Source organism: Maylandia zebra, linkage group LG15, assembly GCF_041146795.1.
Source record: "Maylandia zebra isolate NMK-2024a linkage group LG15, Mzebra_GT3a, whole genome shotgun sequence".
NCBI classification, from domain to species: Eukaryota; Metazoa; Chordata; class Actinopteri; order Cichliformes; family Cichlidae; genus Maylandia; species Maylandia zebra.
The window spans coordinates 17,966-74,412 of NC_135181.1; the positions used below are offsets into that span (position 1 = coordinate 17,966).

Genomic DNA, 56,447 nt, shown 5'->3' on the forward strand with positions numbered 1-56,447 from the left:
GGGAATTGTCCCAAATGTGCTAAAAGGGACTCAAAGCTCATTACATCATGTTTGCTGATGTGCAAATACGCAATATGCATTAGTTTGCAATCCTGAAGAACAGCAGGAAAATATAAAAAGTGAAAAAGACAGATTATGACTGGTCTTTACGCTTTTGATATAAGATCAGAGGTATTTCCTGTTTTGGATACATCATCACCTTTAATTTGTGTATCATCCTCTGGCTCGCCCTTGGCATGATGGATGCTCCCACTTAATTTGAAATATTTAAATAAGTGAGGAAGTCTTAACAAAATGCAAAAAGCAGATGTGTGACTGTATGCACGCACCTTGTGTGCACACTTGAAAAGAAACTTTCCATGAATTTCACCCACTTCTTCAGGTATGACGTAAAATGGTTTGTTGCCCTGCAAAAGCTTAATAGATGTATTTAAATGATTTTTAATGAAGAAAACCATAAATGTGAACATTTATAGATTTTAAATACATAGATAACTTTGTAAACCCTAGCTGGATAATACAATAGTACAATTTTTGAAATGTTTCTATGATACTGGGGTTTTTTTGCATTCAAGGGTTAGCCTTTTGGGTTTGGTGAGTCTAGTTTCCTTTTAGTGTAAGTAAACTTTGCTGCTGCCATAACACCACAGTCTGTGAGTGATATCCTTACATCTTTTACCAATGTAAAACTGGATAAGTGAAGGATGGATGGATGAGTAAATCGATGGATATTGGTGACAAAATTAACCATCCTCCAAAACTGAACTATGTCTCTTACAACCCAAAAGAATGTGCTACTGTGTAATATTCTAACATATTGTTTTCACATTATGGTACTCCATACAGGAAACCACTGTAATGTTTCTGTGTCCCTGCATCAAATGGGGAGCAGCATTAAAGTGGTGGCTTGAATCAACACCAACATAAAGTGCATTGCAAAAATCTCTTTGATTTCTTGCCAAAGGCAAAAGATCAAAGGCTTAACTCTAGATAGCTGAAAAAAGACATTTCTCACTACAGCATTTATTAGTTTGTTCAATGCTTGTTTTATATTATATACATTAGAATCATCCCTGTCACACAACACACACAGACACTGAGCTTTTTTATGAGGCAGGCAGTTGCGCTCTGACCTCCTGAAGGAGAATGCTCGATTTGTTAGACAAATATTCATGGAAAGTCAAAAGGCTCGACACATATGGAGAGATGCCATCAATGCAAATGGTCTTTCAAAACCAAAGCCAGAACAGCACTATCTGTGAGGGAATGTGTCCCGTAACACATCCCCTCCCAACCAAACGCATACGCACTACCCTTAACACACACCCTCTGTTCAGTGTAACTTAGTGTTCATAAGCAATTTGCTCACTCACTTTGACTGGAAATCTGATCGGTGTCTGATAGACATGGAGTGTTGTTTGTTAATTGAAGCAAAGTTAATGGGTTAACAATCATTTTTGTGTAGAGTGCAGCAAAGGTAAGAATGTTTTATTTGTGTATTTCTTTAGATTGTTGTATCTTTTTAAGGAAAATAACAGAGGTGAGCTCTCACTACCACCTGACTGAACTACACACAAGTCTGCCTCTTGTATTAAATTATTGGAGTTAAAAGTTTCTGACATTTCAAATTAAGTTTCATATATTGTAGCCTTTCAGGTTTTATGTTGTCAATGTCTCCATCTGGATATATCAGTTTTAAAAAATGCATATTACCAAAACACTATCCCTGACCTTTGTGGTTCTTAAGATGTTAAATAATCATAGTTTAACATAATCTAAAAAGTCATAAATCCTGTAATAGTTAAACCTTTAAATGTGAATCTCTTTATGTTTCTGCTATAGAAGCCCCCAGCATGCTATGGCTGTCATGAGATACATTACCATTCAGTATCACAATATGCTATTCCTATGATAAGAAACCCTTTAACCTCTGTTTTGTTAACAGGATCTTCCCTTCCACAAGCCAAATAACTGAACTGAAAATACTTTGTGATTTCATCAAGTTGAGTAGAATCACAGTAGGTGAACAAGTTGTGTTTTATATCTATTCAGTTCACTGATTAGTTTAGGTTTTTTTTTTTTTAGTTTATAACATGGTTTGGTGCATACATTTCTGTTTCTGGATTTAAAAAAAATGTGTTTTTAAATTATCAATATTTATGATACATTACGATTGCTGAACCAAACACATCGGCCGTGTCTTTGACTCAACAAGAAAATAATGTGGGCATAAGCTATACCGCATCACCGGGCTTTGTGTACACAGTGGTGCTATCCTACCGTTGGTGTGGACAGGAATGAACAGTGCACTGTTAAAAGAAAAACCACCAACTTGTTGTTTGTATTCATAGCCAACATGCAAAATGATGCAAACAGGTTTTTCCTAGCTAAATACAAGCTTCCTGTACTTTGGAATGGAAAGCAGATAGCAGCTGATAAGAGTGTTATGGAAGCTAAAGACAAAAATAGTTCAAGATAGTTTGAGACTCATAGTTAAATATATGGGAGACCCAGTGCTGACACAGTTAATAAAAAGACAAAACTTTATAGTGAGATTTCAATAAGCACATGTAGGAATAGAAACAGGTGAAGTCTTATACTGCATTTCAGCTCAGTATTTTGGTTTTAAAACCTCTACCTTTGCACACTTTTGAATCCGGTGCTTTTACTGGCTTCAGAAAACAGAGTTCTAGCTTAGTGATTATACTTCCCGACACTTTAAGTTCTGACACTTTCAATTGAGTTCCATTTTATTTATAATAGCAAATCACAATAATAGTTGTGAGAGTGTTAATGTCCTTACAAATAGGACCAGTATTTCTTTATGCATCCATGTGCTGTACCTTGGATAAATTGTGTACTTTATGTATGTTCTTCATTGAGTATCTCTCTTCTCAGCTTGTCATAACTTGTGTTTTTTTCCAGGTGATGAAAATGTATTCCAAGGTTTTCATTTTTCTGACCGGAGCTGTGTACATCTACTACCAGGTAGAGAACCCTCTTCAGTCTAATGGGGTACTTTTTTGTATAGGAGTACAGTTTACCAATCAAGGTTCAAGTTAAATGTTAATTATATTTTACTCTTGTGTGTTATATACTAGTTTAATGTAGAAAATTCAACCTGTTTTATTCCAAATCTCAACTCCACAGTATATCCATATATTCACGTTTATGGAGATATGATTTGTGTACTTTAATTTATCTTAACATTGAATTGTTAGTTTTTGAGAATGCGTTATTTTGTCATTTTTCTGGTTTTGCCATTGCAGGTCCTTGCACAAGGTAAGCCAGTAAGGTAAAAAGGAGGAGTTGAAGGTGATCACATTGATTAAGCTAAGTTTATTTAATAATGTATTTTAGTTTATTTTATTAGTAAGCCTTAGGTATTTCACAAGTAATGATGAGAACCAAAATCTACCTTTTACTATCCCAATAAATCTGAATTCCTAAATTGAACACAATAATTCATCATGTAGTTAATATAATTTTTACATTTATTCTATTTCTCAAATACCTCTTCTATTCAAATAAGTTGCTAATCACACAAAATAATAACATATATCAAATCTTATTCCTATTTAAGATATCTACAGCGCTGAGATAATGGTGGAGAGTAATGTCACACTGGATGCCCAAACTGTCCTGTCAGCTATCAATTCAACAAACCTCTCACTGAGCAAACAAACAGTACAAATCATAAACACTGAACTGGTAGCAGGTATGTTTCTGGAACATTTTCTTGAATTTGTTGTTAAGTTGTAATTTTTTTGAAGTAGAATAGAATAGCTTTTATAGTCACTGTTACAAGAATAGTGAAAGGCTGTTTGGCATTTTTCCATGTATGTGAAGTACACAATAGCGTAAGTATTTACACAATAACAGACAAATTTACATTTACACAAGAAAGATATGTACAAGTTATACATACACCTGCAAATATACGGATACACCCATACACGCACAAACATACATATATCTATACACATGTATGCATGCGTACATACCATACATACACACACATATATATACATATATATATACACACACACACACATATATACAAACATATATATATATATATATATATATATATATATATATATATATAAAAACACCCAGCACGCCCCTGCGGGCGGTTTATCCTTCAAGCTCGGGTCCTCTACCAGAGGCCTGGGAGCTTGAGGGTCCTGCGCAGTATCTTAGCTGTTCCCAGGACTGCGCTCTTCTGGACAGAGATCTCCGATGTTATTCCCGGGATCTGCTGGAGCCACTCGCCTAGCTTGGGAGTCACCGCACCTAGTGCTCCGATTACCACGGGGACCACCATTACCTTCACCCTCCACATCCTCTCGAGCTCTATTCTGAGCCCTTGGTATTTCTCCAGCTTCTCGTGTTCCTTCTTCCTGATATTGCTGTCATTCGGAACCGCTACATCGATCACTACGGCCGTCTTCTTCTGTTTGTCTACCACCACTATGTCCGGTTGGTTAGCCACCACCATTTTGTCCGTCTGTATCTGGAAGTCCCACAGGATCTTAGCTCGGTCATTCTCCACCACCCTTGGGGGCATCTCCCATTTTGACCTCGGGACTTCCAGGTTATACTCGGCACAGATGTTCCTGTACACTATGCCGGCCACTTGGTTATGGCGTTCCATGTATGCCTTGCCTGCTAGCATCTTGCACCCTGCTGTTATGTGCTGGATTGTCTCTGGGGCATCTTTACACAGCCTGCACCTGGGGTCTTGCCTGGTGTGATAGACCCCAGCCTCTATGGATCTTGTACTCAGAGCTTGTTCTTGTGCTGCCATGATTAGTGCCTCTGTGCTGTCTTTCAGTCCAGCTTTGTCCAGCCACTGGTAGGATTTCTGGATATCAGCCACCTCCTCTATCTGCCGGTGGTACATACCGTGCAGGGGCCTGTCCTTCCATGATGGTTCCTCGTCTCCCTCCTCTTTCTTGGGTTTCTGCTGCCTGAGGTATTCACTGAGCACTCGGTCAGTTGGGGCCATCTTCCCAATGTATTCTTGGATGTTCCTTGTCTCATCCTGGACTGTGGTGCTGACACTCACCAGTCCCCGGCCCCCTTCCTTCCGCTTAGCGTACAGCCTCAGGGTGCTGGACTTGGGGTGAAACCCTCCATGCATGGTAAGGAGCTTTCTTGTCTTTATGTCAGTGGCTTCTATCTCCTCCTTTGGCCAGCCTATTACCCCAGCAGGGTACCTGATCACGGGCAGGGCGTACGTGTTGATGGCCCGGATCTTGTTCTTACCATTCAGCTGACTCCTCAGGACTTGCCTGACCCTCTGCAGGTACTTGGTGGTTGCAGCCTTTCTAGCGGCCTCTTCATGGTTCCCATTTGCCTGCGGGATCCCCAGGTACTTGTAACTGTCCTCTATGTCTGCAATGTTGCCTTCTGGTAGTTCAATCCCCTCAGTTCTGACTACCTTCCCTCTCTTTGATACCATCCGACTACACTTCTCCAGTCCGAACGACATTCCAATGTCATTGCTGTATAGCCTGGTAGTGTGGATCAGTGAATCGATGTCTCGTTCACTCTTGGCATACAGCTTGATGTCATCCATGTACAGGAGGTGGCTGACAACTGCTCCGTTCCGTAGTCGGTATCCGTAGCCAGTCTTGTTAATGATCTCACTGAGGGGGTTCAGGCCTATGCAGAACAGCAGTGGGGACAGAGCATCTCCTTGGTAGATCCCGCACTTGATGGTGACTTGTGCTATGGGCTTGGAGTTGGCCTCTAGTGTTGTACGCCACATCCCCATTGAGTTCCTGATGAAGGCTCTTAGGGTCCCATTGATCTTGTACAATTCTAGGCATTCCAGTATCCAGCTGTGGGGCATTGAGTCATAGGCCTTCTTGTAATCAATCCAGGCAGTGCACAGGTTGGTCAGTCTGGTCTTGCAGTCTCGGCTGATTGTTCTGTCTACCAGTAGCTGGTGTTTTGCGCCTCTGGTATTCTTGCCAATTCCTTTCTGTGTCCCGCTCATGTATTGACCCATGTGCCTGTTCATCTTAGCCGATATGATGCCTGACAGGAGCTTCCATGTAGTACTGAGGCAGGTTATTGGTCGGTAGTTTGAGGGGACCGGTCCCTTCTTGGGGTCCTTGGGGATCAGGACCGTCCGACCTTCGGTTAGCCATTCCGGGTGTCTCTCGTTAACTAGCAGCTGGTTCATTTGTGCTGCCAGACGCTCGTGGAGTGCAGTCAGCTTCTTCAGCCAGTAGGCGTGAACCATGTCGGGCCCTGGTGCTGTCCAACTCTTCATACTGGAGACCCTTTCTTGGATATCTGCCACTGTGATGGTTACTGGACCCTGTTCAGGGAGGTCGCTGTGGTCTGCCCTCAGATCCTCTAGCCACTGAGCATTGCCGTTATGGGTTGCATCCTTCTCCCATATGCGCTTCCAGTATTGCTCCGTCTCCAGCCTTGGTGGTGCTGTTCTCTTATTGTTCCCTTGCCACTGAGAGTACACCTTTGCTGGTTCTGTGGAGAACAGCTGGTTTATTCTCCTGCCTTCTATCTCTCTGGTGTACCTCCTCAAGCGGCTGGCCAAGGCTCTGAGTCTTTGCTTGGCAGTTTCCAAGGCCTCAGGTATGGACAGCTTGCTGTATTTCTTAGGCACCTTATTTGTCGCACCTTGCTGCAACTCCGTTAGTTGGCTAACCTCCCTCCGTGCTACTTTGATCTTGCCCTCTAGCCTCCTTCTCCATGGAGGGTACTGCCCTTGTGGCTGTTCAACTTGTAGCCAAGCATCTCACTGATCACTGCTGCCGTATTGTAGATCAGCTTGTTAGTGTTGGTAATCGTGGTTGTAGGTATTGCCCGTAGTGCTGCATTAACATCATCTAGCAGACCTTCTGAGGGTACTTCACGTAATCTTGGTAACCGGCTACGGGGGATCCAGGTTTCAAGCTTGGCCATGATCCTATTTTTCAGGTCAGTTCCTCTCGCACTCAACGATCCTTCTCCTATCGCACTTGGGGCTATGTACCCAATCTCGGGTGGGGGTGATGATATCGCCTCCCTGACCTGGCGTCCTGACTCCTCCTTGCCGTAGCATTTGTGTTGTACCTCGTCAATCTCTAGCTGTGAGAGCAGTCCCTTCTTTCGAATGTTGGAACACTGAACTACTAGTTGTTTCGCCGTCATTGTGGATGTTGGGTATCGAAGAATCCATAGGTCCCTCATCCTATTCATGTAGGGACTAGTAAAGCGCTATATATATATATATATATATATATATATATATATATATATATATATATAATGAATAATCTGAGGAGCAGGTGCATTGAGAGGTGCAGTGTGATCAGTGATATTGCACATCGAGTGTGTGTGTGTGTGTGTGTGTGTGGGGGGTGATATTGCACATTGAGTGGGGGGTGCTGTTGCAACTATAATAAATAAGGTTATAATAAATACAGTTTAGAGAGGTAGGGATGTTGGTTGCATTGAAGTATAAATAGAAATACGGTTTATAAATAAGGTGTAATGGTAAATGGCCTGTATTTATATAGCGCTTTACTAGTCCCTAAGGATCCCAAAGCGCTTTACATATCCAGTCATCCACCCATTCATGCACACATTCACACACTGGTGATGGCAAGCTACATTGTAGCCACAGCCACCCTGGGGCGCACTGACAGAGGCGAGGCTGCCGAACACTGGCGCCACCGGGCCCTCTGACCACCACCAGTAGGCAGCGGGTGAAGTGTCTTGCCCAAGGACACAACGACCGAGACTGTCCAAGCCGGGGCTCGAACCGGCGAACTCCCATCTCTTGAGCCACAATCGCCCCGATAATGTCCATGAGCGTTGGCAGTGCAGTTATCCTCCAATCAGGGTGGAGGTAGGGCATGTTGGACAGCATGTGGGTAAAACTTCTGTTGAGTCTGTTTGTCTTCGACCTGATGGACCTGTAGCATTTACCAGAGGGAAGGGGGGAAAAGTGAGTGTCCAGGATGCATGGGGTCTTTGATGACGATGCTGGCTTTCTGCTGAAGTCTGCCAGTATAAATGTCTCTGAGGGGGGTTAGTGAAGTGCCGATTGCCTGCTGCCCTCACCACCCGCTGCAGTTTCCTCTTGTCCTCTGCGGTGCAGCAGTTGAAACAGATGTGTGCAGAAGTAGGTCAGAAGGCTCTCGATGGTGGAGCAGTAGAAGTTTACTAGCAGTCTCTGGGGTAATTGGGCCTGACGTAGTTCCCTGAGGAAGTATAGCCTTTGTTGTGCTTTTCCTGCCTGGTGGGAAATGTTTATGGACCAGGTAAGGTTGGCCGAGATGTGGACTCCGAGGAACTTAAAGCTTTCTACCCTTTCTACCTCCTCCCCATCAATGTAGAGGGTAGAGTGCCCCGATCGCTTTGTTCTTCTGAAGTCGATTACCATCTCCCTGGTCTTGGCTGTGTTCAGATGCAGGTTGTTGTCGTCACACCATTGCTTCAGATGCTGAACCTCCTCTCTGTAGGCTGAATCATCGTTGTTGTAGTCCTATGATGGTGGTGTCGTCAGCAAATTATATGATGGTGTTACTGGTGTGGATTGGAGAACAGTCATGGGTGAAAAGTGAGTATAAGAGGCGATTGAGGACACACCACTGTGGGACACCTACATTCAGAATGAGGGTGGAGGAGGTGTGCTCTCCCATTCTGATGTTCTGGGGTCTGTTGCTCAGAAAGTCCAATATCCAGCTGCACAGTGAGCTGCTGAGTCATGGGTTGCTTAGTTTTTTAACCAGTTTGTGGGGTTGAACTGCATTGAAGGCAGATCTGAAGTCCACCAATAGCATTCCAACATAGGAGTTACTAATGTCCAGGTGTGTGAGGGTTGTGTGAAGAGCTGTTATTATTGCATCCCCAAGTAAATAAAATTGTGTAATCTAACCTTTAAAAAAAAAGGATCATCAGGCTGTGATTACTTAAACATTATCTTCAACATAACAGAGCTGCAGTAATATTAACTGCAATTTGTCTATAACTGATGTTTTTCTTACAAGAATCAAAACTATTGGACTGGACTCTGTTTTAATAAAAGAATATTACCAATGTGCACTGTTTCAGGTTTTGTCAGGAAGTGCTCATTTGTCAGTTCTACTAAACTCATGTAAGATTACTAGTTTAGATTGATGAATAAATGCACGGAAAAATATATAAGCGCAACACTTGTTTTTGCTCACATTTTTCACGAGCCGAATGCAAACATCTGAAAATTATTCTACATACACAAAAGACCCATGACTCTCAAATATTGTTCTCAAATCTTTATAAATATGTGTTAGTGAGCACTTTTCCTTTACAAAGATAATCCATCCCACCTCACAGGTGTGGCATATCAAGGGGCTGATTAGTAGTGATGTGCAATACCACTGATTTCCTTTCCGATCCGATACCAAGTAATATTCAGGGTGGTATCGACGATACTGATCCGATACCTTGTACAAAAACTTATTTTATTTATTGTATCTCAAATTATAGCATCATAATGATTACAGGACATCAGATTACTTGTTCTTATCACTTAATAATGCAGAGTTCATCATATAGAAATAAAAAACTGAAGTTGTGCTATTTGAACACCTTGCCTGCCTGCAGCACTAAAGGACTCTGTGAGAGACGTGTGTCTCGCCCTAGCAGCACCTGTCCCTCTCCTCCTCTTCAGTTCGCGTCAAGAATGAGAATGTAGCTCTGTAAACGTCAAATATCTGAGCCGACCGACACATCGTCTTCAAACCCCTGCGGTCTTTCACTACTCGGGTTAAACATGATATATAAGTCACTTTGATAACTTAAAAATGTTATTGTTTGGCTTTTTCAGTGTTTTATTTGTGAGTAAATCGGTTTGGCTGAGATTAAAGTTATTAGATTAAATAAAATTTAATGGGAGGGTTCCTCCGGGGTTTTCACACAGCTAAATAAACGTCGAAAAAGAAAACTAATTAAACAAAGTGTGAGACAGTCCAGAGTTTACGCAAGCACCCGGTTATATTTCAGATAGCAAGGAGCAGACAGCAGAGTTTCACTCCACCGAGGGAGCTCATGACATACTACCCGGCTTTCTTTAGACCGCGAAGCAGCCTCTGAATTTGGACACCACCGCTGTTTCCAACCCGATAATAAAAACGATGACATTTAATGTACTTTATCCGATAAATAAACCCTGTAAAATGTATTTATCACCCCCCAACAGCCCTTTTGAATGTCTCTCTAGTATGGCCACAACACCTCACTTTTTTGCCACATGTATCGCAAACCACGTCTCAGCTGTTTGTGGAGGTAAAATACGTCCGCACATGACTCCAATTACGCTCAGCTGCGCACGCCAAGGGGCTGCGAGACATTTATACAGCCGTATTTCGCACATGACTATGAAAGGCGGAAGAGGAAGTAGTTCCTTTGGATGTAGACAATCCGAATGTTATAGTTTCTTTCCACTCTGTTACTGTTAATGATAAACTACAAATTTACTCTAAATTACTAAAATATCAATATTTTAATGTGAGAATCGATTCTAGAACATAAATGACTGGTATCGGAGGAATCGATATTTCAGGATCGATCCACACATCACTACTGATTAGACAGCGTAAATAATGTTCAGTTGTGCCTTAGACTGCCCACAATAACAGGCCACTCTGAAACGTGCACAGTTTTGCTTTAGGGGGGGGGGGGGGGGGGGGGGGAATCAGTCAGCGTCTGGTGTGCCCACCATTTGCCTTATGCAGGGCAACACATCTTCGTCGCATAGAGTTGATCAGGTTGTTGATCATGGCCTGTGGAATGTTGATCCACTCCTCTTCGATAGCTGTGTGAAGTTGCTGAATATTGGTAGAAACTGGAACACGCTGTCGTATACACCAATCCAGAGCATCCCAAACATGCTCAATGGGTGACATGTCCAGTGAGTATGTTGGTCATGCAAGAACTGGGATGTTTTCAGCTTCCAGCAATTGTGTACAGATCCTTGCAATATGGGGCCATGCGTTATCATGCTGCAACATGAGGTGATGGTCGTGGATGAGTGGCACAACAATAGGCCTCAGGATCTCGTCACGGTACCTCTGTGCATTCAAAATGCCATCAATAAAATGCACCTGTGTTCATTGTCCATAACATACGCCTGCCCATACCAGAACCCCACCACCACCATGGGCCACCTGATCCACAATGTTGACATCAGCAAACCGCTCACCCACACACGCTGTCTGCCATCTGCCCTAAACAGTAAAAACCGGGACTCATCTGTGAACAAAACACCTCTCCAACGTGCCAGATGCCACTGAATTTGAGTGTTTGTCCACTCAAGTCAGTTACAACGACGAACTGCAGTGAGGTTCAAACCCCAATGAGCACGACAAACATGCAGATAAGCTTCCCTGAGATGGTTTCTGACAGTTTGTGCAGAAATTCTTTGGTTATGCAAACCGATTGTTGCTGCAGCTGTCCGTGTGGCTGGTCTCAGGCAATCCTGGAGGTGAACATGCTGGATGTGAAGGTCCTGGCCTGGTGTGGTTACACATGATCTGCAGTTGTGAGGCCAGTTGGATGTACTGCCAAATTCTCTGAAACGTCTTTGGAGACTAGGGATGGGTATCGTTTAGGTTTTATCCGATACCGGTGCCAAACCGGTACTTTTGAAACGGTGCCGGTGCTCAAACGGTGCTCAAACCGGTGCTTAAAGAATGGAGAACACAAAATTGGTCCCAAAACCTCTCATGTTCAGCTGGTTTTTTGTAAAAAGATAACAAAGTTAGCCTTTTCTGCAGCTATGGGGCATATATGGTATCACTCTTAGCTGGAAGCAGTGCTTAATCAATGGAAAAAACACTTTGTCCAAAAACCTCTCATGTTTATCTGTTTCCCTCTTTTTCTTTGGTCATTTTAGCCTTTTTGGCCAGGGTGAAGGGAGTATCTGCCATCAAACAAGAAGACAGCCGCATGTAGCTATGATAGTGTTTGCTAGTTCACCTCACATGCATTAATGTAATAACGTGGTTAGCCTACGCAACGTAAATTACACATGAACAACATTAAGCTACTCACGCAGAGAAGAACGGCTGCTGCTGCCATCATCATTTCTGCTACACTGGCAGGGCTAGGGGCCAGGACTCTCCTCTTCGGGGTTTTTGGGGGATATTGCTAACTCCGGGTCCGATAACAGGCAACCCACGCACAGTAGATGTGCTCGGTGTGAGGTCTCGCAGCAAGCTATCATACGGCGCATTTCTGGGCTTTTAAAAGAAAACGCTATGCGTCGCCAGGTGTTTCATCGGATTTCAGGTGTTACCTCCTTTGACAGTATCACCTTAAAGCACTTGTTGCAGGCTGCTGAGTCTGCATATTTTGCTGTGAAGTACAGCCAGACTTTTGACCGCTTCGCCTTGGCCATTTTTAATCTGTAGCTCTGCTCTAAAAGAACGCACATACCTGGCCCCGCCTACTATCCTCGGAAACGTAAAATGATTGGCTAGAATCTTTTTTTTTTTTTTTTTTTTTTTTTGATGGTCACTGGTGACTTTAATACACAAAGAAAGCTTAAATCATAAAACTACTGCAGGGTTAAAAAAAAACAACAAAAAAACAACAACAACAGAAAAAACAACAGAAAAAAAAACATAGTAACCCACAAACGAATTATGAGGTCAGACTCCTGCCTGCCATTCTGGCAAGCAGGCAGGAACACAGGACTTGGAAAGTAAGAAATAAACTTGCAAGCAGTTTTATTACTTACTTCCCATGTCCTTTAATCATAATACAAAATAATGCAGGTACAGGAACAAGGAAACCAAATCAACAACTACTCAACAAAAAAAAAACTGCAAGAGAGGACATAACAAAGAGCATACGGAAGCTGAGAATTTAAATACACACCAGATAATTAGGAAGATGGGAAACACCAAGGAAGACAGCTGCAACAAATCAGGAAATGAGACAGGGGAAGTAAAAGCCGATACAAAGCACAGGAAACACAAGACTATCAAAATAACACACACACTCCTAATGCAAACAGAGTTTTTAGGCCTTGGATAGTTTTGTACTGAAACTGCAAGAAAAAACATGGCATGTTTACATACAGATCATTTCAGCATGCCTGTGGAAGTAATGGTGTGTGGTCTGAATTTGCATGAGCATTGCTACAAGCTGCATCTGCAGATTCTGCCAAACCAGAAGTGGGATGTAGATGTGTGTTTAAAAAATTACCTTTAAATGGTCATTTTAGTTATTTTCATTTTCACACTAATTTATAAAAAAAAAAAGGTAATCGCCCCGGATGGAAAGCAGGTGTGCCGGTAATGGCCCAGCCCAGGGGTGTGGCCACCAGGGCATCCAACACACACACACACAGACACCTTAGACACAGGACCACGGACCATGACAAGATATTTTTACATTACATGTTGTCTACTGTTGTACTATGAAGGAAAGCAGGTGTCAGTCAAATTTTCCCATACAGTTCTGATGATCCAGAGTGGCCCTAACCCTCAAATAAAAAAACTAAAAAGAAAAAACTCAGAGAATTAAGAATGTTTTCTTTTACTTCTAGAATGCCTCATTGTTGGAACTGACACGAACTGCAACTGCTCTACAAATTATCTTTGGAGCAATGAAGTGTGCTACAACTACAGCTGCTGCGGGGATGCTACTTGCAAAAAAAACGTATCCTACATCACACCCCTCTGTTCTCCTAAAGTTCAAGGTAGATCTCCTGAAATGTGTAACTCTTTTTTTGTTTGTTTTTTTGTTTATTATTTTTATTTTATTTTTTCTATTCTGTTGATTAATGATATGGAATAAGTTTTAGTGTATACCAGTGTTATAGAGAACTAATGCAAAATTAAACTATTTGCATTAAAATGAGTGTTGAAAGCATTAAAAGTACTTAAAAATAGAAGTACTTTTTTTGCAAATAAACAATATTATTTATTTAAAAAAAAATATATAACAATAGTCAAACATGTCTTTGGTCAAATTTGACAACAGTGTCTGTTTTGTTGAATAGTATTAAGATACTGTTTTGAATTTCCAAAATATTGCCATGAAAAAAGCACCTATGTTACAAATAAATTAATCAAAAACAAAGCATACACTGAAAGTAATGTAACAACTTGAACATTTTGAACAATTACACCTAAATTAAAATGAGAAAATGTACTTGGATTCCAGTTGAAACTAAATTAATATAAACTATAATAAGTGTGGTGTACAAATCTGTTGAATACAGCTATGTTTATCCTTTGCTTTTCACTCTTCTACTTTTTCAAGATTCAAGAGCTTTATTGTCAATACAGTAGTATTCACAGTATACAGTGTACTGAAATGCTGTTCCACCATAAGCCCCCTATGGTGCATTTATAAATATATAAAGAATATATATCCAAGAGATATAAAACTAGGAATTATAAATAAATAACATGCTAAGTTTTGGTAAAAATTAAGGGATAAAAAGGTACTAATTACTAACTATACAATTCTATACAATACTATAATGGTAACTATACAATATTACCTGTACGATAAACAAAGATAAACAAAGACAGGACTGAGAGAATGTGCAGTAGGTATTGAATACCAGTTTCAAGCTATTGTCAGGATATTATTGATGAGACATGACAAAGACGTGTACGAAATGCAAAAATGTAAAGATTTCACCTAAAGAATTTAGGTGTGTGTTCAGAAGTATGTGACTGAGTGTGCAAATGAGAATATTGTTCCCAGGACCAGTTTGTAGTGGATTTGTGGTAGTTTTTGTTGTTTTTGAGTCTTTTGATGATTATTGTAAGGTGTTTGTAGAGGTGTATGTTTATATCAGTCCTTTTGTGGTAGTGAGTTGAGGGCTATGACTGAATGGGGGAAGAAGCTCTTGCAGTGTCTGGTCATTACAGTTTTAATGCTGCGAAACCGTCTGCCAGATGGAAGGAGGGAGAACAGTGCATGTGAGGAGTGGAAAGTGTCCTTCACTATGCTGTTCGCACGTCGAATGATGTGTCTGTCATAGAGTTGGGAGATGGATGTGAGAGGGCTTCCAATGATCCTCTCTGCTCTCCTCACTATTTGCTGCTGAGACTTCTTTTCAGCGAGGGTGCATTTCCCGTACCAGATAGTGATGTAGCAGCAGAGGATGCTCTCAATGGTTCCCCAGTAAAATGATGTGAGGATAGGAGGAAGGAGACCGGCCTTCTTCAGTTTCCTAAGAAAGTGAAGACGTTGTTGGGCTTTCTTCATGATGGTGGTGGTGTTCAGGTTCCAGGAGAGGTCAGCTGAGATGTGCACACCGAGGAACTTCACACTGTTGACCATCTCAACAGCAGATCCGTTGATGTGCAGTGGAGTGTGAGCCATTGAGGTCTTCCTGAAGTTAACAACCATCTAAATGTTCAGAAGACTAATGCGAGACAGGTTGTTATTCTGGCTCTTTGTTCTCTGCCTCAAAACATGCAAAGAAGTCATTTAGTTGGTCTGGCAGAGAGGGATCCCTGCTGCATGCTGGAGGTGTTGGCTTGTAGCCCATGATTGTTTGGATGCCCTGCCACATTCGACGAGTGTCCTTTGTACTTGTGAAATGTGTGTTGATCTTATCTGCATACTGCCGCTTTGCGTCTTTGATGGCCCGTGATACATCTGCTCTGGCTGTAGTGTAAGTTCCTCTATTTTTGGACTTAAAGGCAGAGTCTCTGATTTTCATCAGGTTGCGTGGCTTTGCAGAGAACCAGGGTTTATAGTTTGCAGATCACGGTCTTGGAGACAGTGACATCCTCAATGCATTTGCTGATGTAGCTGGTCACTGAGATTGTGTACTCCTCCAGGTCCACGGTGTCTGAGTATGTAGCAGCTTCTCTAAACATATCCCAGTCTGTGCATTCAAAGCAGTCCCCATGCTGATATGCATGCTTGTCTTTGACAACCAAAATAAAACCCAAAGTAATAACAAACTGTAATATTTACAATGAACACAGTTTTCATCAATGGATCAGTACAGACTGCAGCATGGGATTCAACCAAGACCACAACGGTATGTCTCATCCTCACATTTGTACTATTCTATAAATAAACTATAAATATAAATATGTTTTCTATTGTTACATAGTACAAAAATATCAACGATGTCATGCTTTTTCTTTTCTTAGCTTCGAAACCAATTTCAAAAACTGAATGCTATTCAGTATGTGAACGTTACTGGTCCAAGGTACTGTATTTTACAAAGAAATATGTTATATAAGTTACCTTTTTGGTTTTGTGTTTGTTTTTCGTCAATGTTATTTTTTTTTAAACAACATCACTTATTATTGTGACACCACTTATAGTCACCAACTAAACTGTTAGTTATTATAGGTGAGTTTTTTGTAAATGATTCTACCTGAGTTAGCTAATGTCTTCAGGGCTGTTTCAGAGACCTGAGCTTCAAAGCTGATTGGTAGATGGGAAACCCTGAAACCATGCCAAAGAATTCTATGTAAAACTCTCATCATTTCAGTAACTCTGTGCATACCTGATGACTAGTGTCAATAGCTGTTCCCTGGCAATAGAGGGGACAGCACTTGAAAACTGCATTCATTAATTTTCTTTTCTGCATTTCATGGTGCACAAAAGTGATTGCGAAAAAGATTAATCTTAGGATTCCAAAGAGACTGTCCAAATACTTTTTGGAGACCTTGCAATATGTAATATAATGTCGGTTTTAGACACTTTTGGAGACTGACAAAATTTATTAGATATGCACAGTAAATAAAACTTACTGTTTGTACTGTAATGTTTTTTTTTATGTCGATAACAAGTTATTTTTCCATCATTCTCTACAGAACCATCTCCACATCCCCATCGCTGCAGTATGTTGACTTTCAGGTAGCTGTCAGTGTCAGAGTGCTGACTAGTAAACTTCAAGACATAGTCAATAATCTTACAAGTCTGCTTACACCTACAGCTATATTTGTGGACACTTTAGGTCAGTAAAAAATTATTTTTACTATTCTTTCAATTCCTGTACAACTTGATCTTCTAATCTATATATTTCTCTGTACCAGAGATTTATGACATTTGTTTGGACCTAAAAATATAGAGTTTGTGTGCTCCAGATATGGAGTTATATTAAGTATCATACCTCTTTTTTTTGGAATGTGCATTATGGGTATTGTGTTTTTGTATATGTTACCCCATATTTCCACACACTAATTCAACTATGACAAAATAAGTAAGCAGTATGGTTCAGAATGAGACTTGTGTTTCCAACAATGCAACAGTCTTTGCTCTTTTGCTTTTATGTCTAAAATGAGCCGTCCAGCTGTTTTTGTTCACACCCCAAGTGTATTTTCTATCCATACATTAGCAACAATGCTTAATGAGTTAGTTTTCATTTTCCAAAGCACATGATCTTTGTTTTGCTTACATTTAATGCAAAGTTAAATGTAACACCCATCCCACATTCTATTGAGAGGGGCCCTGGGTTCCTGTTGTTACTTTTCTACTGATACTCCCTTTTTAATGCTTATGGTATAAAATATGCAATAAAACTACACTATATGGAAATAAACCACACACAAGCAGGTCAATTATAAAGTTAACTCCACTTTAGTGAATAATTGGTTAACAACAACACAAAGGAAAATAAGTAAAATTAATAAAGTTTGATAAACAATGGTAAGCCATCTACCTGAACAGAAACAAAATAATCAAATAATATTGTGGGCCCACACGCACTCTCACCGACACACACACACCTCAAGTGCTACAGTCTTTCTGCTAGCAAACCCCTCGTTGCAGGCCTGAGTAGTGGCTCGGGTGCTTTGGGACCTAAAACAATATGGTCGCTTCACTTGTTGCCAAGTAGTAAAATAAAAAGCACGTGCAAACAACAGTACTCACACCTCCAGGCAGTTCAAGGGGATAGTGGAGGAAACTGGGTCAAGGCTACCAGCAGGCCGCGGCAGCAGCACTCACAGTCGTCGTCTCCACGTGCTATCATGTGAACACATAACTTCAGCACACCAGCAGAAGGGACCTCTCTGACACACCAGCAAGACGTCCGTCTCCTCCTACTCACAGTAGAGTACAACAGTTTTCCACTACAGTTAACTACCCGTCAACCCGAAAATACGTCTGTCGCCCTTCTATGAACTCTGCGTTCACTCGACACTGTTGTTCAGCTCTCATCTCTCTCGCTTCCTGCAGAGTGCACTCCCCACTTACTCCCACCCATCTACCAGAGACTACTTCAGGGTTCACTGGAGCTGTAGTACATATCAATAACATTTCAAAAATAATGACATAAACCTCAAAATACAAATAAAAAGGCTGTGCATTTAAGTGACACACATCACATACCTTACAGGCATTTGTATACACATTATTGAACACAGTGAACATTTGCATTTAACTATCAATATAAATGAACTATTTAAATAAATGACCTATTTATATAGCCAGGGCTACATAAAGTTTTCATATCAAGCCAAATTTACTCACTTCTTTTTTTAATTAACAGTGTGTGAATGTTTGTGTGAATGGGTGGATGACTGAATGTGTAAAGCGCTTTAAGGTCCTTGGATGGCAGAAAACTTTTTACAGCTTAACCAGGACAAGACTGAAGTTTTAATCGTCGGTCCGGAGGCTCAGAGAGAGAAACTCTTGTCTAAATTAGAGGCATTTTCACTATGTCCTTCGCTACAAGTGAAAAACCTGGGTGTTATTTTTGACTCTGAGCTTGGTTTTATCCCACATGTTAAACATGTAACCAAAATTGGATTTTATCATCTAAAAAATATAGCCAGAGTCCGCCCAATTCTCTCTCGGGCCAACACGGAGATGCTGATGCATGCTTTTATTACCAGTCGCATTGATTACTGTAATGCCCTGCTCTCTGGTCTTCCTAAGAAGAATATTTCAACTTTACAACTTTTGCAAAACTCGGCAGCTCGTGTGCTGACGAAGACCAGAGGGCGGGCCCACATTACACCGGTTTTAGAATCGCTGCACTGGCTCCCCGTGTGTTTCAGGATCGATTTTAAAGTTCTTTTATTGGTTTTTAAATGTCTTAATGGTCTTGGGCCTTCTTATCTCTCAGATCTGCTTTTACCGTATGAACCCTCGCGGACCCTGAGGTCCTCTGGTACTGGCCTTTTGACTGTCCCTAAAGTCAGGACACATACTCACGGAGAGGCAGCTTTTCAGTGGTATGGTCCTCGTCTGTGGAACAGCCTGCCGGAGGAGCTCAGGGCCGCAGAGAACGTACATGTTTTTAAGAACAGGCTCAAGACCCACCTTTTTAATTTAGCTTTCACCTAACGTTTATTTATTTTATGCTTATTTATTCTATCCTGTTATTCTATTATTAATTTAGACTTTACCTAATATTTATTGATTTTATTCTTATTCATTTTTTAATCTTCTTACTCTATTTATATTTATATTTATATTGTATCCTGTTCTTATTTATTTTATCATTTTACCCTGTATATATCATTTTACCCTGTATATATCCTATTGTGTCATATTTCCTCAGAGGGCGCTCTCTGCACCGGGGCTGTGATCGACTGTGGCTGCTGGGTTTCTGGGGGTCCTCTCAGCCTGGCTGGGGGGCTCCTTGGCCTCCCTCCTGCTGTGTGCCCAGCCTGGAGGCTGCGGTCTGTGACCGGCTCCCGGTGCAGACGGCTCCCTGTTATAGTGTTTCCTCACTTGGCTCATGCGAGCCCAGCCCAATTTTTACTCTTTAAGTGTGCGCGTGTGTGTATGTGTGTGTGTGTGTGTGTGGGGGGGATATGTGTGTATTCACATCATTTATGTTAATGAGAGTGTGGGGAGTGAGTTGGAGGGTGGGGTGGGCTGCTTTTAACTATGTAAAGCACTTTGTGCTACATTTTTTTTGTATGAAAAGTGCTTTATAAATAAAGATTGATTGATTGATTGATTAGGGACTAGTAAAGCGCTTTACAAATACAGGCCATTTACCATTCAGCAAAGCTGCTGTAAACTCTCACTGAAAAACATATATTTCCACAAGTGCAACAAAGTGAGAACACGTAGCATGAGTCTTAAACATTTTATTATTTTTGAGACTCATATGTCATATGAATATTTTATGTTTCGGGCCTAGCACCGGACCTTGAGGAACTCCAGATTGTATATCCATGCAGGTTGATTTGTATTCATTTATATCTACAAATTGCTGTCTCATCACCCAATTCAGCACAAACTATCTAATACCACACTTTTCCAGTTTGTTTAATAATATATTGTGTCAAAAGCATTTTGAGATCTAGAGTCAAAGTCAAAGTCAACTTTATTGTCAATTCTGCCACATGTACAGGACATACAGAGAATAGAAACTTCGTTACTCTCAATCCCTAGATAGAGGTATTCCAACTGCACACTCTTTATTGTCTATAAAATGTTTGAGTTCTTCAGTTAATTCCAGTAATGTCAAATATGTCGATCTGTCTTTTCAGAATCAATAAAACTACATGTGAAAAAATTGGAAAAACAAAACAAAACAAAATATTATGCCCACATATATTTAACCATACCAATTTAGCTGCAGTAACATTAGCTTACCATATCCCCATGATTTGTCTTCAAGGCCAATTAATTTTAGTTTTCACTAATGCATGGTTATTACAATTTATCTGTCATGATAGGCTGTGTGCAGGCAGGAAGGAAAAAAAGGACCCAAAATGCAGGACACTCAACGATGGGACTGGAACTCAAAACACAGCTTTTATTGCTGGAAAAACCTCATAAAATAAAAGTCACAAAAGCAAAACAAAACTCAACTCAGAACAAAGGAGCTGGAACACAAACACACAGCATTTAGAGGGTACAACGCGACAAAGGCAAATACAGGGTTTAAATAAATGGCATAGTAATCAGGGAATGAAAAACAGGAGGGAGACAGCTGGGTGAAATTAGGGCTATTGAGTACTTAAAGCGCTGCATACAACATGCCTCATTCACACCATTCATACAATCACTTCTAAGATCAAGTGCAATTTAACCAACATTCACACTCTGATGAATGCATCGGAGAGCAACTTGGGGTTAGTAACTTGCCCAAGGATATTTGGCATGCAGACTGGGGAAGCCAGGACTCCAACCACAAACCTTCCAATCAGTAGCTGATCTGCTCTACCACCTGAGCCACAGCCAAGAATCGGAACATAAATCATAATACAGATAAACACCAGAATATAAAAAACAAAAAATGCTGGGTCAAAATGACCCAGAACTGTGACATTATCTATTCTAACCATTCAGTATGAATAAAATAAATGTTCATAAATGTTCCAAAACAATGTTGTTGGCTAAATTTAAAGTTGGATAAGTTTAAAGTGACCTTTTTAGCATTTTTATAATTTATATTTCCATGTATTATCTTAACACAGGAATGGTCATTGTAGAGGCCCCAGGGACTCAAGTTTGCTATCAGTCCACGCCACAACTTGCATGCAAACTTGAGGAGGCCACAGACAGCGCAGGCTGGAATCTAACCACAGGGAATCAGCGCTTTGAGCTCAACCACGGCAGTGTGGTCCAGCTGAATAAGACCTGTAGCACAAATACCTTCCAATCTTGTATTGGTGTTACCCTCAACAAGGTGACAGGCACTTGGGAAGGCAAGTGTTTACACTTTTTTCTTGATTAGAGATAAAACATCTCTGATATGAAATCAGTATACAAAATACACTTAGTTATAAACTCACACTAACAAGATAGTATAATGAATTAATCCTGTGAAGCACTTCCTCTGAACAGGTTTGAATATTTATTTTCTTTTTTGTGATCGATATTTTATTGATTTTCAACAGGGATGAGGGGACAGGTCAAAAAAACTGGTTTGATCCTTTGTGTGGGTAGCACAATGGCACAATGGATTTAAACTGTTTGATCAGCTCTGCTCTGAACCTGTTCATAACAAATAAGAATCTGATTTTTTATAAACTTGCATTGTAATATTTTTGACATATATTGTTTATACTCTCAGCGCTGTTTCCACTATGGTCAGTAATATGGCAACTGGTGGCTCAGCTCCTGTCATTTCCTGCATGTGTTGTTAACTGAAATGTCAATTAATGTGTAAAGGGCCAACCCTCCATTATAATTGTAACTGTCTTATGTTCCCTGCAGGCACATATGAGTGTGGATTTACCATTGGGTCAATCAGGCACATAGGCAGGACTAATCTGAGTGTGGCCCTCCTACCTGATACAATTACCCTGAGTAGCATGCCTCTTACTGTGGACTGTTCAGAAAATCAGGAAAGTGTAAGCATTACCGTCAGTGCCATAATCCCAGCAAGCAATACAACCTATGCCATTTCGTGGGGCTACAATGGTAAAGTGTCTCCTGATGTAAAAATGACAAGTAAGATTTTTTCCTTGAATTTTCAGTATTCTAACAGAAACAAATACATAGTTTTTTTTTTTGTTGTTGTTGTTTATTTATGTCATTAAAAACACTCAGATTAATCAGTAATGCAAAATATGTGTAAAGCTTACTGCACAAAATCTTTATTCACTTAAAAAAAATGTCATCTTCTGTTACAGCTTCAAGCAGTTACGTCAACTACACATTCAATCCTGCCATCTTCTGCAAACAAACGATTGAACCATATGTTAATATCAGTTTTAAGAATGTAATCGGTCAAATTAAAAGTGCACAATTGAACATCCCAGTTATCTATGGTAAGGATTCTTTAAATTGTCTATTATTTTAAATACGTTTAAAGGGGCCTTATTATGCTCATTCCAGCTCCAGATTTCTATTCTACTATTATGCCAGGGGCTGGTGCAATCTTGTCTGAAAAACAGTTCCAATAATACCACCTTTCTTTTAAGCCAACTTTCAACTGACTGGCTACCCAATATTCAGCAATATATGCCTGAAATGTATAATGGGTCTACTTTTATCTGTTTATTGTAAATTTCATGTGTAGTATAATGACATATTCTCAGGCTTTAGAATTGCATATGTTTGCAAAGGCCTATGCTGCACCAGCTAATGATATAAATATAATTAATAATATTATTTTCTTTTTCCTAATGTTTTTTTTTTATTATTATTAAGCTGGGAAGCCATTTTGTAAAGAGGAGCTACTGGATAAAGATACATGGCCAAAAACCCCAGCTGGAGACACAGTGATTATTCGAACATGCCCAGCAGGCACGGTTGGCTATAAGTCCCGACCTTGTAACGGCCCAGCCTGGCAGGCAGTGTTCTCAAGCTGCATCAGTGAACAATTGAACAAAATTTCAAATGCAGCTGAAGTGAGTGTGTCTTTATTTGTCATTACAATAATACGTTTTTGTTTGCTCTCGTTTGCATTTGTGTATGTGTTTCAGTATTTTTAGTTTCTGAAACTGCAATGATAAAGGTTTGTAAATTTTCATCTTAGTTCACCTTGACTTTAAAGTTCATACTCTCAGCTCTCTGCTGAGGCTAGGTCTCAGTCACACAGGCCTAGAGACTGGTCGGTGACCACTAGTTGCTACGGAAAAAGTGTATTCCAGTATTAAGTAGTAACTGGAAGTTTGCTGACGGAAGCTAGAGTGAATTGCTTTAGTCACCAGCAGGTTCCCACAATAACCAGTGGTTTACAGAATAGATGCTAACTTGGCTCCAAATACACTTACACAAACCAGAAACTGATAAAGTATTCCTTACTAATGCAACCAATACATTTCAACTCAGTCTTCAGTTTACTGTTTGCATCATACTGTCACTACGACTAAGAGAATAAAATGGTGAGTGTTTGACAGACAAGTCGGCATTTTTCATGTAAACTACAGATATCTGCTGGCAACTAATCACGAAGAGGTTTTTGTTGCAATTTGTTACCATTTTCACCCAACATTATAAGTAAAATTTAATAAACTCCAAAACTAAGCTATATAGATCATACCATTTAGAAGGAGTATGGTCAAATCTGGAGCGATTTCAATTACACAGCGTAGCATATTGCATATGTAAAACTACTGCTTTGTTTAATGTTTTGCATGTAACCCATACAAATCCAAATGTAAAAGTATGTCAAGACTTTAAAATAAAGTGTCTGTTGTGCTTACTGTTGTGAACTATAAAATAGAATTATAGGATTTTTCTTTTCTTTACACACTAATTCCTTTATCTAGGCCTTCCTGAAGGGACTAGGGGCCACCACGGAGGTGGCCAAGAATATATTTGAAGGGCTAAAGAACAGCTCTACATTAAGTTCTGGATCTGGTGAAAGTATTGCTGACATTAGCGCCTCCATCGGTGTTCTAAATATGATGGCCGACGCATCAAACACAACTGTGTTGGGAGAGGATATCTTTCCTGTAAGCACATCTACCTTTTCTGTTATACATACATAGTTCTGAATATAAAAGTTCAGACTTCATTTTAGAAGTAGAAATTCAAATAATCCTCAACATATACTCATTCTACATTCTACTACTCATGTCATGTCAAGATAGTTAGAGGAATAATACCAATAATACAACACAATGGAAATAAGTCAATAAAAATGTACAAGTACCTATTCTGCAGGAAAAAATGTCCACCAACTGTATAATATGGATTAATATGGCAGATTATCAGTTTCATCAGTTTAAATATGTTACATTTTCTTTAATCTACAGTAAGACCTTTAAGAAATAATAGAATAACAAAAGAATTGCTAAAATAATGTCCTTCACGACTCTGTGATGCAGCTAACTGTCAATACAGCAACATATAACTCTTTCTAAACATGTTACTTGTTCTGTTACTAATTAGCTAACATAAATGATGTAAGTCTATTAGCAACAACTAACCAAAACAGGGCTCTGTAGTGGAAATGACCCTTTATACATGTAGTTTCTCTTCCACTTTAAATTTCAACAACAGACCATGCAGTACTTAAAGATCCTTGACTGTACACCCAAGCGGATTACGCCTGAATAGGGGTCCTAGCATCAACTGAGAAAGTGTGAAAAGTCACTGTTCAGTCAAATACATTTTTTAAGTTTATTTTCTATTTTACTGTCTTTCAGGATTTTGTTAGTGCAGCAAGCAATATGTTGAATGGCACCTGGAGTGGGGTAAATGACACAATTCGTTATAAAATGTCATCAAACTACCTAGAGTCTGTGGAAGGTCTAGTGAAGAACATTAAGGTCAACCAGAGCGACGGAATCAACAGTACAAATCTAGACCTTACATTCTGTCGAAGTAATGACTGTGCTGTGTCTGTGTTTGACATTGGTGTGAATATGAACAAGACCAATGGAATACTGAAAACTGTAGCTGTGAAAAATCTAATGAGTAAATTAAATAACAGCTTTAATGGCATACAACCTGAACTTACCGACCTCATATTATCAGCCACACTGGACAATAATAGTGATTCAACTATACAAATTAGACTGGACTTCCCCAGTGGGAAAACCAACCCCACTCAACCTCACTGTGTCTTCTGGAACACCACAAGGAATCAATGGTCAGATGAAGGATGCAATATCAGCATTTCTGATAAAAACCACACAATATGTGAGTGCAACCACCTAACTGCATTCTCTGTCCTAATGTCCAAGGGTGATGGAGGAAAACAAGATCCTATCCTTGAACTTATTTCAAATATTGGCCTTGGTGTGTCCATTTGCTCCTTGGTGATCTTTCTCATCATTGAATCTCTGGTGTGGTCAGCTGTGGTCAAGACTAACCTTTCTCATTTTCGGCACACAGCTATAGTGAACATTGCCACATTCCTCTTGCTTGCAGATTGCAGTTTCTTGGCTTCTAGCAATCCCAAGACTTTAACTGACAGCTGGTGTCTAGTACTGACCATATGCAAACACCTCTTTTTCTTGGCTATGTTCTGCTGGATGCTGTGCCTGAGCATCATGCTTGTCCACCAGCTCATCTTTGTCTTCAGCCCACTGAGGAAAAGAGTTTTCATGTTCCTCTCCAGCATTTTAGGCTATGTTTGCCCAATCCTAATGGTGGGATCCAGCTATGTGTACTGCAAATACACCAACCAGGACTACTACGACAGCAAAACATGCTGGCTAGTTTATGTAAAACTCTTGGTTGGCTCCATGCATGCTTTTCTCCTGCCTGTGGGAACCATTGTTTTGGCAAATCTCTTTTCCATGATTGTTGTCATCGTTACACTGATGAAGACCTCAGTCCCTGACAGCAGCAAGGCCGATGACAAGGAAACGGCAAAAGGCATCCTCAAAGTGGTGATTGTTCTAACACCTGTCTTTGGAGTGACATGGATTGTTGGCTTCATTCAACTCATCATGTCTGATAGCCCCATCTATAATGTTATCACCTACATTTTCACCATCCTTAATACCTTCCAGGTAATTTGAATGCACAGTTAGCACATACCAAGCAAATTTAGGTAATAATTATTTCAAAAAATGTATTTGATGATCTAAAACATTCACAAATATGAATAAGAAAATCAACAATGGACAAATCTCCATTTCCCTCTATTATAGTTTATAAATTATAATTGTCTTTTTTTTATAATTCTTTTTCTTTAAAAGTTATATTTTTTTGCTTTTCATTGTTGATCAATTGTAGAAGTAACATATTTTAAAACATTCATTATTTCATTGTTTAAAAGTAAAAATAAAGCCATGTATTAAAGTTGAGTTAATTATCAATATCCAAGTTTCTGATGATGATCAGAAAACTTCATTCAATGGCAATGCACAGATCTAACTTTCCCATTGGCATATAACTCCCTTAAACTCTTGTCTCTGCTGATAAAAACTGCAAACCTGATTCAAAAGGAAAACCATTGTGTCTTTTTAGACATGTTACGTATTTTTTCTCTCTTCCAGGGTTTTTTTATTTTGATCACAGGGTGTTTTGCAGAGCAGAAGGTAGGTTTAATCATTTTAGTGGAACAGATATCACTCTAGATATATTTATAAAAAAAAAATTGATGGTTAGAAGAAAGTGTTTAGTATTTGCCATGTACTTAATGTATTAAACAATTTGTCTACATTGTTACTATCAGGTCAGAGAGGAACTGTTCAAGCTCATAACTGTAAGCACAACAATGAGATACATACAGAATTGCCTGATAAAGTGATAGAAACATGGTTGATAATACTTCTGGTCTCTTCCCTCAGGGAAAATCAAAAGGAAATGACAGCACAAAGAAATTCACTTCAACTACGTACACAAAAGACCACTGAAGATGTAGGTCAGTTCTATCTATTGTCCTTAACAATATTCCTTTAATAATGCCAAATTTCTATCTTGAAACTTGGTAGCCCACTGAACTGATCAATCCTGAGTGATGAGAGATCCTTCAGTAACTAAACTCGCATTTTCAGGGTTATATCTATTAACTGTTGATGGCTGCTGTAAACCACCACACAAATACAAGTTGTTTTGTGTTTACAAAGTAATCTATAATAAGGCTGAGTAGCAGGGTTGCACTTGTACTCCGGTGGAACGGCATAGGTTGTGTAATATCAACATACTAGCATGCTTAAAATGATAACGTTGGTGTTTAGCAGATATCATGTTTAGGGATAAGGGATAAGGTAATTACAAATAATTGCAACAATTTAGCCAAGAAAGAAATTGTAATTTTGCCTTGATTATGTTGGATGATAAACATTTCATGGATTGCCAAAGTTATGAACCCTGTTTATTTGCTTTATCTACAGTGTGGAAAAGACACATTTCTCAAGGTTTTGCTTTTTTTTAAGCAGCAGAAATTGACATTTTGATTTCTGGGTAACCCAAACTGAATAAAATGAGTTATTAAACCATGGTCACACTGAACCTGTTGAAACAATATGAATACTTGTTTTCTGCTGGTTTTGTGATCACAATTTGAATGTTGTGCTGTTTTTCACGAGGCTCTCGTGTCAAACAGTTATAGTACCCATATGGTCAGCATTAATTACTTCTTCACCACATGGAAGCAGAAATGATCTTTTGTGAATTAAAGTTGAGTCTTAAAAGTTTTATTTTTTTGCTTTTCAGACTGTGAATCCTGAACTAACAACTCGCCTGTCCAACTACCCCGCTACAGGAGAATACAGTTAGCATTAAGTTAGTATGTAGTTCATTGACATTTACAGTGCGTTGTTTAAGGAGATTTAACTAAATGTTGTTTATAATCATATCATTATCTATAGTTATATGTAGTTTTCCTAAAAAGCAATAGAACCCCTGTCTAGTTATTATTTATGACCAATTAGAAGTGCATGACAGTGTCTTTATCTCCAGAGACCCTGCCTTTCTTATTTATTCTTATTTTGCCATGTAACTGATGTTTCTTGACTGTAACACATATACAGGACAATAACAGCAAACAGGACGAAGAATGCACTTCAGCTGCATTGACAGATAGTGTAAAACATGGCTGTACCTGCCATATGTAAAAGTGAGGCTTGTCTTATACTTTTGTTTGCAGTCATTACTAAATGCCGTCCTTGACATAAATGACAGCCTGAATGGCAAGGGTTAGGGTTTCAGTGACTCGTTTCCAGTCATCTTGGAAATCTAGGTCATTCTTCTTGCCAGAAAAGAGAATTTCCCACGATATCTACATCAACACAAGTTTCATGGTCAGTTCTACCCTTCACTCTTCACATCAGGTTTCAAAACACCAAAATGCCACTCAAAAGAATTATCTTAAAGCTTCAAATGAGATTTCAGGAACCAGCGGGTAACATTGAACATCTTTTATACTGTCTTTGGCTGAAGTGAATCTGGTAGTGAGTTTGAAAATTGTGTTTGCTAGCAATAACCAAAAAATGTAGCATACTATACCTTTAAATAGAGCATTGTTGTCAATGATTAGCGCTAAGGTTCCGATGATATTTGTACATGACACATAGTACTTCTAGCTATTCTTCTTGCTATTATTATTAGCTAAGGTTGGTAGATTTTGTCAGTTATCTTTGTAGATGCAAAAATCATTTGTTTTCTTCCATTCCAAGTAAAATTAAAGATAACTAACTGTGTACATCTTCGACTTAACTGGATTTTGGATATTAAGTAGACCAAGAGTGCAAGTGCTCACTGTGCATAGAACAAAGTAAATGCTTTAACAAGTCCGGACTTGTTTAATGGTTGTATTTAAGATGAATTACTGTATATTTAAATTTATGTTTGGCGTGAACTATAACCTGTATACTATCCCTGTGTGGCCACTGTATGTATCTGAAATCTGTTCAAATAAAAATAAATAACATTCTTTTTTTGTTGTGAAATTGAATTCCAACCTTACATTTTCCTTTAAAAAAAATCACTGTCACATACAAATAGACAAATCATTGTTTTTATAATGTTATGTTGGGACATCACCTTTGAGTGGAGTGGCTCAATTTACTCCTGGTCCTTATATTGCTTCTAATCCTGATGCCTAATAGAAGGTCCTTGTTATTTCAAAAATCAATGGAAAGGTTTATGTGATACAATAATCTTTGCAGGTGGAAACATTCACAATCCATCTCCCTCCCAAATGAGCCCTAATATAACAAATTTACATTTCAAAGTTAAAGTTTCAGCTACATTACACTCCAGTACTGATGACAGTTTTGATTTCATTAATGAACAAATGCAGAGAAAATGTCATCCACTCAAGTGAAAGTTACTGTGGTCTTCTGATAATGAATACAATAACCAGGGTCAGCACTACTGTTCCTGTTATGCCACCAGTCACAGCTGCCAGAAAGATTCTATCTATATTAAGCTTCTCACACATCTTTCCAGAGTAGTATCTGGTAGTGATGTGCGATACCACTGATTTCCTTTCCAATCCGATACCAAGTAATATTCAGGGTGGTATCGACGATACTGATCCGATACCGATACTTTGTACAAAAACGTATTTTATTTATTGTATCTCAAATTATAGCATCATAATGATTACAGGACATCAGATTACTTGTTGCAGAGTTCATCATATAGAAATAAAAAACTGAAGTTGTGGCTATTTGAACACCTTGCCTGCCTGCAGCACTAAAGGACTCTGTGAGAGACGTGTGTCTTGCCCTAGCAGCACCTGTCCCTCTCCTCCTCTTCAGTTCGCCTCAACATATGCTCGTCATATTCTGTGATATGATTTACTCTGAGGTGTTTGACAAGGTTAGTGATGTTGCCACAACCATACATGCCAACCCTCCCGATTTTTCCGGGAGAATCCCAAATTTCAGTGCCCCTCCTGAAAATCTCCCGGAGCCACCATTCTCCCGAATTTCTCCCGATTTTCCAACCGGACAACAAAATTGAAAAACCATATTGCAGAATTCATAGCGCAGCCCAGCCAATTCCAGTTTCCAACAATGACGGCAGCTACTTAGTTTTAATATTACTCTTATTTCTCTTTCTGGGTCGCAAAAAAACGTTTAACATATTTTGAGGTGAAAATGTAGCTCTGTAAACGTCAAATATCTGAGCCGACCGACACATCGTCTTCAAACCCCCGCGGTATTTCGCTACTCGGGTTAAACATGATATATAAGTCACTTTGATAACTTAAAAATGTTATTGTTTGGCTTTTTGGTGTTTTATATGTTTGTGAGTAAATCGGTTTGGCTGAGATTAAAGTTATGAGATTAAATAAAATTTAACGGGAGGGTTCCTCCGGGGTTTTCACACAGCTGAATAAACGTCAAACAGAAAACTAATTAAACAAAGTGTGAGACAGTCCAGAGTTCACGCAAGCGCCCAGTTATATTTTAGATAGCAAGGAGCAGACGGCTGAGTTTCACTCCACCGAGGGAGCTCGTGCCGTACTACCCGGCTTTCTTTAGACCGCGAAGGCCGGGTCCTCAGGTGGAAGTAGCCTCTGAATTTGGACACCCCCGCTGTTTCCGAGCCGGCCAATAATAACGGTGACATTTAACGTATTTTATCCCTTAAATAAACCCTGTAAAATGTATTTATCACCCCCCAACAGCCCTTTTGAATGTCTCTCTAGTATGGCCACAACACCTCACTTTTTTGCCACATGTATCGCAAACCACGTCTCAGCTGTTTGTGGAGGTAAAATACGTCCGCACATGACTCCAATTACGCTCAGCTGTACACGCCAAGGGGCTGCGAGACATTTATACAGCCGTATTTCGCACATGACTATGAAAGGTGGAAGAGGAAGTAGTTCCTTTTAATGTAGACAATCCAAATGTTATGGTTTCTTTCCACTCTGTTACTGTCACGGTCCGGGGCAGCGGCCGTGTGGAGAGTGGAAGGAGGACTCAAAGCGCAGCACTTATTCAGGTGTGAGGGTGATTTATTGATAATAACAAACATAAAGAGGAGATGGCAAAACAGAACTACGGATGAACTAAACTGGGTGAAACTACACAAAGGAGTGGCAAACCTGAACACGAAGGGAGAACAGCAGGGAGAGCACGCAGAGGATTTCACAGGGTAGATGCAGAGTACGCAGGGTAACACAGAGGATGAACACAGGTAGGAACACAGACGACGCGACGAGGAGCAGAGGAAATCACACGCTATAAATACACAAAGAGACACTGGGAAATCACACACAGATGGGGGAAACAGCTGGACCTGATTAACCTGACGAGACAGGGGAACACTAACACCAGGGACCAACAGAGGGAGCACAAACCCAGAACCCAGTGTCTAAAATCCCAAACACAAACCATCCCAAAACAGCCATGAATAATAATGAAAGTAATAATAATAAGTACATAAACATAAAGTCACTGAGTCATGGTCGCAGGACCATGACAGTACCCCCCCCTCAAGGGCTGGCCCCCGACAGCCACAGAAACACACCACCAGATCCGGGCGGGCGGCAGGGGGCCCAGGACGGAGGGACCGGACCACGACCACGGACGGAGGCCCCAGAGTCCCAAAACAAAGATGAACACAAAACCCACAGGGGAGCAGAGTCCAAAGCACAGTTCAGGAGGCCGTCCACGAAGAAGGCAGCGGTGGCGCGTAAAGAGTTCAGGAGGCCGGCCGTGCGGAAGGCAACGGCGGCGCGTAAAGAGTTCAGGAGGCCGGCCGTGCGGAAGGCAACGGCGGCGCGTAAAGAGTTCAGGAGGCCGGCCGTGCGGAAGGCAGCGGCGGCCACACAGGCGATGGCGGTCCGGGGGCCGGCCGTGCGGAAGGCAACGGCGGCCACTCAGGCGATGGCGGTCCGGGGGCCGGCCGTGCGGAAGGCAACGGCGGCCAGTCAGGCGACGGCGCTCGGCCAGTAGCCTAGCCAGCGGTCCAGAAAACGGCCGTTTAGCTCCAGACCCAAACGAGGCTGGGCCAGGCGCGGCTGAGGGCACGGAAGCCGGGACCGCAGCAGGCAGAGATGATGATGCAGACACGAAGGCTGGACCAGATGAGGGTGCAGACACGGAGGCTGGACCAGACGAGGGTGCAGACACGGAGGCTGGACCAGACGAGGGTGCAGACACGGAGGCTGGACCAGACGACGATGCAGACACGGAGGCTGGACCAGGCGACGATGCAGACACGGAGGCTGGACCAGACGATGCTGATGATGCTGATGATGGACCAGACGATGCTGATGATGCTGATGATGGACCAGACGAAGATGAAGATGAAGCCGGACCAGACGAAGATGAAGATGAAACCGGGCCAGGCGAAGATGAAGATGAAACCGGGCCAGGCGAGGATGAAACCGGGCCAGGCGAGGATGAAACCGGGCCAGGCAAGGATGAAACCGGGCCAGGCGATGAAGAAGCTGCAGCTGAAGCTGGGCCAGGCGAAGCTGACGCTGTAGCTGAAGCTGGGCCAGGTGAGGATGAAGCTGGACCAGAATCAGGCGAGGATGAAGCCGGGCCAGGCGTGGATGAAGCCGGGCCAGGCGTGGATGAAGCTGTAGCTGAAGCTGGGCTAGGCGAAGCAGACGCTGAAGCTGAAGCTGGGCCAGGTGAGGATGAAGCTGGACCAGAACCAGGCGAGGCTGAAGCTTCAGGCTGAGGCGTGGCAGTAGCAGGTGGTAGCACTGCAGGTGATGATACTGCAGGAGGCGGCGCTGCAGCCACAGGTGGAGAAGCAGCCACAGGTGGAGAAGCAGCCACAGGTGGCCGGACGGGATCCTCGGGCCCCCCAGCAGGCGAAGCAGGAGGCTGGACGGGCTCCTCGGGCCCCCCAGCAGGCGAAGCAGGAGGCTGGACGGGCTCCTCGGGCCCCCCAGCGAAAACAGCCGCAGAACCAGTGGGCACCGGGGCCCCCGGCACACATGAAACAAAGCCAGTAGGCACGTGGGCCTCTGGCACACATGAAACAAAACCAGTAGGCACGTGGGCCTCTGGCACATGTGAAACAAAACCAGTAGGCACGTGGGCCTCTGGCACATGTGAAACAAAACCAGTAGGCACGTGGGCCTCTGGCACATGGGCCTCTGGCACATGTGAAACAAAACCAGTAGGCACGTGGGCCTCTGGCACACATACGGAGGGCTGCAGCTGCGCAGAGCACTGACCCTGCTCAGGCAGTGACAGCCCGGTGCAGTTCACAGCTGGCATCTTGGCCACCAGGGGTCCAGAGTAAGCTGAGGGCAGCAACCCTGCCTCTGGGGAAGCCCCGGAGTGAGTAACAGTCACTAATGTTGCCAGCTGTTGAGGAACAGGTCCGTAATGTAACAGTTTGTCTCCCTGCTCAGAAACGGCGGTGGAAAAACAGTGTGAAAATTGTGGCTTAAGGGAGGCTAATGGTTGAGCTACAGACTGGGAAGCTTGTGGCTGGACACAGAACTGAGCCGGAGAATGGTGATAGAGTCCTGGCTCAGAAGGAGTGGCAGAGACACAGTCTGTTAGTCTTGCAGAGGGTCTGTACACGCCCACTTGGGAAGGATCAGTCACCACGAAGGTGGGTAAGCGATCCATACAGTCTCCCAACCCGCTCTGAATAGCCCCAGAAAACAAAGTCCCGGAAACTGGGGAAGCCAGAACATGTCGCTCGCTCACCGCCTCGGGCTGCTCGAAAGTAAAAGCAGACGGGGGGTGAAGTCCGAGGTCCAAAAGGAGGAACTCCCGCTCCCATGAACAAAGCGAGCCCAGAAGCCATGGGAGACCGGTCACCAGACGCTGTAGCCGCCTCTCTATAGCGCGCTGGGACGTGCCATCCGGGCTTTCCAGCCACAGGTCGATGAGCTCCTGTGTGGCATCGATTAGATTCTCCCGTAGCTCCTTGGACGGGTTAAGCGCTGCTGGGTCCATCTTGTGGTCGCGTCGTACTGTCACGGTCCGGGGCAGCGGCCGTGTGGAGAGTGGAAGGAGGACTCAAAGCGCAGCACTTATTCAGGTGTGAGGGTGATTTATTGATAATAACAAACATAAAGAGGAGATGGCAAAACAGAACTACGGATGAACTAAACTGGGTGAAACTACACAAAGGAGTGGCAAACCTGAACACGAAGGGAGAACAGCAGGGAGAGCACGCAGAGGATTTCACAGGGTAGATGCAGAGTACGCAGGGTAACACAGAGGATGAACACAGGTAGGAACACAGACGACGCGACGAGGAGCAGAGGAAATCACACGCTATAAATACACAAAGAGACACTGGGAAATCACACACAGATGGGGGAAACAGCTGGACCTGATTAACCTGACGAGACAGGGGAACACTAACACCAGGGACCAACAGAGGGAGCACAAACCCAGAACCCAGTGTCTAAAATCCCAAACACAAACCATCCCAAAACAGCCATGAATAATAATGAAAGTAATAACAATAAGTACATAAACATAAAGTCACTGAGTCATGGTCGCAGGACCATGACAGTTACTGTTAATGATAAACTACAAATTTACTCTAAATTACTAAAATATCGATATTTTAATGTGAGAATCGATTCTAGAACATAAATGATTGGTATTGGAGGAATCGATATTTCAGGATCGATCCGCACATCACTAGTATCTGGCCTGGCTTGTTGCACACCTGAAAAGCAGCAGACAGACCTTTTAATATGAAAGCAATCCACTGTATCTTAAAAACATGCTTTAAAACTGTGTCTGACCCACGTTAACACATGGACTGAACATACACACACCCACAATGGACAACTGTACCCTCAAACACACAATAATAACATGGACTGAACCACCACTTACAACCACTAGCACTTTATATAGCCTCTGTAGAAACTTAATCCTACAACTGTTTACAACTTGCATAGTTCCCATTTCTGTATAGCTGTATATCTCAGATTTCTGTAAAGTTATTTATTTCATATTCTGTATAGTTTTTCATATTTATATCCTGTTCATAGCCTGTACATAGCTTGTACTCACTACAGCCTGTACATACTTATAGTTATAGAACATTCACAACATACTTCATACCGTGTACATTATAACATACCATAATAGACCCATTTCTGTAATATACTTACATATCTATACTATTGCTAATATATATTGTAATATATCTATATCACTAAAGCACTTCTGGATGGATGCAAACTGCATTTCGTTGCCCTGTACCTGTGCATGTGCAATGACAATAAAGTTGAATTCTATTATATTCTATTCTATTCTATTCTATTCTAATGCCCAGGCTCAGGGGTGATATTGATCTGATGTTGCAATGGAATAAAAATGTGCATGTTTATAAAGATTTCAGCCTTATAGATTGTGTCATTGACCTCATCCATTTATATTCCTTTGATAATAAAATCTATAATATAAAATTAAATATTATGGAAAGCAGTAAGCCCAGAAATGGAAAAATTACCTCATACTAATAATGCCACACAGTATATTCATCCCAAAATGTATGTATATATTATTGCTATTTCTAAAAATTGTAACATATTGTATTGTTTAAATAGTTTAGTCTGTTACTTTTGCTGTCTTGGAGCAACTGTAACCCACATAATTTCCTTAGGGACTAATAATAATAATAATACATTTTATTTATAGGTGCCTTTCAGACCCTCAAGGTCACCTTACAGTAACACATAAACAATACCATTAAAAACATAAGAAAAATGTATAGATATCAGACATGGTAAGAACATTTAGACATAAACAGTCATAAAAGTATAAAAGCAAATATAAAAACTGAGCAAGGTACAAATGGCCTAAGACAGATCAGGTGTATGCAATTCTAAAAACCATCACAAACCTGCAAGATGATTTCCCCTCACTTCCACACACACTCCTCAATTAAAACAGGGGTTGGGAACAGGGGTTGGCAGCACATGCCACTCTGTGGCTGTATCCCAATTCAGGGTCTGCAGCCTTAAAGTACGCAGCCTTAATGGTCCACAAGGGCTGCGTACTCAAAGACCCCTAAGGCCGGAAGTGCAAGGCCTGTGAAATGGGACAGTCCAGCCTCCGTCGCGCTGCCCAGGTTGCCCAGCAACCATGATACTAACCACTGGAAACATTTCTAACAGCATTGTTTGACAGAAATGAAGGAGAAAATCTTTTGTTCATTTGTTTGTTTGTGTCAACATGAGCTTTGTGTGATTTGATAAGTATCTGAGACTGAGACCACAGGACTGTAAAAACATGATTGTTGGGCTTCATTTCTGTACTGGACAGTCATTTTAAGATTAGGTAGTAAATAACAATTAGCTAATATTGTTCATGAGACTAAAGTCATCTCACTTTGGTAATGTAAATATAATATGGCCGATATTAAAGTTAATATTATATTAATCATTATTAGTTATTACAGCAATGAGCTTGAACTCTGTGTCAAATACTGAGCTTCAGTAAAGATTCAAATTGCAGTTATTTGTATTTCCCATCACCTTAAATCTTCACTCAAAGACAAGTGACACTCATAAAATTATCATATTCATAAAATTATCATATTTCATAACTCATTAATTTTCCAAAAATAAGAAAAAATAACGTTTTTATATATCAAATAGCATTTTTTATTTTCAAGCCAAAAAAAAGTTTACTTTTTTTTATGGGCAAAAAAACCCCCCGCCATCTGGTGGTGGGTCAGTGCGTGTGTGCGTGCGCCTGTGTCTGGGCCCCTTCTCTCTCTCTGTGTGTGTGTGTGTGTGTGTGTGTGTGTGTGTGTGTGTGTGTGTGTAAAAATGTCTTAAACCAGAGTAAAAGTGCTTAGTTAAACTTGTGCTTTTGTAATGTTCTGTATGGTGAGACATACAGGCTGCATGCCCCGTTGGAAAACTTATTTCAATTTATTTGCATTTGTTTAATCCAAACAAAGAAAATGAGAATCAAAATCTGATTCACAAACCCTTGCGATCCCCCCAAGCATAAGCTCACTGCGGCTCCCACCCAACCTTTAGGCAAATAAGCAGGTTAAACTCCTGAAAAAACCCTCCGGCTTCTCCCGAGCTCACACCGCTAAACCCCATACAATAACTTGTTAGGGACTCCCAGTATCCCCCAAAACCTTGTGTGCGATATCAGTGGAAACCCTCAAAAACTGTCACGGCAAGTGAGATGAGCCGTGTGGAAATAAAAAGGAGGATCCAATCGCAGGCAGTAGTGAAAGTGGTAGCCCATCTGCACTAACAGAACTTAAAGAAGTCCTACTAAAAGAAGTAGGAGAAGCAAAAGATTTAAAGAAAAAAGGAAAACGCACGCAAGAATTAGAATATTTCCAAGTATGGAAGCGAGAGGCAGATAGACGATGTGAGAATAAACAAAAGAAACAAGAAAAGAAAAATAAAAAGGCAGAGGTAACAGATAGGGACAGAGGAGGATTTAGAGGAAAGGGCCAGAGATACGTAGGACAGACAGACTTACACAAAAGAAGTAAAGAAAGAGATAATAAGTGCTGGAACTGTGGCAAGGAAGGGCATTTCGCCAGAGATTGCAGACATAAAACAGACAAACGACAATATTCAAATGAATGACTAAATGAGAAAAGGACAAAAGTGACGCAGAAGTATTTAATATCCATCAATTAGTTTCTGAAGTAGAAGGCAAACCTACATTGACAGTATATGTTAATGGCCAACCAGTGCAGATGTTATGTGACACAGGAGCATGTAAAACCGTTTTGAACAGAAAACCACAGGAAGTACAATTCTCAGAAGATACTTTAATAGTAAAATCAGCATCAGGTCACACTACAGTGCAGCAACTGACAAATCCCTTATTAAGGGAAAACTAGAGATCAAAGTAGTTTAAAGTAGTTTAAAGTAGTTTAAAAAGGTTGGAAACAGACCCCACCGAATAGATATAAATATAAGAAGTATAAAAATAAAATAAACAAAGGCAAAATTACATTAGAACTTATCTTTAACATATTCAAACTAATAATAGCAAGGATAACCACCTGTAAACTGATATTAACAATGAAACATAGTTGGCATGACGACCATGCCCAGAATGTATAGAATGAATAAAAGGAAATAATTCACACGAAAACCTATTAAATAAAACAGAGAGATGCATAAGGTGTCACGGTCCGGGGCAGCGGCCGTGTGGAAAGTGGAAGGAGGACCCAAAATGCAGCACTTATTCAGATGTGAGGGTGATTTATTGTTAATAACAAACACAAAGTGGAGATGGCAAACAGAACTAAGGACGAAACTAAACTGGGATAAACTACACAGAGGAGTGGCAAACCTGAACATGAAGGGAGAACAGCAGGGAGAACACGCAGAGGATTACACCAGGTAGGAACACAGGTAGGAACACAGGTAGGAACACAGGTAGGAACACAGACGACGCGACGAGGAGCAGAGGAAATCACACGCTATAAATACACAAAGAGACACTGGGAAATCACACACAGATGGGGGAAACAGCTGGACCTGATTAACCTGACGAGACAGGGGAACACTAACACCAGGGACCAACAGAGGGAGCACAAACCCAGAACCCAGTGTCTAAAATCCCAAACACAAACCATCCCAAAACAGCCATGAATAATAATGAAAGTAATAACAATAAGTACATAAACATAAAGTCACTGAGTCATGGTCGCAGGACCATGACAGTACCCCCCCCCCTCAAGGGCTGGCCCCCGACAGCCACAGAAACACACCACCAGATCCGGGCGGGCGGCAGGGGGCCCAGGACGGAGGGACCGGACCACGACCACGGACGGAGGCCCCAGAGTCCCAAAACAAAGATGAACACAAAACCCACAGGGGAGCAGAGTCCAAAGCACAGTTCAGGAGGCCGTCCACGAAGAAGGCAGCGGCGGTGTGTAAAGAGTTCAGGAGGCCGGCCGTGCGGAAGGCAACGGCGGCGCGTAAAGAGTTCAGGAGGCCGGCCGTGCGGAAGGCAACGGCGGCGCGTAAAGAGTTCAGGAGGCCGGCCGTGCGGAAGGCAACGGCGGCGCGTAAAGAGTTCAGGAGGCCGGCCGTGCGGAAGGCAGCGGCGGCCACACAGGCGATGGCGGTCCGGGGGCCGGCCGTGCGGAAGGCAACGGCGGCCACTCAGGCGACGGCGCTCGGCCAGTAGCCTAGCCAGCGGTCCAGAAAACGGCCGTTTAGCTCCAGACCCAAACGAGGCTGGGCCAGGCGAGGCTGAGGGCACGGAAGCCGGGACCGCAGCAGGCGGAGACGATGATGCAGACACGAAGGCTGGACCAGACGAGGATGCAGACACGGAGGCTGGACCAGGCGAGGATGCAGACACGGAGGCTGGACCAGGCGGCGATGCTGATGATGGACCTGATGATGGACCAGGCGATGCTGATGATGGACCAGACGATGCTGATGATGGACCAGACGAAGATGAAGATGAAACCGGGCCAGGCGAGGATGAAACCGGGCCAGGCAAGGATGAAACCGGGCCAGGCGATGAAGAAGCTGCAGCTGAAGCTGGGCCAGGCGAAGCTGACGCTGTAGCTGAAGCTGGGCCAGGTGAGGATGAAGCTGGACCAGAATCAGGCATGGATGAAGCCGGGCCAGGCGTGGATGAAGCCGGGCCAGGCGTGGATGAAGCCGGGCCAGGCGTGGATGAAGCTGTAGCTGAAGCTGGGCTAGGCGAAGCAGACGCTGAAGCTGAAGCTGGGCCAGGTGAGGATGAAGCTGGACCAGAACCAGGCGAGGCTGAAGCTTCAGGCTGAGGCGTGGCAGTAGCAGGTGGTAGTGCTGCAGGTGATGGTACTGCAGGAGGCGGCGCTGCAGCCACAGGTGGAGAAGCAGCCGCAGGTGGAGAAGCAGCCACAGGTGGCCGGACGGGATCCTCGGGCCCCCCAGCCGACGTGGCAGCAGGTGTGGCATGAGGCTGGACGAGCTCCTCGGGCCCCCCAGCCGAAGAAGCAGGAGGCCGGACGGGCTCCTCGGGCCCCCCAGCCGACGTGGCAGTCAGTGTGGCATGAGGCTGGACGAGCTCCTCGGGCCCCCCAGCAGGCGAAGCAGGAGGCTGGACGGGCTCCTCGGGCCCCCCAGCAGGCGAAGCAGGAGGCTGGACGGGCTCCTTGGGCCCCCCAGCAGGCGAAGCAGGAGGCTGGACGAGCTCCTCGGGCCCCCCAGCAGGCGAAGCAGGAGGCTGGACGGGCTCCTTGGGCCCCCCAGCTAGTGAAGCAGGAGGCTGGACGGGCTCCTCGGGCCCCCCAGCGAAAACAGCTGCAGAACCAGTGGGCACCGCAGCCCCCGGCACACACGAAACAAGACCAGTAGGCACGCGGGCCTCTGGCACATGTGAAACAAAACCAGTAGGCACGTGGGCCTCTGGCACATTTGAAACAAAACCAGTAGGCACGTGGGCCTCTGGCACACATAAGGAGGGCTGCAGCTGCGCAGAGCACTGACCCTGCTCAGGCAGCGACAGCCCGGTGCAGTTCACAGCTGGCATCTTGGCCACCAGGGGTCCAGAGTAAGCTGAGGGTAGTAACCCCGCCTCTGGGGAAGCCCCGGAGTGAGTAACAGTCACTAATGTTGCCAGCTGTTGAGGAACAGGTCCGTAATGTAACAGTTTGTCTCCCTGCTCAGAAACGGCGGTGGAAAAACAGTGTGAAAATTGTGATTCAGCTATTACCGGAACCGTGGGTTGTAGCGATGCTAGCGGTGATGGTGGCGGTTGAGTGGCTAACTGGAGCGGCGGCAGAACAGGCAATTGCGCCCCCAGGGAGGCTAACGGCTGAGCTACTGACTGGGAAGCTTGTGGCTGGACACAGAACTGAGCCGGAGAATGGTGATAGAGTCCTGGCTCAGAAGGAGCAGCAGAGAAACAGTCTCTCGGTTTCACAGAGGGTCTGTACACGCCCACTTGCGAAGGGTCCGTTACCACGAAGGTGGGTAAGCGATCCATACAGTCTCCCATCCCGCTCTGAATAGCCCCAGAAAACAAAGTCCCGGAAACTGGGGAAACCAAAGCGTCCCGCTCACTCACCGCATCGGGCTGCTCGAAAGGGAATGCAGACGGAGGGTGAAGTCCAAGGTCTAAAAGGAGAAACTCCCGCTCCCACGGACATAGCGAGCCCAGAAGCCATGGGAGACCGGTCACCAGACGCTGTAGCCGCCTCTCTACAGCGCGCTGGGACGTGCCACCCGGGCTTTCCAGCCACAGGTCGATGAGCTCCTGTGTGGCATCGATGAGAGTCTCTCGTAGCTCCCTGGACGGATTAAGCGCTGCTGGGTCCATTTGGTGGTCGCGTCGTACTGTCACGGTCCGGGGCAGCGGCCGTGTGGAAAGTGGAAGGAGGACCCAAAATGCAGCACTTATTCAGATGTGAGGGTGATTTATTGTTAATAACAAACACAAAGTGGAGATGGCAAACAGAACTAAGGACGAAACTAAACTGGGATAAACTACACAGAGGAGTGGCAAACCTGAACATGAAGGGAGAACAGCAGGGAGAACACGCAGAGGATTACACCAGGTAGGAACACAGGTAGGAACACAGGTAGGAACACAGACGATGCGACGAGGAGCAGAGGAAATCACACGCTATAAATACACAAAGAGACACTGGGAAATCACACACAGATGGGGGAAACAGCTGGACCTGATTAACCTGACGAGACAGGGGAACACTAACACCAGGGACCAACAGAGGGAGCACAAACCCAGAACCCAGTGTCTAAAATCCCAAACACAAACCATCCCAAAACAGCCATGAATAATAATGAAAGTAATAACAATAAGTACATAAACATAAAGTCACTGAGTCATGGTCGCAGGACCATGACATAAGGTACATTAAGGCTGTGTCATTGTTCAGCCAAGGAAAGTGTGTGAAAAGGTAAATGTCTCCAACTTGGGAAATGGTGAAACTGCAGATCACCCGAAGCCCTTGATGGATACAAAATAAAATATAAATAATATATTATAATAAACTGCCTGGTTCGCCATGCAACAGAGAGAACGAATGTGACCGAAGGTTGGATCTGAGATGAGGCAAACAGAAGACCAGTCTAAAAAAGTAGGCACAAACCTGTTCAGAGAAAAAGCAAATCTGTGCAGATTGGATGAATTCTAAATTATCTTTTTGCTGAGTAAGATGATCCTAACTATTAAATTGGCTCAGTAGTAGTATAGTGGTATACACTAATAAAATATTGTAATATGCTATTGTTATTATAGAGAAAGAAAAAAGATGATAATATTAATAATGACATAATATTAATATGAAGAGGCACCGTAGTCAGTTATGATGTGAGGTGGACGATTGTTATGAAGTAGTCTGCATCAAGCTTAAGGTTTGCTCAAACTCAGTATAATGACATATGAGATGAAGAAAATAAAGAAAATATCTAAACTAATTAAGTGCATAGAGGCACTTGACCTGCTTGAAAACCTGTCATTCATCCTAGATGAAACATTACTGAGATATAGAGCACACCTATAATAACAACTAATAAGCCAAACCCTGTAGACAACAGTAAAAGCTACAGGATTGAGAAGCTGAATTAAATATGTGGACACTGCTAAGCTGATAAGCATGTTACACATTTTCTTTTATTTTTTATTTATTTGTTTTTTAGAGCAGAAGCTGCATACTATTAAAAGCCAACACATGCAGCTGTCTGTGAGTTCAGTTTTTTCCCTCACACTTCTGCTTTGTTTCAGTGGCAGCATTTTTTCTTTTTCTTTTTGTGTCCTGACTCATGTATGTTTTTTGTTTTTGTTTGATTATTTTATTTTGTTGGTTTGGAAACAAATTTGTGACCATACTTGTGGATCACAGTGACACATAGTGATTAGGCATATGATTTACAAATGCCTAGTTTTAGAGCTGTGAGCTATGAGCTGTGAGTAATGCAAAGTTAAAAAAATATATATATATATATATATATATATATATATATATATATATATATATATATATATATGAAACCCTAACTTCAAAGTTTGAAATATGTAAGATGTGTGAGATGTGTGAATTCTTTGAAAAACTAGAAATTATCTAAAAATGCCTTAAGTGAAAATGTAATGTTGCATCTATAGAGAAGAAAGAAGAAGAAGCATTCAGTTATTTAAAAATAGGCATTACAGACAAATACAGTTTTAGCATTGCCTGACTATGATAAGCCTTTCTACTTACGTGTAGATGGAGGAGCAGGTTATGTGAAAGCTGTGTTAACACAAGCATTTGGAGAAAAACAACGCCCGTTAGCCTCCCTAGTGAAACTTAGACTCGTGTAAATTAGACTCTGTTGCGTCAGGCCTGCCTGCATGTGCAAGCCTGTGTAGCCGCAGCAGAGGCAGTAAAAAAGTCAGCTGCACGTGTGCAGCCATACGTGCATATGAATTGCACGCAGGCCAAAATATAAATATATACACTGACAGCCAGTATGTTTTTTCAGCAGTGCACCACTTTGCAAAAATTTGGCATAACAGAGGTATGGTCACCTCTACGGGTAACCCAATGCAACACGGAAGCTTATTAAAAACCTTATTGGAAGTGATCACCTTGCCAAAACAATTGGCACTTTGCAAATGTGCAGCACATCAAAAAGACAACTCTATTGTCATAAAAGGAAATAATTTTGCAGATCAAGCAGCAAAACAGGCTGCACAACAATCGGCAGAGCTACTAGTATCCGACTACTGTCCACAAATACCACTTGACGTACTAAAAACCGAACAAAAAATCTGCAACAACCACTGAACAGAACAGGTGGCTGAAATGTGGAGCACAACTGAAAGATGATTTAATGGTCTGTGATGGAAAACCAATATTACCAGAGTCGTTACACAGGACAGTAGCCTTAGTGACACATAGAGTAACACATGTGTCAACAGGAGGGATGGTATAGATAATCAATACACACTTTTACACTATAAATTTTGAAATTTCAGCAAAAGAATTTGTAAGAACATGCCTAATCTGTCAGAAACACAACTCACAAGGAAACCTAAGACCTAAGAGAGGCCAGTTCCCCACACCACCTCATCCATTCCATACCATCCACATGGATTTTATTGAGTTGAATGAATGTCAAGGATCAAAATATACCTTAGTGATCATAGATGTGTTTTTAAACTGGCCAGAGATTTATCCAGTGAAAAAAGCAGATGCAATCTCAGTTGCAAAATGTCTATGTAATCATTTTATTCCATCATATGGTATCCCTTCTCTGAGAAGATCAGACAATGGGACACATTTTGTCAATGATGTGATCAGTAAGGTCTCTGAAGCACTAGGATTCAGCATAAGAACCATTGTGCTTATCACCCACGGAGTGCAGGGTTAGTAGAGAGGACTAACGGCACCATAAAACAGAGACTCAGAAAATGCCTGAAATAGATAAAAATGCAAAGAGTTTAGTTTATTCAAAAGGCAGTGTGTGTGAGAGGATTATGAAATTATTGTGTGAATAATGCTACATTTTAGATCAAAAGTTAGTAGAATTACAGAGGGTTTGTAGATTGTAAATACAAAATGAGTTTGATTAGCCTGTAGAAACACAAAAGAGAGTAACAGGAAGTGTGTGTGTGACAGGAACTTTGCATGCCCATAAAAGGAGACTCACTGTGACAACTGAGCACCCAGAGAGAAAAACAGAAGAAACAGACTCTAGCCAGATGAAGCAAATGGAGGTTTTAAGAAAAGAAATGAAAATGATATTAATGGTATGGTTTAGTGTGTCAATACAGGTCACAAATAAATAAAGGTGGACTTTTCTCAACCTAGAATTTTGAGTACAGTGGCAAAACCATAGATTAACATAACATAACTTATCGAAGCTTTATTGTGTGCATTCGTGGTTTGGGACTTGGGACATTGCGGTGCTCCCTGGGTGAGAACTGCAAAATATGAGCTGAGTATGGGTGAGACTTATTTTAGTGGCACTAGGTCAACTGTAGCAGAGCACCTGGAGTCACCAACGATTCATTTGGCTTTGGTTGTAAGCTTAAACCGATATGAAGTATTACCCAAACTACAAGGTTCTCTTGTTCTGTATAATCTTTCACTTTCACTTAAGAAAAAGCAGTATTTGTCGTTAACATCTGCAAAGTACGAAAATGCTTTTAAATGTAATATGAAACGAAGGTTAATGATGATTGTTTTACTTTTACTTATATCCGGAGATGTGAAACCAAATCCTGGACCTGAGTTAAAAAGTGTTCAGACCCCTGCCAACTTTAAATCTCAGCCAGGGTTAAAATGTATTCATCTAAACGTACGCAGTTTATTACATAAGATGGACTTGGTCAGAATTTGGGCGAAATCGACAAACGCGGATATTGTGATTATCTCCGAAACTTGGTTGTCCAAATCTATTACAGACGAGGACATCAACATAACGGGATACAATCTTTATCGTACAGATAGGCCTAGGAAAGGTGGAGGCGTAGCAATTTATGTTAAATCAAGATATGAAGTATCTATTGCTTTATCTGAATCTATTCCTAAACAAATGGAATTCTTGGCTTTGAATATTAAAATAGTAAAGTCTCTCTCTATAACAGTTGTTGGATGCTATAGGCCTCCGTCTGCTGTAAGGGAAACTTTATTATCTTTAAAGCATCTTCTGTCCAAATTAAATTATAATGAACTTCTATTGGCTGGAGACTTGAACTGGGACTGGCTGAATATAGCTTCTGATGAATTTAAATCCTTCTGTGACTCTGTAAATCTTAGCCAGTTGGTCAACCTACCTACAAGGCCAAATATAAAGAGTCCTGACAAATCTACTTTGATTGACCTAATTCTAACAAATGTCCCTCATAAGTTCCTGTCTCTAGGCGTGTTCTGTAATGATTTAAGTGATCATTGTGTAGTTGCTACTTGTAGGAACACTAAAATCCCTAAATGTAAACCGCGTATCATTTGTAAAAGAAATTTTAAAACATTTAATGAGCAAGCGTTTCATTATGACTTGTCCACGGTAAACTGGGAAAATTTGAGTCTGATACCAGACATCCATCTGGCTTGGGCTTATTTTAAAGGAATTTTTATGAAGATTTTAAATAAGCATGCACCTGCCAGAAAATTTAGGGTCAAGGGACGGGAGAACCCTTGGTTTTCATCGGAATTATCAGAGTCCATCCATCAGCGCAATGTGGCATGGGCAAAAGCTAGGAAAAATGATTCCCTGACTGACTGGTTAGACTTTAGGAAAATAAGAAACAAATGCACGACACTTATCAAGAAGGCTAAGTCAGAATACTATTTATCTGTTACTACAGAAAACCTCAATAACCCTCAGAAATTTTGGAAAGTAATTAAGTCCTTATCTATAAATAAAATATCACAGGCTCTTCCAAAATTCATTTTAAAAGATTCTGTCCCAGTTTATGACAGAACTGAGGTCTTAAATAGCTTTAACAAGCACTTCGTAGCTACTGGTTTTTTATTTAACTCTGTTGGAGCAGCCCCCATGACTCCCTGTACAGAACCCCAAACATATTTTGGGGAGCTTTTTGATTTTTCTCCTTTTTCTGTCCAGGAAGTGCATAAAGCTCTTAAAGCCTTAGATCACAGGAAACCCCCAGGGCCAGACTTAATAGAGCCCTATTTTCTGAAAATAGCAGCTGATTACATTGCACAACCTCTTATGATCCTTTTTAATCTTTCAATCCAAACTAAAGAAATTCCACTTGTTTGGAAGTCTGCTTTTGTTACGCCAATATTAAAAGGAGGCGACCCGGCCATTCTGACTAATTACAGGCCAATATCAAACTTGTGTGTCTTGGCAAAAGTCCTTGAGTCTCTCATCAGTGAGCAATTAAAAGAGTTCTTGTACTCTAATGAAGTTCTCTCAAAAATGCAGTCTGGGTTTAGAAAACAGCATAGTGCTGTTACGGCTGCCACAAAAGTGATAAATGACATACTTGTTGCTCTGGATAAAAAACAGCACTGCGCTTCTCTCTTTATCGACCTGTCAAAAGCTTTCGACACTGTGGATCACGCTATTTTGAAGCATAGGCTTCTTTCTTTGGGGCTGTCTAGACATGCTGTCTCCTGGTTCACTAACTATTTGAGTGACAGGACTCAATGCATTAAATGTGAAAATCTGTACTCAGAATTTTTGAATATTCACACTGGGGTGCCACAGGGTTCAATTTTAGGACCTCTGTTGTTCATCATGTATATAAATGATTTGGGACAAAATGTGTCAAATGCTAGTATGCATTTTTATGCTGATGACACAGTTATTTAATAATAAATGCATACTTCCGGCATACTTCCGGCGCCCCCCGTGTGCGGCAGCCCGTTACAGCAGCTCTGCTCATTCTGAGTTTCTTTCTTTCTTATCTTTTCTTCTCGTAATTTTTTATAACTAACGTATCAGTAATTAGACTCTGATTCTATTCTGTACAGCTGTGTACTGTATTTATTCTTATTGTATTCTAATTTTTGCGTCATAACTTTTGCACTGTCCACTTCCTGCTGTGACAAAACAAATTTCCCACGTGTGGGACTAATAAATCTTATCTTATCTTATCTTATCTTATTTATTCCTTTGGCTCAAACCTTGAAAAGGCAATAGAATCTTTGCAGAAAGCTTTTGATGTGGTTCAGCACACACTTCTGGAGCTGAAATTGGTTCTTAATGCTGAAAAGACAAAGCTAATGTTGTTTTCAAACATGAAGAGACTTCCTCAAACTGTCCCTTTGGTGTCCATTCTTGAGGGAAACCTCATAGAAGTGGTGCACACGTATAAATATCTTGGCTTTTTAATTGATGATTCTCTGACCTTTAAATCTCACATAGACAATCTTGTGAAAAAACTCAAACTAAAATTAGGATTTTTCTTTCGAAACAAATTTTGCTTTTCTTTTGAGACAAAAAAGCGTCTTGTAAATGCCACATTTTTATCTGTTTTAGATTATGGTGATCTGCTGTACATGAATGCTTCCGCCCAGTGTCTTCATAAGATTGACTCAGTATATCATGCCTCTTTACGGTTTATTACAAACTGTAGGGCTTTGACCCATTGTTGTGATCTGTATGCTCGAGTGGGATGGCCTTCGTTGTCCTCCAGGAGGTTTGATCACTGGTGCATCTTTATTTACAAGGCCCTGCTTGGACAAATGCCCACCTATATTTGCGATCTGCTCACATGGAGGAGTACTGTTTATTATAGCCTGCGTTCAAGCGATCTTCTTCTGCTCAATGTTCCATTTGCCAGAACTGAACTGGGAAAGAGGGCTTTTTCTTATGCTGCCCCTTTTACATGGAACATGATGCAAAAAAGACTGGAAGATAGCAGATCTTATTTCATTAAATGCTTTTAAGTCCAAATTGAGAGAGCCAGAGAAAAATGTTTTTTAAAATGTAATTGTTACTTATAACATGTATGTAACTTTGTAATTTTAACATGTTGTCGCCTCTTGGCCAGGACTCCCTTGAAAAAGAGGTTTTTAATCTCAATGGGACTTTTCCTGGTAAAATAAAGGTTAATAATAATAATAATAATAATTGGGAGAAAACAGGCCAGAGTTTGGCTTAAAATTTTACAGATTGACCTCCCACTTGTCTCGATGGTATGGGAAGGTCCATACCAAGTACTCCTAACGACACCAACAGCTTGCAAAATCGCTGAGAGGCCCTCTTGGATCCACCAGAGCCATTGCAAAAAGGTGGAAGTGAGTGATAGCCCAACCTAAAGACACCACCACCCCGACTCTTTGGTGATCTATAAGGTGAAGGGAGGGCTGATTGGGTACATCCCGCCTTCTACTTCTCGCCTGTAGTCTACTCACCAGAGTAAATCGGTGTGTCTGGTCACCATGAAGATTATTCTGCTTACCACCTTGGCCCTGCTGCTTACAGCATGGACCCTGATGTACTTAATGGATCAAGAAGTCAACTTGCATAGAAGGGCATGGACACATGACAACTCACACCTGGCTGAAGTGACACAGGACCACATCCATCCCTGGATGAACAACGCCTGGTACAGATACATATATAATCGCACAGAAGGCAAAGATTGTTATATATGCTCACACATGCCTGCTACAACACAGCATGCTACATTATATGGCAGACCTATGAACATGACCCAAGTGAAATGCACAGCAAGTTTTGCCAGTCTAGGTTATCAATATTCAGGAATTGTCCTAAACCACAGCGACCCCCTGACTATTGGACTATCGTTTTGGGCTGTTTTTAAATGCATCGAACAGCATCAACAAAGAGCAAAATCAGGAAATTGATGCCATAAGAATAACTGTTATGCAACACTGAGTTGCCCTGGACATGATCTTGGCAGAAAAGGGCGGACTGTGTGCATTCTGACAATATGACAAATGCTCTACAATTACTTAGAGAAATTCAACAGGCACAGGTAACCGATTGGGCAAATTCACAAAGTAATTGGTGGGATTGGCTTATGAGCGGCTCATGGAAAATGCTGATGTTTAAGGTTTTGATGTTTATTGGCGTAATACTTATCATGTTTTGTATCTTTATAACATGCATTATTCCCTGTGTGAGAGGAATGGTATCAAGAATGATATCCCAATCTCTTGTTGCATATGTCACTGTGCCAGACGAGGAAGAAGGAGAAGACGATGAGTATGAAACTAATATGATGAATGATTATGTTTGAATGATACACATTTTATGACGACTAGACCGAAAGCACTCACAATGTAGGGTCTGTGTCTGAAACACATTGATGTATCTGCTGTATATTTTAAATTCAGCTACAACAGGAGGGAATGTTGGAAGATTTTGAGTTTTGTGTTATGTTTATTTGTAGCTTCATTTAAAGGAAGAAGAGTTTATGAGTTGTACAACTGCAGGAAAGGGAAGTGAGACATTGTGTGCAGAAAAAATGTGCTGTGACAGCTAAACGCCTTTTTCCTGTTTCAACAGATAAGCTAACGGTCTCTCCTTTTAAGGAGTTGTTATTGAGTTCTGTACATGCCACACCTATTGGTGTGAAAGCTGTTTGAGTATAAATAAAGAATGTACTGACAGCCCCGCGCGATTCCTCTGTGCGGGGCATCGCCCATGTACATGCAAAATCGTTGAGTCTGAGTTTCTTGCCTCCTAAGAGTTTTCTCCTCACAGAAACCATTATGTGTTTTAATTAAACTCTTTTTAAAGGATTGTATAGGTCTCAGAGCACTGTTATTTAGACATAGATGATTTAATTCAAATTCAAATTCAAATTTTATTTGTCACGTACACAGTCATACACAGTACGATATGTAGTGAAATGCTTGGACAACTGCTCGTGACCTAAAGAAAACAAAAAAGGAAAAGGCTATGAATAAGATAGGAAATAAATATGAAAAATTAAAAAGGGTAAATTTAACTAGGAAGGAATAGAATATAAATTAAGGTTAAAAATGAAATAACTGTACAACACAAATTAGAATGAAGGGTAAATTTAACTGGGAAGAATAAGATAAAGATAAATATATAAATTAAAGTTGAAAATAAAATAACTGTACAACAAAATACACAATACACAATATAGAACTATATAAGAATGTATGAAGAAATCTAAATATAAATAAATATATACACAATAACAGCAGCTGTACAAGTATTAACCGGAAATGAAGAATATAGTGACCAGTGTTGTGCAAAACCAAAGTCCAGAAAGTCCAGTGTGTGTGTAAGAACTGTATGTGTGGGTCAGTACTGTGTGGTGGTGTGATTGAGAGACCGTATCGCCTGCGGGAAGAAGCTCCTCCTCAGTCTCTCTGTGTTGGTCTTCAGGGAGCGGAATCGCTTTCCTGACCTCAACAGAGAGAACAGTCTGTTGTTGGGATGGCTGAGGTCCTTCACGATCTTCCTGGCCTTGGTCCAGCACCGCCTGCTGTAGATTGAGTGCAGGTCAGGGAGCTCGGAGCGGATGGTGCGCTCAGCTGACCGCACAACCCTCTGTAGAGCTCGTCTGTCCTGCATGGTGCTGTTCCCGAACCAGGTTAAGATGTTTCCCGCCAGGATGCTCTCTATGGTGCACGAGTAAAAGTTCCTGAGCACCTTGGAGGGCAGTTGGAAGTCTCTCAAGCGTCTGAGGTGGTAGAGACGCTGTCGGGCCTTTTTCACCACGGTGTTGATGTGACAGGACCATGACAGGTCCTGCGTGATGTGAACTCCGAGGTATTTGAAGCTGTCCACTCTCTCCACTGGGCACTCGTTGATGACGGGGTCTGGTAGTTCCTCTCCTGCTTAGTGCTGAAGTCCACTATCAGCTCCTTTGTCTTACTGACGTTTAGAAGGAGGTTGTTCCTCTGGCACCAGTTCTCCAGATTCCTAATCTCCTTCAGGTAGGCCGTCTCGTTGTTATCAGAGATCAGGCCCACCACGACGGTGTCGTCAGCAAACTTGATGATGGTGGTGGAGCTGGTAGTGGCCACACAGTCATATGTGTACAAAGAGTACAGCAGGGGGCTCAGAACACACCCCTGGGGGGCTCCAGTGCTGAGAGTGGTGGAGGCGGAGACATGTCCGCCCATCCTTACTGCCTGTGGTCTGCCAGTTAGGAAGTTGGAGATCCACTGACACATAGATGAGCTGAGTCCCAGATGCTCCAGCTTGGTGGTGAGTGTGGAGGGAATTATGGTGTTAAATGCAGAGCTGTAGTAATTTAACTAGTTTAGGGGTATTTTAACTAGTTAGGAGCATTTTGCTTTTTCTTTAGTGTTATTTAGGAGCAAATAGTTTCAAACAGAGTGCCGCAAATAACAGGTATCCCTTTAGAAATAAACAGTGATACTTCTAAAAACCATGTATTCCCACACGGCATTTAGCTAGTTTAGGAAGATTTCACTTTTCTAATAGTTTCACAGGCTAGTGGTTTTTAAACAGAATACCACAAACAACATGTATCCCTTTAGAAATAAACAGTGATACTTCTAAAAGCACATATTCACACCTAGTCACACTAGCACTGTATCAACCCCAATGTTCCTTTAATGCAACTAGCCCTATGATTATCTACTAGTCACAAACACACTGCAACAGTAAGACTCGATGATTACACATAGATGATTTAACTACTTTAGGGGCATTTTACTTTTTTCCTTAGCGCTCCGAAAAGACACAGAGGCTAATAGTTTTAAATAGAGTACCACAAACAAGAATAGGTATTCCTTTAGAAATAAACTTTTCTTGTGATACTTCTAAAACCACATATTCACACCTAGTCACACTCTGCAACAGTTAGACAGAGAGGGTTACAGTTAGGCCCCCAACAGTCAGCAAAAGAAGTCATGAAACAATAAAAGAGGCTCCCTTATCAAGAGCATCCCAGCACACAACCCAACTATAGTTCCATAGTTTCCACATTTTTTAATTACAAACAGTTCCATTATTTTATCTTATCATGTCAGAGGTCAACTGAAACCATGTCCAACTGAGCCTCCAAATGTTTTTCACATTTTCTTACACCCCACACCTTTATCTCTACAGGCAGACAATTACACATCCTACTGACTAACCGAACCACCATAGTTTTTCCACCTTTCTCTTTACAACCTGCTCTTTATATCTGCATCTCAGAGCCCAACTGAAACCAAGTCCACCTATATAAAAACACCCCATCAGACACATAGTATTTCCTCAGCACTTCACAAATGCCGCAAGGTATATCGTTTTAACTTTTTATTTTTTCACCTGAATGTGCGTTGGAGCCGACTTTGCTACCCGCACAGAGCGTTTCTGACAGTCGGGCGCTGCTTATACAATAGAGAAAAGCAACAATACAGCATGTTTCTCTGCTCCAAGAAATCCGAGGGCCTTTCACAAGGTAAGCATGTCTGTTATACCCAGGGCATAAATGTCTGTCTGTATGTCAGTGCTGATTATTCAAACCCTGTTTAAAATGTGACACATATGTTGTCCGAAAACAATTCCTCTAAATTTGCAAAGTTACTGATTTAAAAAAATGTATTTTCGAATTTTTAGTTGCATGTCTATGTATATGGTTCTTACACACACACTGGACTTTCTGGACTTTGGTTTTGCACAACACTGGTCACTATATTCTTCATTTCCGGTTAATACTTGTACAGCTGCTGTTATTGTGTATATATTTATTTATATTTAGATTTCTTCATACATTCTTATATAGTTCTATATTGTGTATTGTGTATTTTGTTGTACAGTTATTTTATTTTCAACTTTAATTTATATATTTATCTTTATCTTATTCTTCCCAGTTAAATTTACCCTTCATTCTAATTTGTGTTGTACAGTTATTTCATTTTTAACCTTAATTTATATTTTATTCCTTCCTAGTTAAATTTACCCTTTTTAATTTTTCATATTTATTTCCTATCTTATTCATAGCCTTTTCCTTTTTTGTTCTCTTTAGGTCACGAGCAGTTGTCCAAGCATTTCACTACATATCGTACTGTGTATGACTGTGTACGTGACAAATAAAATTTGAATTTGAATTTGAATTTGAATGTCAAACATATGATAGCTAAATTCACAAAGGTATAACCATGCTAAATAAAAGAGGCCCAAGCACCAAAGCCCTCTAATGCAAGCCTCTAAACTGCATATTGATAAGTACATGAAGTGTACCTCTACCTCTACAGTTGAAAACAGATTGTATCCACACTCTGAGGGTCTGCTGAATTGTTTTTAATACGGCCCTTTTTTGACGAACTGCAGATGATGAAATCCTCTTTATTGTGGAAACTGTCCCTAAGCTATTGTTGCTCATACTTACTGAGTTCCATAGCTACTTCCTTATTATGTCAGTAAACTTTTTGAAAAGGAAGCCGTTGTAGATTTAAAGAAGCATCTTAATTGAAGCAAAGGCTAAAAATTGGAATGAATTTAATGTGACTGTTCATATTAAAGCCAACAAGTGAAAATCCAAAAACGGCTCCAATCCTTTGTATTAATGATCTCCTCCTCTCTCTCTCTCTCTCTCTCTCTCTCTCTGTGTGTGTGTGTGTGTGTGTGTGTGTGTGTGTGTGTGTGTGTGTGTGTGTGTGTGTGTGAGTGAGTGTGTGCCCTCACAGAAGGAAGGTCACAGCAGGAGCTTTTCTCAGACGCATTACCAATCAGTTTATTTTTTTACAAGAAGCGTAGCTCATACAATGGTATAAATGTATTCTTTGCGATACTTTATAAATATGAAACTCTAAAGATTTTGAGTTCAGGCACATTGTGAAACAAGAATCTAAATATTTGTGTCACAATGATTTCTATAAAAGCATGTTGTTTATGGGGATAACGCAACAAATCTTTTGTGCGTCCTATTAATGATCAATGGTAATCCAAGAGGAACCCTGGCTCAGGACATTTTCATGACAAGTGTCAGCACAGACATCTACTATGAGAGAACATGTTTTATCATCATAAAGACTGTGATATGAAGCATCGTTAAAGTGTCACTTCAGTAATGTTGACTCATGTTTTTTAATAATGACTTTAAAACACTAAACACTAATTTCAGTGGTTTATTTTAAGTTTACAGAATATAACATGTGGTAAGACGATGAGTTTTACTTCTCACAGTCTGTGTTATGTGTATCTATTTATCGTGTATGCTACTTTGCTCTGTGGACTGTAAAATGTTTCATTGTATTCATAAAATAAACTAGGCTTTCACTGTCTGCATCTTTTACAGTTTTTCTGCTTTTGTTCACTCCAAATTTGACAAAACCTACAAATATCCAGAGTTAACTCACTAACAAATGTGGAGCAGTCTCAGTGTATTTAGCTGCTTTTTCCCTGAACACAACCAACTGAGAGAAACGCCTGTAGTCCTCACTTTGGTCATTTTGAACGCTGAAGGAGATTTGTTCCATAGACACCTAATACTAGTGTTTACAGCACTACTATGTTCTATTTAAATCCAGATTCCTTTCATAGTTTGCAGTTTCTTTAGTAACATATTTGTAGATGAGTATATTGCTGAACAACACAGCTAGCAGTCTCACACACGCTTTAGGTTTTTCAAGTTTTGTGTGTAAGGGTTTAGTCTATCAAACCTTACCCTTTTCTCCCCAGTATCACAACAGTATGACTCCCAGGTTTGGAGGCCTATCTCCCCCTACCACCACTTCCCCTGCCAGTGGCGGACCCCCTCAGACATCGGTGCGTTGGTGGTTCTTTGTGTCCGGGGATGGGCGTCCAGGTACACACCGGCTCACTCCTTGGCGGCCGCTTATCGGGGCCTGGAGCCTGGGGCTCGCTCGGGCCACTTCGGAGGTGGGGTGCCCCCGGCCTCTCGGCCTGGGGCTCGGTCACTCAGGCGCAGCTGGCTGCCGGCGGAGCTCACGGGCGCATCACTGCAACTCCCCCTGGCTTCTGCTCCGCGGCTGCTGAGTGAGCCCTCATCTGGGACTCTCCTCAGCTCTTTCCGGGACAGTGGCGCAGCTGCCCCTCTGTTGGTCTTCCTTGGTCTCTTGTGTTCTGGGGGCCTCTGGATGTCTGGAGTTTTGATCTCCTCCACACCTGCTTCACGCCCTGGAGGACGGGGCTGTGGCCCCCCCACACCCTCTAGCAGATTATTACATGAAGGAACCTTTTAAAAAACAAAAAACAAGCGCGTCCATGCTCACAGGTGTACACACGGGTGATCACACCCACAAACTACACCCTTTTTGGCTCCTACCTCAAAGCACACTGTGTTCTGTTGATCTTATGTGCTGCACAATAATGTTTAACATTTAGTATTTACTGTCATATTCCCATATATCATTGTGATGTTGTTTATTCTATTACTCTTGTTCTCTTCTGCTTGCTTTCTTTTTTCTTTCTCAGCAGGTGATCCAGGTGATTGATATATGTATTTTTTTTTCTCTGCCCGTTCTGTTGGTTTTTGTCTTTTGCCCTTCTCCCCCGTCCCTCTTCTCAGCTGTTTCTCTTTCCCTCTTTCTTTCTCCCCTTCTTTCCCCCAGTCAAGTCTGTCCCGTATTCAGTAAGTGAAAATAAAATAAACAATAAAAGGTGAATCAAATGGATCATTACGGCAAGGCTGGGATGGTCAGTTTGGTAAAGTAAATCCGTTGGGCATCTTTCTTTGCCTTTAGACAACAATTCTGATGGCAAAAGAGCCAAACGGGACAGGCCAAAAAAAAAAAGAAAAAAAAAAAAAGAAAAAAAAGAAAAAAAAAAAGAAATTAAGCATCTTTATTAAGCTCTTATTCTGTCACGGTTCTGGGTCAGTTTGACCCAGTATTTTGAGTTGTCATGTTTTTGCAGGTTTAGTTTAGTTCCTCCGCTG

The 56,447-nt window shown here is 41.6% G+C and overlaps 1 protein-coding gene across 2 annotated transcripts; it reads left to right on the forward strand.

Moving 5' to 3' along the window:
• The first annotated feature begins 1,331 nt into the window (after positions 1 to 1,331).
• Positions 1,332 to 29,194, forward strand: adgrf3b (adhesion G protein-coupled receptor F3b). Of its 2 annotated transcripts, none has more exons than XM_004542344.2 (19): positions 1,332 to 1,477; positions 1,946 to 2,018; positions 2,926 to 2,988; positions 3,270 to 3,282; positions 3,584 to 3,718; positions 13,559 to 13,711; positions 15,969 to 16,024; positions 16,140 to 16,198; positions 16,812 to 16,954; positions 21,384 to 21,614; positions 22,126 to 22,362; positions 22,545 to 22,682; positions 23,065 to 23,264; positions 24,129 to 24,314; positions 25,011 to 26,324; positions 26,814 to 26,855; positions 26,993 to 27,022; positions 27,108 to 27,181; positions 27,976 to 29,194. In XM_004542344.2, exons 3-18 carry the CDS (start codon positions 2,929 to 2,931, stop codon positions 27,171 to 27,173), a joined length of 3,063 nt encoding a protein of 1,020 aa, XP_004542401.2. In that variant the 5' UTR covers positions 1,332 to 1,477; positions 1,946 to 2,018; positions 2,926 to 2,928; the 3' UTR covers positions 27,174 to 27,181; positions 27,976 to 29,194. The 2 variants fall into 2 exon arrangements, with proteins under 2 accessions (XP_004542401.2, XP_004542402.2); XM_004542345.2 differs by having other exon boundaries at positions 27,108 to 27,177.
• Positions 29,195 to 56,447: the final 27,253 nt, after the last annotated feature.

Coding starts and splice junctions, on each gene's coding strand:
- adgrf3b (XM_004542344.2), top strand. CDS start 2,929: ATGAAAATGTATTCCAAGGTTTTCATTTTTCTGACCGGAGCTGTGTAC. Junction 16,025..16,139: donor ATTCAACCAAGACCACAACG/GTATGTCTCATC, acceptor TTCTTTTCTTAG/CTTCGAAACCAATTTCAAAA. Junction 21,615..22,125: donor GGTGACAGGCACTTGGGAAG/GCAAGTGTTTAC, acceptor TGTTCCCTGCAG/GCACATATGAGTGTGGATTT.